This window comes from Prosopis cineraria, unplaced genomic scaffold, assembly GCF_029017545.1.
Source record: "Prosopis cineraria cultivar Desert tree isolate PC_DT_omini unplaced genomic scaffold, ASM2901754v1 PC3, whole genome shotgun sequence".
Taxonomy (NCBI): Eukaryota; Viridiplantae; Streptophyta; class Magnoliopsida; order Fabales; family Fabaceae; genus Prosopis; species Prosopis cineraria.
In genome coordinates, this window is record NW_026555334.1 from 24,268,899 (window position 1) to 24,340,987 (window position 72,089).

Genomic DNA, 72,089 nt, shown 5'->3' on the forward strand with positions numbered 1-72,089 from the left:
TCTTGCTCTATATTGAAAAGGAGTACTTGCGGCTCTAGAGCGATTGACTTGGTTGATCTGTTGAAATTCAGGCTGTTGGCGCATTTTAATAAATTCATCCCAATGCTCTTACTAGATCTTTGGATACATTTTAGAAAGATGAGGATTGAATTCTTCATTTGCATCTTTTAGATGATATGTTGTGAGGGTAGCTTGAAACTTTTTATGGGCATATGCTGCTTTTCTCATAATATAATGCCTGTGACTCTCATCCAGGTCAAAAGATATACACAAATCTTCCCATATATTATTTTTTGCTTCTTTAAGCTATAGGTCATTTTTCTTTCTCCAGTCTACAATGCAACAGGGAACATAATGACGAGCTAAGACCCCTATGTAACTGGCCAACTAAGGAGACTTAACTAATTGGCCCCTATCATTCCAATTTATTAGTAATTTATGACCAGCTGCTCGAGCCTGTATTACTGTTTTCATAACAGTTTTACCCCGTTTAACCTCCTTGAATGCTTCTTCTTCAGTGGGTAGAGCATCACCATTGTTCTCAGGTGGGGTAGCCATATACCTAAAAGGAAAAAAGTAAATTTTTAACAATAAAAAAAATTAACAACTAAAAATAAATTTTTAACAATTAAAAGGAAATTTAAATAAAGAACTTACAAGTGTTAAAATTTATTTTTTCTTTTTTTTATTTTTTCTTTTGTGTGTTCTACATATCCCTCATCAATCCAAATCCCTTTCGCGTGATCTTCTCTAATATAGAAGGCATTATCCCAGTTGAAACATCAAATGTCCGTGATGTTCCCATGCAAGGGTCATTCTCAACATTGAAATCTTCATCCTCTTCATTACCCACTATTTTATTTGTTAAAAGAACAATCGACCAATTTTTATGCGCTGGATCTAACACATAAAACACTTGCTGAGCTTATGATGCCAAAATGATTGGTTCATCTTTATGAGCCACCTTATTAAGATCTACTTGAATAAAACCTAACTTGTCAATTTCAAAGCCGTTTTTATTGTCAACCCACGTGCAACAAAAGACAGGTTTGCAAAACTTGATATAATCCAATTCCCAAATGTGCTCTATAATCCCAAAATATGACATCATTGCATAGATTGGGTTCTTGTCTTTAAAACTTGAGACATGCATTAATTGAGCTTCAAGCATTACATCACTATTTTGTATAGTGCTCTGAGCATCTTGGTTTTTCGTATAAAATGTAAAGTCATGTAAAGTCATTAATTATATAACTTGTATAAGAAAATACTTCAAATCCGGGACCCCTAGCCAAAAATCTCAACCTTTCTGATGGGTGAGACTCCTCAGAGATGCGAGCTCTAAACCAATATATAAAGTGCCGGTTGTGATATGTTACTAGCCATGTTTCATTTTTACCTTTATTCTGACTCTTAACTATTGCCTTGTATTCGTTGATATATGGTTGAACTTCCTCAGTGTTGTGTAAAACATACAAGTGAACTTGCTCCCATTGTGTCTTGTCTATGCTAATGAGTTTCTTCCCAATGATTCCACCCTGTTCACTTGTGGTGTCTTTTGTATACTTTGGCAACCCAATGGCATCCACATTAGAGAGATATCTAATGCATAATTCAACTGCTTCTTCCATGATATACCTCTCAACAATACATCCCTCAAGTCGACTTTGATTTTTTACATATCCTTTTAATACTTTCAAGTAACGCTCTACTGGGTACATCCATCTCAAATAAGCAAGGTCACACAACTTTATCTCTCTAACTAAGTGAAATGATAAATGAACCATGATGTTGAAGAATGAAGGTGGAAAATACATTTCCAGCTCACTTAAAATCTTAGCTATTTCATGTTCTAGCTTTGGCAATTTTTTCGAGTCAATCACCTTGCTACAAATTGCCTTAAAGAAGAAACAAAATCTAGTAATCGTGGCTTGCACCTTCTTCAGCAAAATGGATCGTATACCAACCGGCAATAAATTTTCCATCATGATATGATAATCATGAGTCTTGAGACTTACTAGTTTGAGGTCTTTCGTGGATATAAGGCTACTTACACTTGAAGAATATCCTTCTGGCACTTTAACTCATGCAAGAATTTATAAAAAGCTAATTTTTCCTTTCTAAACAAGGTGTGAGCTGCTGGAGGTAAAAAAAAGTGCATTTTCCCTTCCTCTCTGATGCAAACTCTTCTCTTAACCCCATGCTAATCAAATCCATCCTTGCATTAATACTGTCTTTACTCTTTCCTAAAATGTGGAGTAATGTGCCAACAAGACTATCGTAGACATTCTTTTCGATATGCTTTGCATCCAGGAAATGCCTAACATCTAGGGTCTTCCAGTATGGTAGCTCAAAGAATATGGACTTCTTTTTCCAACCATTCTTAACAATCTTACTTGCAAATGGTTTTCTAAATTCAATATTTAAATCTTTGACCTTTTCAAAGGGCTGCTCACCAGTTAATGGCATGGGAACTCTACCCTTCTCCGGGTGGCCATTAAAGGCCTTCTTCTGTCGTCGGTAATGATGTGTTTGCGGCAAAAATTGTCAATGACCAATGAAGACATTCTTCCTATAATGTTCCAACTGCACTAAACAAGTATGCTCCTCACATACTAGACATGCATCTCATCCTTTGATACTATATCCTGATAAATTGCTATAGGCAGGAAAGTCATTTATGGTGCAAACAACATTGCTCACAGGATGAAATGTTCTTCTCTATATCCATCATAAACTTCCACACCTGTCTCCCACAAAATCTTCATATCTTCAATCAAAGGAGCTAAGTACACATCTATATCATTTCCTAGTTGTTGAGGCCCAGAAATCAACAATGACAATATCATAAATTTGCGCTTCATGCACAATGCTGGAGTAAGGTTGTAGATCATCAAAATAACCGGCCATGTACTATGAGTACTACTTTGCATGCCATGTGGGTTCATTCCATCAGTGGCTAGTGCAGGGCATAAGTTTCTATCTTCAACCCCAAACTCAGGGTATATAAAATCAAACTTTTTCCATTGAGGAGAATCTGTAAGGTGCCGTAGCTTGCCATCCTTAATTCTCTCATCTGCATGCCATGTTAAGTGTTTAGCATCTTCTACAATGCTGTATAGTCATTTAAATCTTGATATGATTAGAAAATACCACAATGCCTTTGCTGGGCTATATCTATTTCTTTTGTACCATGATGCATCACATTTTGGACACTTATCTAAGGTTGAATACTCTTTCTGAAAGAGGATACAATCATTTGGACATACATGTATCTTCTCATAGCTCATCCCAATAGAACAAAGCACTTTTTTAGCTTCGTAAGTATTAGGTGGAAGCTCGTTGTACTCAGGTAACATTTCATATAAGAGTTCAAGCAAATCCGTGAAACTCTTATCGCTCTATCTATTCGTTGCTTTTAGGTTGTATAGTTTCAAAATAACTGATAGTTTTGTGAATTTTTTACAACCGGGGTATAATGGTTTATCAGCATCACTCTTCAATCTCTCAAACATCTCAGGACAGTCCCTAAGATCCTCTTCAATCACATCAATCATTTCATCAAGATGGTCAACATCATAGATCCCACTATCACGATCAAATGTTGAGTAGCTCGCACTATCCCTCCAATCACTTGCATTATTCCTTGTCTCCCCATGCATGGTCCAACAAGTATAGGTTGGATCAATCCTATTACATATTAAATGATCTTTCAATTCTATTGGCTTTACTCTTTTTCCATAGCAACATTTCAAACAAGGACATATGACTCCACAGGGGTCTTGATCACCATAAAATGCAAATTCAATGAATTCATCTACACCATCCCAATATTCTCTAGATAGTCAATTAGCCGACATTTACTTACAATCTATATCACTAATATGATTACCAAAATTCAATAAACAAAAGACTTAGATCTTTATAAAAAAAAATTCAACAGCATCTTCCTTAAAAGAACAACCTCTCAAATGATCAAACAATCAAATTCCACAACACAATACATTTTAACTAAAAAAATCAATTCATCCAAATAAAAATCTAATAGCATAATGCATCTAAATTCTGTCAATCAATTGTAATTTAATTAATAACAAAAATCTCCCTTAAAAGTATATTTCATAAATAAAATAAAAATGTTCAAGTAGTTTCCTCAACTTTAATCTAAATTATCAACTACAAATACTCCATAATTTTAATATAAATAACTTCAATTCATATATTATCTATAATATTGATTATTAAAAAAAATATTTGAAATTTATTCTCAACAACAACAACAACAACAAGCCTTTATCCCACTAGGTGGGGTCGGCTACATGGATTGCAAGACGCCATTGTGCTCTATCATTTATCAAGCTTTTAGGAATATTATTAATTAAGAGATCACGTTCAACAACTTCCAAGAGTGTTCTCTTAGGCCTTTCTCTACCTCTCTTAATCGGACTCAAAGTTATATGTTCCACTCTTCTCACTGGTGCCTCCCTTGGTCTTCTTTGTACATGCCCAAACCATCTCAACCGATTTTCTACCATTTTTTCCTCAATAGGTGCCACCCTCACTTTTTCGCATATGTGCTCATTTCGAATTTTATCTTTACGTGTATGTCCGCACATCCATCGTAACATTCTCATCTCTGCTACTCCAACTTTATGCTCTTGCTGTCCCGTTAGAGCCCAGCATTCACTACTATATAACATTGCCGGTCTGATAGCAGTGCGATAAAACTTTCCTTTAAGTTTATTAGGCACCTTACGGTCACAAATAACTCCTTTAGCTTTTCTCCAATTAAATCACCCAGCTTGAATTCTATGTGAAATATCTCCACTGATTTCGCCATCATTTTGAATAATGGCTCCCAAATATCTAAACTTTTCCACTTGAGGTATAATTTGATCTCCCAATTTCATTTCCAAATTATTTTCAAATAGTCCTTTACCAAATTTACAATATAAATATTCCGTCTTACTTCTACTCAGACGAAAACCTTTCGACTCCAATGTCCTCCTCCATAACTCAAGTTTGCAATTAACCTCTTCTCTTGTCTCTGCTATAAGAACTATATCATCCGTGAAGAGCATACATTTCGGGATTTCCTCTTGAATATGTTCCGTCAAGACATTTAAAATCAAGTTGAACAAATAAGGACTCAGAGATGATCCCTGATGTAGTCCAATCTTTATAGGAAAATCCTTTGTTTGACCACTAGGCGTTCTTATACTAGTTTTTACCCCCTCATACATATCTTGTATGGCTTTAATATAAGCAATCCGTACTCCCTTTTTTTTCAACGCTTTCCAAAGCACTTCTCTTGGTATACGGTCATAAGCTTTTTCCAAATCAATAAAAACCATGTGTAGATCTTTATCTTTACAACGATACTTTTCCATTAATCCCCTTAGTAGATAAATCGCCTCTGTAGTTGATCTACCTGGCATAAAACCAAATTGATTCTCAGAAATACTTGTCTCCAATCTCAACCTGTGCTCAATTACTTTCTCCCACAATTTCATTGTGTGGCTCATGAGTTTAATCCCTTTATAGTTATATATAAAGTAATTATTAAAAAATACCTTCAAAGTGTAGTCTTCATGGCAAAAAATGGCGATATTCACAGCAGCAGTGATGTCGTTTCCTCCGCTGTACAGCAGCGATGCACGGCGGCAACAGAGGTCTTCACGGCGTCACTTCCTCCAGTGTACAGCAGCAGCACAGATCTGCAACAGCAATGCAGATCTAGAATAGAGATTTAGATCTGGAACAGCAAACAGCAGGTAGCAAACAGTAGAGACAGATGGATGGCGGTGGCGATAGAGACAGTGGAACAAATGGCGACACAGGAGATGGACGGCGACACGACACAAAAACAGAGACAGATGTGCAACACAGAGAAGGAACGAGTGGCAACAGCAAACTGGAATGGCAAACAGCAGTGATGATAGATTGATACAGCAAAGATCTGGAACTCGTTGGGAACGAACGGCCTCAACAAAAGAGAGAGAGGTTTGAAAGAAACTGAATGGAGAAAAGAAAACTAATGGAAAATAAATAAAGGCTAGAAACACTCTTCCGAAGCGCTCTTCCAGAGCTCTCATTAATGAGCGCTCCGAAAGAGTTCTGGAGCTCTCTTCCGGAGCGCTCATAGATTGATACAGCAAAGATCTGGAACTCGTTGGGAACGAACGGCCTCAACAAAAGAGAGAGAGGTTTGAAAGAAACTGAATGGAAAAAAGAAAACTAATGGAAAATAAATAAAGGCTAGAAACACTCTTCCGAAGCGCTCTTCCAGAGCTCTCATTAATGAGCACTCCGAAAGAGTTCTGGAGCTCTCTTCCGGAGCGCTCTTCGATGAGCGCTCCGGAAGAGTGCTCTTCGATGAGCGCTCCGGAAGAGCGCTCTGTCGGAGTTCGGAAGAGTTCTTCCGGAGCGCTTAAGTACAAGCGCTCCCAAAGGTATTTTTACATTTTTTACAATATTTTGTATATATTAATTAAGAGCGTTATCTTATTGAAAAACCTGACATACAGGAGCGCTTATTTAGAAAAGCGCTCCGGTAAATTCCGCATTCATATTTTAGAGCGCTTATTTAAAAAGCGCTTCTAAATACCTGCTCTTAAAAATATATTATGTAGTAGTGGAGAAAACAAGAATACTAAATATGATTCAATTGTTAAAGCTAACTTTACTGCTTTTCTTCCTTCTACATTCATAATGTCATGGGTTCGGGCTAACCAAGTCTCTACTCCTCTCTTTCATATTACACTATACTGACAAGTTTTATTATTACAGTTAGGTAGTTCGCCTCTTAACTGTCTTCAATAGTTCTTAATAGTTTTTAACTAACAATTTCCTATCTTTCCAATCAATCATTTCCTATCTTAAGTGGTAGAAAAAATGGCGCTCAATTGCTTTGTGCGTACTATTTACGCCAGCAAAGCTTATTAATATCTTCCATGAAATTGAATATTAATATCTTCAAATTAACAACATATTTAAATTTCCAATTTCAAATTTTCTTTTCTTTTCTTTTCTTCTTGTTTTTTTTTTTTTTATACAAAGACGAAACTAAGACTACTTATCCTCCACTCGTCATTGTCTGGCAACTTCTATCATGCAGTATTATAGGAACCAGCCCAGGTGGGATCAGTTCTAAGAGATAGAATCCAGGCAAAGACGAAAGACCATGCTTAGCCAAGTAATCTACAGCTTCATTCCCAGACCGAAGGACGTGTTGGATTTTCACCTCCCAGCTTCTTGACAGTAAAGCTTTAGCTTCTAAAATGATTCCATAATCAGGATGACATGGACGAACTTCATCTCGTATGCAGGAGATAGCAGTAGTTGAATCAGGTTCAAGGATGATTCTCCTATATCCAGCGTCCCATGCAACTTTCAACCCATGTGCACAGGCCCAAATCTCAGCTGTGAGCTCATCACCCTCTCGCATATGGCACATAAACCCACGTAAAAATCCCCTCCCACATCACGTGGCAGATCACCACAGGCAGTCGCTGTATGGAGTTCAGACCAAGCTCTATCGAAATTCATCTTCACCCACCCCTATCAGGTGCACTCCACCTGTTTCGCGGCGTCATACTTGGTCACCTGTTCAGCTTCGCTTGTGCAGAGTGCATACTCGATAGTGTAGCTTGTGAGCTCGCTATAATGGTTTCATTATTAATCCATTTTTCCTCAAAAACAAATAGGTTTCGTCGGCGTCAAGCCCACCAGCAGACGACGGCAAAGAGAGCAGACCAGTCCTGCTGATCCCTGTTTCGTTTCTTATAAATATTCCAGGCAAGCCAACAGTGCAGATCAAAAGTGAAGAATTTGCTTTGTTCGTCAGTAGGCATTAATGACTGCCAGAGTGCACACGTTTCAAGGTAGTCTCATAATACGTGAATCGTATCCTCCGTATGAGAGTTGCAGCAGGGACATATATCGTTGTCACTAAGCCCTTTCCGTCTTCTGTTAGCATTAGTGAGGAGACTCCTGTGAGTTGCAAGCCAGAGAAAAGAACGATAGTGTTGGGGGATTCTAAGTTTCCAAATCTTACTCCACAAAGGATTAGTAACCTCAGCGTTAGGCATCAACTGTTTATACGCTGACCGCACAGTGAATTTACCCCCTTTACCCCTTTTCCATCTCACATCAAGGCTGTTGTCGATCAGTTCCATCCCCTCTTGAACCCTCGGCCAAGTGGCTTTGATTCCTGACCAAGTGTTGGATCCACTTCTTCACATATCTATCTTTGGAATGAGGTCCTCACCACACTTATATTTGTTGCGAATAACTTTAACCCAAAAGTCATCCTTTCTTTTGATAAGATTCCAGCTAAGTTTCATGAGAAAGGACTGATTCTGCTTAGCAGCATGCTTCAATCCAAGTCCTCCTTTATCCTTTGGTTGCTCCACAACATGCCACGCAACAAGTGGGATTTTCCTCTGTTCTCCCATATTGCCCTAGAGGAATTTCCTGTTACTTCTGTCGAGTGTCGCACAAGTGCTGATAGGGAGTGACGATGTCTACATTACATAGCTTCGAATAGCTGAGGAGACAGAAGAGATCAGGGTAGACCGTCCAGCCAAAGAAAGCGAATTAATCTTCTAAAAAGAAAGACGAGATTTAACTTCATCTACAACCCCCTCAAAAGTTTCTTTGGTAACTCTTTTATGGTGAAGAGGGACTCCCAAATATTTTCCAAGATCCACAATTTGGCCAAATCCCAATGCATCACTCAATTCATTTCGCTTGTTGTGATTCACATTACAAGAGAAGTAAACTCGGGTTTTCAAAGAATTCACCTTCAATCCCAAGCTAGAGAAAAATTTATTAATCCAGTCCATAATAACATCCACCTGATCCATAGAGGCCTTTGCAAATAACATTATATTATCAGCAAAAAACAAATGAGATATTGGGGGTCTATTCTTTGTAAGTCTTATCGGTTTTCAATCCCCATTTGACATACTTGCTTGGATCAAATGAGCTAGTTTCTCCATACAAATAACAAAAAAGTAAGGGGAGATAGGGTCCCCTTGCCTCACACCTTGAGACATAACAAAAGAATCAGCTTTATCTCCATTTCAAAGTAACTGCATTTGAGCAGAAGAGATACAATAATAAATAATATCAATAATGTTTGAGGGTAGATTTAGCTCCATTAAGCATTGCTTCAAGAAATTCCAATTAACCCTTTCATAGGCTCCATAAACCCCTTCTTTCTTCTCATATTACGCATGAAGTGAATAACCTTTTGAGCTATAATAATATTATCCGTACCATGTCTTTTTGGGATAAAGCTATACTGATTAGGAGAAATAATATCTGGTAAAAATCTCTTAACTCTATTGGAGATTATTTTATTGATGACCTTATAAATGACATTGCAGAGGCCAATGGGTCTAAGATGTTTTAACATTTCAAGTGGATCTTTTTTGGGAACCAGCACAATAAGAGTTCCATTCACCTCCTTTAAAGCATGAGGATTGTCAAACAAAAATTTAATAAAGTTCACCACACACGTACCAACAGTTTCCCATTGGTTTTGATAGAAGAGTGCATTAAAACCGTTTGGACCAGGAGATTTTAGGCCTCCCCTACTAAAGATGGCAGACTTTACTTCCTCGTCTTCTACATCCCTTCCACACTCATGCATAAGATCTTCACTAATGCTGGGGAAATGAACGTCACATTGAAGAGGATCTCGAACATCTTGATCTTTTGAGAAAAGAGTAGCAAAATAGTTGTGGCCACCTTTTTTATTTCTTCCACATCAAAAAGCCAATTACCATGTTCATCACAAATAGACTCAATCCTATTTACTCATTTCCTTTTATTAGCTCTTTCATGGAAAAATTTAGTATTGCGATCACTATAAACATTCCACTCTGCTCTAGCTTTTTGTGCCCATAAAAGAGTATCTTGAATCATCACATCTTCCAACTCCTTCTATAGGCTGATTTGTAAGGTTATAAGTTGTTTCGACTGACTGTTTCTGCTAATAGCATTATTAATACCATCTAGCCGTCATAATGATTGTTTTTTCGAGCTTCCGTATGACCAAAAACTCCTCTATTCCACTGCATGCATGTGTTAGTAAAAGAGTTGATATTATCATTCCATTTCAGCTCAGGCCGCCATTCGGATTGAACAAAGTCATCAAATACTTCATGTAGTACCCAAGAAGCGATAAAACGAAATGGATGACTCCTTGGTGTAGATCGCTCACTTCAATAAAGACATAAAAGTAGGGCGATGGTCAGATTTAAAATTAGGGAGGTGTTTTACCATAGCCTATGGGTAGTTCAAATTCCATTGAGCGTTGCAAAGAAATCTATTTAGTCAGGCTTAGGACCTCCCACGCTGCCAAGTGAAAGAAGGGCCTTTAAAACCCAAGTCATGAAGTCCTGATTTCTCTACCCAATCACAAAACTCATTATCAGTTGTAAGCTTGAAGTAGCCATGGAGCATCGTTCATCGCCCAAAAGAGTGGCATTAAAATCACCACCCAGGATCCATGCTCCCTTGCTATTATTTTGAATACGCTACAATTTCGTCTAAAGATCGCATCTCCCCATCTTATTAGGACTGGCATACACGACAATTAGCAAGAAACTCCCCTTTGTTAGAGAATTAATGCGAAGATGAATAAATTGAGTGTGTTGTTCAATCACACTAATTTTTTTGATAGTAGGATCCCACAAGCACTAAATACCACCACTATACCCATCATTATCCACACAGGCATAATACTTAAAGCCCAGTTTCTTTATTCTTTGCTTTGTTTTATTTGGCTCACAACATGTCTCCAACAACGCTAGAAAATTCAAATGGTAATGTTTCTTCAACTTGTGTATGAGGGGAAAGCTCAGTGCTCTCGTGCCTCACGAGTTCCAGATCATAAGATTCATAAACACAATTTATTTTTCTCATGGAGAGTATCGTCCTCTCCGACAACCATATCTTCACTACCTGTGATACCATCCTACTTGTTGATGTAGTCTGCATGCTTTGCTAATTTAACAGTCTCGTGCTCCACAACGTAGTCCTTATCACCTTGGACTTCAACAGGCTTTGGCAAAATCTCCATTTTAAATGAATACCCACCCTTTTCTTCCTTATGCAGCCCAATATTTTCAGGCCTATCTTCCTCATTTGGCCCTTCTCGTTGCAAGACTTGGAACACATTATTAGTACTAATAGGTTGCTGGGCTTCCCCGTCAAATCCATTAGATCCACTAAAGTCCATCCCAAGGGTCTTATTTTCTTTACCCCATAATCTTTTCCTCTTAGATCCTATAGGGACCCATTCATCCTTTTTAGAATTAACCTCTTTTCCAAAAAAACGTTTGCCTTTATCCCTTCCAGATCCCTTCAAGCACCTTTATTTGAGTCAATGCCACAAGTACTTTGATTCTTATCTTTAATGCTTTTTAATTCCTTTAGATTTTGCATTTGACCTTCAGGAGAAAATCTTGGTAGATTCTTCGATCCTACACCAACATCTGATCCCTTAGAAATTGCTTGAATTAATTTTCCACGAAATTTCCGCCGCACAATATTCTGAGGTCCTAATCGTCCACGGAGGTTTGATTCTCTCTGACAGTCTCATGATTTCCAGAATCCGGCAAACTTTCAATCATGAATGGTACTGCATCAGAGTCTACCCTCGTCTTTCGTTCAACCTCTCTTCCGGTGAGCCATCCTTCCTGAACTCCTCTTCATGAGCCTCATTGTTCCCCGAAATTGGGAATTGATCATGAGTATGGCCATACTTTCCACATGAAAAACAAACAAGATGCAATCCCTCATACATTATATTCCACTCATCACCAAAAGCATCGAACGAAGGCATTAGAGGCTTAAGTAGATCGACTTCTACACATATCCTTGCAAATCCCCCTTTATCATAAATCGACGTCGACCAATCCACCTTTATAGTCTTCCCCACCATCTTTCCAATTCTTCTAAGATTGAACATGATGAAACTCTATAGGTAAGTCAGGTATCTGAATCCATACAGCAATCTTTCATTATAAATTCGCTTTCCAAGGGTTGAAGTTTGGACGCCACCTTTGCACAATCAAGTAATGGTCACCAATCATCCATGGACCCTCTTGAAACGCATAATCTGGATCCTCCTTATTTGCAAAGGAGACGATGAAATATTCGTTACTTAAAGGAATGATCTTCATTTTGCCTCGTGGCTTCCACATCCTGAAAAGTCTACTTGAATAACTCGTTTAGGAGGACTAGCACCCAAAACCTTTACTATCACAAAGTTCATCCATGGCCGGCACCATGCTGTATACTCTTCTGCAGTAAAGCTTAATTTAGGACTACAATTATGTTCACCCTCACCTTCTCCCTCAAAAGCATCTTCATCAGATTGATTCTTATCCCACTCCTTTGCCTCCTTTAAATTCATTTTATTGAAATAATTCTTCCATCCAATAGTAATATCATCCTCTTCCTCATGTCTGACGAGAAACCTAGCAACCCCGCCGGCCAGTAACTTATCTTTATATGAGGGTGGTATCATCCTTTTCCTCCCCACGAGCATATTTGCCTTCCCATCAGTCCCAACATTTGTTGTGGCAGTCACAGAACTGTCAAACACAGCCATCACTACCACTCAACATCTCCAACATTGTTTTGTCTCGCTCACGGCCTCCATCTCGATCAATCTTGCAACCTTCAACCTCGTCACTGCACTGCACTCTACCCCCTCCAGAGCTCTCGCCCACCTCCATCATAGTCCAATGACTAAAACAATTTCTTCAAATTTTCCAAATCAACCACTAGCTATTACTAAAAATGTTGTTTTTCGTGAAATTTTTGACAACTTTACAGGTTAATTATAATATTCTTTTCATGTTCATTTTCAATTTGCCTTCAAAGAGAGTATTTCGTGGATTATGAGTTTGCCTATTTTACGAGTATATCATTATGTCTTTTTAGGTGAATGAAGCACATAGTTAACCATATGGTCTATTATAAGCATGCTCCATGACTATAACTACAATTATTAAGAATCTTGAGACCTCTTTTTGTTGGCATTGCAAACGATGCCCAACTAGTACCCGGAAACTAAAACTCAATGAAGGCAACTACACTATCCTAAAAGTTCAGGGGAAAGATGGAAAGTGAAAGAAACTGCTCTCGTGTAAGATTCTTTCTCTCATAGTGTCACTCTTAAAAATTTTGTTTAGGAGCTTATGATAATATATTATCCACTTTTTACAGCTTGAAGTTTTATTACCAAGTCAAGGATGAGATACGCACAATCTCTCGTGTTCTTAGACCAAGTTGCAGCACAGTTATTAAAGCACTCTGTTCATGAATTGATGCAGCGTCCAGATAGGGTTTGCATTATATTTAATGCTATCCAATGTTTTGGTTGTAATTGTAAAACTCAAAATCCTTAAATACTTCCATTTCATTTCAAAACTGAAAATATTATTCTAATTTCTTAGAAAGATGACTTTGCATGGTTCTCCCGTGAACTTTGGAGATGTAGCTGACAAGCACCTTATCATGAGATTGAACTCTAGAGACTATAATATCACTAGAAAATCATCTACCCTTTCAGTCATGCATTTTTTTTCCCCCTTGAAATGAGGCCCAAAATAAGAGAGTTTGAGATTATCACTCTACAAGGATTTAAATCTCACTTCCTATAGTCTGCCATTTTATTTTAATTGTCAAATGACTGCAGGAAACCATTGCGATACAATTTGATAACGAAGAAACACACCCATGCATCGCACGGGATGAAAAACTAGTTATAGTGTAAAATACGTCAATTTATTAATGTAGATAAACAGTTTCCTCTACAGTAATTAAATTGTATTCAATGTTCCAAAATGAGATGTTCTAGTTCTAGAATTATGCACAGGTTGTGGTTATTTCAAGTTGCTCGGGTGTATTCCAGCTTCATTTATGTAATTGCCGCCAAAATACCGTTCTGACATTTTTTTTTATTTTTTTAAAAAATTATATAAGTAGGAGAAGTTGAAGTTGTGGAGTCTTCATTGAGAAAATGTGGGTGTGGGCCACTGTTGGGCCACAATAAGAAAATGAACATGCAAAATATTTTAATAAGTACGAAATAATAAATAAAAATAAAATAAATTATTTTTGGTCAAATAAAAAATAAAATAAATTGTTACTTATTTTTTAATATACATAAAATAATAAAATTATTTGTTAAAATAGTTTCTAATACACACAGTACGCATGTGACAATGTATTTTAGAATCAGCTATGTTATTTAATGTTTAATATGTACTCTTTCCGTTAAAAAATGTAAGGTATTTTTTGAAGAGTTTGATATTAAAAAATATAAAGCATTTTTAGTATTTTGAGATATAATTATTATGTTTTTCCAAAAGTGTTCCTATTAATAATGACTTTATATTTATTGTAAGGTATTTAATAGAGATAAATATAAAAAGATAAAGTTAGTTTGAAAGTAGGTAACTACTTTATTGAGGGATGAAATTCAGTTAAATATGCCTTACATTTTCAAATGGAGAAAGTATATAGGATAGCAAATTAAAATATAACAAGTTGATATCTGAATTTAAAATTACACAGGTAATGTATACACCCGTAGATATTAATATTTAATGAATTTTTTTGGAATTTTAATTTATACAGATAATAATAAATTTTAAATAAAATAATTTATTGCTTACATTTTTAATGTATAAAAGATAATAAAAGATATAGTTATTTGTGTTTTGATTGTTATAATTATTTATGCGTGGAGAATAAAAATTATAGTTATTCATGTTTTTGCTTTTATAATTATTTACTTGTTATTACTTGTATAATTTTTTTTATAAATTCCAAACATTGTCATTGATGGTAAAATTATCAAGTCAATATTTACTTGATATTTAACTTTTATTAATATTATCACATATTTAGTTGGGGTAAATGAAGCGCCAGGATGATTTAATGAATTGAATTCTTTAAAAACAACAAAAAAAAAGGTGAGGTTCAAACTTTTTAATTAATTTACTTACTTACCCTTTTCATTTACATCTTATTTATATTAAAATTTTCTTATTTTGTGGAATTCAAACTTATTAAAATCTTTCTTTCTTGCCATTTTCCCTAACTAGAGTGAGAATTAATGCCTATGTCCATCACATGGGTATAAATTAAAACATATATTTTTATATTTTTAAATTTTTGCAGATTAATAAATTTTGGAATAAAATATGTTCTTTAAATTTGTAATGTATGCGAGATAACAAACTATAAAGAGTGTGTGCGTGTATCTTTCTAACATATTTTTTATTGATATATTTTCTACGTTGATTTTAATTTTTAGATAACTCATAATATGTTGTAGTTATATGTGTATGTGTCAAAAGAAGAAGTCTCACATTACCTATATAAAAAGAGCTCCTGGTGAATAAATACTAAAGAATAACATGGTTTAGTAAAATGGGCTTGGAGAAAAAGTGTATTCACACACGAAACATGCCAATTCAAGGCAATCACATCTAAAAAATAGTCTATTCATCCCCATGCGTGCAAGTTAAACAGCCATTTAGTTTTTTTACAGAATTATTTTTGTGAAAAATAAATAATTATTTATTTAAATTAGCTTATTGTTCCCCAATGGCTTCAAACAATTATTTAATGGTAATTTATATGTTTGTAATTGAGGGTTAATGGTGGTTTATTCTGGTGATTAAATCCTAACATTCATGTCTAGGATCTTGGCCTATATATGGGCATGCATGCAAACTGAACCTTTTACCTGGCTCTTGAGTTTTTGAGCCTATTCTTTCCTCCTTCGCCTTCTGTTCTGTGCTAGTTTGCTTAAGTTATCTTGTTAGTGTTTGCTATTCTGTTGCCTTGCTTGTTCGCAAGATGAGCTTGTTTATTCTTGGGGAGTTGCCGATCTACCATACCAATGTGCCCGAATAGTTTTTAAGGGTAGTATCCTTCAGCATGACTCGAGCTTCATTTCCCTACCTGCAACCAATAATCTTAAGAACTAACATGGCGTCCAATGCTGAGAATGTCATCTCCAAGGATGCGCCTGGTGATTCTGGTGGAGATTAGTTCATCCTTGCAGCTATTGTTGTTCCCTTATTGAGGCCATTCCTAGGCATTTCAAAGATAGAAGTCTTTAATGGCAAGAATTTCAAGTGCTGGTTAGAATGAGTCTTCACCATTCTTAATCTGCATGGTATAGCCACTACTCTTGCTCAACTAGAGTCCGCTGCTGATGCTAACCAGGCCCATAGAGTTGCGTGGACTCATACAAACAAAGTATGCTGACACACTATCATTAGCATTTTATCTAATGATTTGTTTGATGTCTACAGCATCTACAAGGAAGCCTATAAGATATGGGAGTCTTTAGTGACAAAGCACACTATTAAGGATGCTAGCAAGCAAAAGTTTGTTGTGGGAAACTAGTATAGATGGGAGATGATCAAGAACAAAGATGTGAAGGAGCAGATAAATAAGTATCACAAGTTACGGGAGGAGCTTGGTGCTGAAAATATCAACCTCCTAAATGAGTTTGTTGCTGGAATTCTTATCGAGAAGTTTCCAGAATCATAGAATGATTACAAACAACAGCTAAGACACAGATAGAAGTATTTGTCCTTGACTGACCTGATCACTTACATCATAATTGAGGACTCCAACCAAAGGGTAGTACGTGCAGCTAGAAGTAGAAAAGTGACATTCAAAGCCAATCTAGTGGAAACAAAGCCTCACAACAAGAGGTATGACCCTAAAACCAAAGATAAGAAAAAGAATAGGAAATTGGATTACAAACTCAGTGCTTTTAACCCCTCTTTCAAGAAAAAAAGGGATTGTTTTATTTGTGGTAAACTAGGACACTATGTAGCACCGTACTAAAAGAGAGTGAATCTAAATAAACCTCTAATACCAAATGTGAATTTGGTTTTAAGAGATAATAATAGTGATGATGACATCATTACTATAGTGGTGTTTCAAGCTCTCTTAATTTCTGATGTGAAGAAATGGGGTGATAGACTCTAGGGCTGTCAGGAACATATGTGCTAACCAAGAGATGTTTGCCTCCTATGATCTTGTAAAGAAAGGAAAGACTGTGCTTACCTTGTTGATTCATGAATTGCCAAAGTTTAAGGAAAAGGAAAAGTAGTTTTAAAACTCATATCAAGAAAGACTTTAGCTTTGAATGATGTTATGCATGTGCCTGAAGTTAGAGCAAACTTAGTTTCAATTGCTCTTTTAGAAAAAGTGAGGGTTAAAGTGTCATTTAAATTTGACAAGCTTGTAATGACAAAGAATAATATATTTGTGGGGAAAGGGCATCGTAATTAGGGACTGTTTGTTTTTAATATTGATGAAATGAATAATATTGCATCTTCTTAGCATATGCCTATTTATGTGATTGATTTTTTTGATTTGTGGTATGCTAGACTCGGTCATGCTAGTAAAGGTTATATAAATAGGTTGCAACAAATTGGTCTTCTTTCTAATTTTAATAATAATGATTTTGGAAAATATGAAGTATGCATAGAAACTAAATAAAGTAAAAAACCTCTTTTTCTGGTTAAAGAGAATTTGAATTACTGTCTTTAGTTCATTCTAATTTGGGTGATTTGAAACAAACCATGACTAGAGGTGGTAAAAAATATTATATCACCTTTATTGATGATTTTTCAAGATATACAAAGGTATAATTGTTAAGAAATAAAGATGAGGCTTTTGAAAAGTTTCTTTTGTATAAAGCAAAAGTTGAGAATTAGTTAAATAAAAAGATTAAGAAAGTTAGATCTGATAAAGGTAGAGAATACATTTTATTAAATGATTTTTGTAAAAAAAGGTATTATTCATAAGAAAACACCTCCTTATTCTCCTGAATCTAGCGGTATTGTAGAAAGGAAAAACAAAAAATTAAAAGAGATGATGAATGCTTTGCTTTGCTTGTAAGTTCTTCCGTGCCTGATAACTTATGGGGTGAAGCTATTTTGTCTGCATGTTTTTTACAAAACAAGACACCTTATAAGAAAATGAAGAAAATACCTTATGAATTGTAGAGAGGATTTACCCCAAATTTAAAATATTTGAAGGTGTGGAGGTGTCTTGCAAAAGTTTTATTGCTTGATCCTAAAAAGAGAAAAATTAGCTCTAAAACTTCTGATTGCATGTTTATTGCGTATGCTGAACAAAGTGTAGCTTATCATTGTTTAGTTTTAAAAAGTGATATTTTAAACCAAAACACAATTGTTGAGACTAAGGATGCATAATTTTTTGAACATGTTTTTCCCTTAAAATTTGAGCGTGTCTCTAAATCTGTTGAAAATTTTGAGTTTGAATAAAATTCAAATAAGGATTTGGTTTTAAGGAAAAGTAAAAGGCAAAGAAAAGAAACAAGTTTTGGAGACGATTTTTATACTTAGATGATGCAAGATGAACTATTAAATTTTTATGAAGTTATTTCTTCTCCTAATGCTATGTTTTGGAAAGAAACGATTGAGACTGAAATATATTGATTCCCTATGGAAAAGTAAAACTTTGATTTTAGCATATTTGACTCAAGGAACAAAGGCTATTAGGTGTAAATGGATTTTTAAGAAAAAAATATTTTTCAAATGGGTCAATTGATAAATATAAAGTAAGACTTGTGATCAAGGGTTTGACATAAAAGGAAAATATTGATTATTTTTGACACCTTTTCTCTTATGACTAGAATTTCTTCTATAAGAATTTTTATTACTTTAGCTTCAATTTACAAGCTTTTCGTTAACTAAATGAATGTTAAAACAGCATTTTTGAATGATGATTTGGAATAAGAGATTTACATGATATAGCCTGAGGAATATGTGATTCCTGGGTAAGAAAATAAAGTTTGTAAACTTGTCAAATATTTGTATGACTTAAAACAAGAACTTAAGCAATAGCATGAAAAACTTGATCAAGTTTTGACAAATGATGGATTTTCTACTGTTGAAGTAGAAAGATGTGTTTATATAAAATTTGTGAATAATGATTGTGTGATTATATGTTTATATATGGATAACATGCTAATCTTTGGCTCCAATATGTATGTTGTTAATGAAACCAAAAAATTTTTTCCTTCAAATTTTGATATGAAAGATTTGGGTGAAACCAAGGTAATTTTGGGTGTGAAGATCATAAGGAATGACAATTTTACTTTTCTAAGAACATTACGTTGAGAAAATTTTCATAAGGTTTCTTGAATATGCTCCTCTGAGTACTCTTTATGATTCGAGTGTACAATTAAAAAAGCATAAGGGTGACCCAGTTGCTCAATCTGAGTATGTACAGATTATTAGGAGTTTGTTGCATTTGATGAATTTTATCAAGCTAAATATAGCTTATACTGTAGGCAGATTGAGCAGATATACCCACTGTTTAGGCAACAAACATTAAAAGGCTCTAGTAAGAGTTTTGAAATATTTGAGAGGTACCATGAACTATGGTATATTGTATAGTGGATTTTTCACTGTATTGGAAGGAAACAGTGATGCTAACTAGATCTCGGATTTAGAAGAGACAAAATCCACTAGTGGTTATACATTTACTCTTGGTAGTGCAATAACTTGGAACTATGCAAAATAGACAATCAATACAAATTTCTCGAAGGATTCAAAATTATTGCCATGGAGTTGGTTGGAACTGAGGTTGAGTGGCTAAAAAAATTTTTAGCGAGTATTCCAATAAGTGACAAACCCACACTATCAGTGTCTTTACATTATGATAGCTAGTATATAATAGCAATGGCTAAAAATAAGACCTTTAATGAAAAAAATAGAAATATTCAATTGAGACATAATATTATAAGGCAACTGCTCAAAGATAGAGTTATCTCAACCAATTATGTAAGATCAGAGTTAAATTTGGCAAATCCATTAACTAAGCCCCCTAGGGAAGAAATTTATGATTGAAACGTCAAGGGGAATGGGATTTAAGCCTATTTAAAATTAACAATAATGACAACCTAACCTTTGTGATTGGAGATCCCATGAAAAAAGTTCAATGAGTAAAAATAAGTTACTTGTTAGTTTTGCTAATACTAAATTTTTGTCCCTTCTTATGTCTTGAGAAAGTACTAGAAGGTATTGAATGGAGGCTGAACAGAAGTTCTTGATGTTTTCATAGTCCTTGTGGATGGTGTATTCATTGTAGATACAGTTGATGAAAATACTTATACAAATGTGGAGTAGGGCTGCTCTTACAAGATCATGGCAAAATCTCTAGTGCATTTGTTCAATCCAAGCACGCACATGGCCGATAACATGCAAAACTGTCATTAACAATAGAGATTGTGGGCATATAGTTTGATTAATAAGACCTCTAGTACACACTCAAGATCTGTTAGTTTAATAACAAAGTTACATCGAGTGTACTAGGTTTTATTAGTCTGAATTTAGTTCAAGTCAAAAGACACCAAATTCAAAATGGTTATCTTCTATGTGAATAACTTAGATGATAGTAAATCTTTTTGACACATGTGGGGGATTGTTATAGTAATTTTATGTGTGTGTCAAAAGAAGAAGTCTCACATTGCCTACATAAAGAGAGCTCTTAGTGTATAAATATTAAGGAATGAAATGGGCAAGTAAAATGGGCTTGGAAGAGAAGTAGGCATGAAACAGGCTAACTTAAGGCAAAAGTTGAAAACAACCAATTCACCCCTTGCGCGCAAGTTAAATAGGCATTGGGTTCTTTTTACCGAATTATTTATTTAAATTAGCTTACTAGAACACCTTGTTTTTTGGCTAGTTGAAATTTGAATTCAAACCTTGAATGTTTTCTAGCCTTAGAGCAAATCCTTAAATAGATTTTATTATTTCTTTTATGTGTTTGTCCAAACAATTGTTTAATGGTGATTTACGTGTGTGTAACCAAGGATTAATGGTGATTTATTCCAATGATTAAATCCTAACTTTTGTGTCTAAGATCTCAACCTATATATAGGCATGCATGCGGATTGAATCTTTTGCTTGGCTTGTGAGTTTTTGAGCTTGTTCTATCCTCCTTTGCTTTATGTTTTGTGTTGGTTTGCCTGAGTTATCTTGTTAGTGTTTGTTGTTCTATTACCTTGCTTGTTCGTAAGATGAGCTTGTTTAATCATGGTACCTACCGCCAACATAATATATAGAGTACATAAGTAAAATAAAATATGAAATAAAATATGATATTTAAGTTGTTTATATTGGGTGAAATATTTTTAAATAGAATAAGGTGTTATTTATATTTTTAATATGTACGAGGGTAAGAAATCCTCAATTAAAATAATTAGCTTTTTATATGTACAAGATAATAAATTATAAAATAAAACATGTTAAAATTTTAATTTTTGTTGTGATCACACATCTTGAAATAACAAATTGTTTTGTATATGTACAAGGATAATATACCCTCAAACAAAATAATTATTTTTTTATATGTATAAGATAATAAATTCTAAAATAAAACATGTTTAAATTTTAATTTTTGTTGTGATCACACATCTTGAAATAACAAATTATAATGTATACTTTTAAACTGCACAAGGTAATGAATCCCAAAATAAGTTACATGAGAATAAGAAAAAGTAGTTTAATTTATATTTTTAATATGCATAGGTAGCAAATTCTAAAATAAATCAATTTGTTTATATAATATGAAAGAAACAAGGAAAAATGATAATAAAACCCCTTCAAATTATGTAAATGATAATTTGATCTCTCAAAATGTCATAATATTAATAAAATCCTTAGGAATCTCTTTATCAATAACTTTTTTAGAGAAAAAACCATTTTACCTTTATTGACAAATTATAATTTCTTGTTCAATTTTTGTGATTTTTTAAAGAAAAGTTATAATTCTTTAAATAAAAGTTGTAAATGAAGTTTGTTATTTTGAAAATTATTTTTTAATAATAAAAATTACACTTAATAAATTGTAATTTTTTGTTTAGCTCTTACGATTTACAGAGCAAAAATTGTTATTCTTTAAATAAAAATTATAATTGAAACTTGTTTTTTACTAATAGAAATTCCACTTGACAAGTTATGATTTATTATTCAACTCTTGCGATTTACAGAATAAAAATTATAATTCTTTAAATAAAAGTTGTAATTGAGGGTTATTATTTTCAGTAAGGGTAAAATAATCTTTTTCTAAAAAAAGTCATTGACAAAGAAACCCTTAAAGACTTTATTAATATTATGACATTTTAAGAAATTAAATTATCATTTACATAATTTAAAGAAATTTTATTGTCATTTTTTTAAAAAATAAATTCTAAGACAAAATATTTGTGTTTTATATTCTGTTAGGTTTGTCTTTGAGGAGAATGGAAAGGGGACAACGAAAATTTTGTTGAGCCCGATGAAGATGAAATACAGGAATGCGGTTAAGAGTTCCTTATTTTCTTGTCTTTTTTTCCCTCACATTTCTTTTCCTAATAAAATTTTATAATACAATTTGTCCATCTTTTTTAGATCAAATCATTAAAATATCTCTTAATTCCATTCTCATCTATTACACAACAAATTATTATATAGATAAGCGAGTTGAAAATTTTTAAGTAATTTCACTCACTTCTCACTTCAACACTTTATCTAATATTATATGAAACAAAATTTTATATATATATTTTTTACGAAATTGAACTCATTAAATATTCCTCTCATGTTACTTTAGACTACAAATTAATATCCCGCGCATCATAAAATCTAGTTTTTTTTTTTTAATGACGATAAGAAAAATTATTTACATTTAATAAATTATAAATATGACCCAAATAAAGAACTTATTTACATATAAGTCCTCCAGAAATGATAAACTCCGGGCAAGTCAATGACTCAATGGCTGTAATTTGGGTTGGCCATGAAAGGACGACAAAGCCCCTGCTCATTATTTCACAATCACATGACAGACGCCGTCTTTTCGATTAAAGCAAGAATTACCCCATTTTTCCTTGCAAAAGATGAAAAGTATGAAGGCGAGAAAGTTAGGTTAAAAAGTAAATACAATCCCAGGGCATAGAACGATTAACCAGAGTATATAGGTTCAAAAGATAAACCGCAACAAAGAATTCAGCAGTGAATTAAACTATTTACTAAAACTAATCACAGGATTGATTATAATTTTCATTAACTCGCCGAGAGGTCAAGCTACAAGTGTTGTGAAAATAGCTCAAGGATAGGATACAACCAGTTGTGCCACCATTATCCATGAAATTGCAACGCTGGTTAAGCATTCCAAGTTATACTTAATCTCAAGTATGCCACCATGTTTTTCCAAATATAAAAACACTTGGTCTTGCTATATAACTTTCTAGGTAAAAAGTTACTAATAGCACTCGGCCATCTCACAGCCATCCTCATCAACATAGACCAAATCTAAATCCAGCATCGGAGAGCTCCCATTTGAAAACCTATTATTCACCCTCCTGTTCCTTAAAATCAACTGTGACTCTTTCATCAACTTCATGTACTTTTTCCTCACCTTCAGTAAAGGATGCTCATCTATAGCTGATCTATTCCTGTAAGCTTCCTTAAGAATGACTGTGCAAGTTTTATTCCTAAGAGACAGGTAAAACATGTGGGGATGCCGCTCAAATGCCTTGTGCACTTTCTGTGGCAGCCCTAAATGTTTCTTAAGGCAAAAGAGCATCTTCCTCTCTGCTGAATGGTCAACAAAAAGGGAAAGCAGTTCATGAAGAAGCCCCACGAGCCGCTTCTCTGCTATGTCACTATTTGGATCCAAACTTGAGAATTTCTCGTAAGGTGAGACATAAGGAAGCTTTTGAAATTCATTTAGCCAATTCTCAATCTTCTTCCTCAACCTCAAACCTTTTGATGGAAAAAGTGGAAATTCAATGGCCTCCATTGAGCCCCCAAAATACAAGCCTCTTTTCATGGCATTCCTCTGCATCATGGACCAGTCTTTTTCTTCGCCTTCAACTGTCAATGCCTTAGACCCATCTGCCATATCTACAAACTTGAATGATTCATCAAGATTCCGCTCTGGATACAGCAAAAAATCATCAGGCAACCCTAGATACCACTGCATCCCTTTGATTATTTTTAAAGGCAGAAGATTCTCTCTGCTCATCATTATCACCTTCTTTAACCTAGTTCTTAAGTCCTCCCTGAACACTTCGTAAACTCCCTCTTCTTCCCTGTTAATTTGAGAAGCTTCTGAAGTCAACCTGAACCAAGGAAGATTGTATTCAGGACCTGTAAACTCCTGAAAAATGGAAGGATATTTCCTCATAAATCTGGCAACCTTCATGGGCACACCTAACTCTAATCCCCTCTTTGACACTGCAGAGATTGGAATGCAACCATTTGGATCCTGGGCTATGCAGTTTTTGAGGGCAACGAGAGGTTTTAGTTGAATTGACTGGTGGATGTGCTCAATTGAGTCATAGTATGAATCTTTTTTCCATTTCATGTACACATCCACATAATTACATGTCTGGACGTGCAAGACAGGAGGGATTGGGACCCAATGTATTAAGGAGAATATTGAAGCTTCAGATGATCTGAGCAGATTTTTGAAGGCTCTTGTTGGAAATTTGTTCAAGTCAAAAAACATTTGAGTGATAAATCAGATGCAGCACTTGATGACTTCCTGCCCAACAAAAACAGTAAAAGTGATAAAGATTTTAGTTTTTACTGGCAGTTTCCAGATCCCTGTTTGAATCTACAAAGAGTTTCCCATGGAGGAGATAGTGGGAATGTTTCAGGAGAAAATATAATAGATGAAAGATTCTTTAAAACAATATCGAATAATGATAGAAAAACTTTAGTAACAGGCTACAAGAAACAAGTTCTTCAGACCGTGGTAGCATAACTCATTCAAATTCAAGTAATAAATTAAGTAGAAAGCATCCTTTTCTTCTTAGGATTCCCAGAACTAAAAGAGTAATGGTCAGCGTGATATATCTTCTGACAGTAGTTCATTATACTGCTTTCTTTCACTGATACTCCGAGTATCAGTATCCCGATATACCACAGTACAGAACACAATAAAACAACGCCCATGTAACAAAATATATCATCATCTATCATCAAATACGCTTGCATGTCAGACCATTAACCATGTCAAAAAACATTCATAATAACAGGACATGAATTATCCAGCTAATACAACTCAATTTCAGAAATAGTTCAAAATGTCGAAATTCAACATCTACTGAAGTAGCTCAACTAATATCCTTGTGCCATCCCGTAAAAAAGAAATCAAAACATTCAGAAGTAGTACAATGGATAATTTAACAAAGAATAATTAAAACCATAACCAAATATTGTTAAATAGATCAAGCATTTATAAAATTGATTGCACATTAAATTAATTAGATTTTTATGAGACGCTGCAAAATATCAGATGCACGGAAGGCATCCGCAAATCAACAGCTTAATGACCTTGAATCATGCGCTATACACTATTTAAGATTACCAAATACATCCAGCGATAAGACAATTTACTAGTTCCCGCTTACAGATTAAACATTAGAATTACACAAATTGAAATTAGGTACTTCAGGACATACAATGAATTCTATTTGATTTTACAAGGAAGCAGAAGGAATTTCTAATATGAACAATAAGCCAATAAGGTGTTATTTTGTTCAAATGTGAATACAGCGGAAACATCAATAACTTGAAATTAACATGGAATAACTCTGATTCAATGCCTCACTATTAACTTGGAATTCAATGATTTCTTAGATCCTTATTTGGAATTAAAATGCTACTGACACCTTGGTACCACTCATGGCAGACCCTAAAAATTAATAAATAAATAAAGCTATTAAAAACAACCCAAACCAGGAGCATCATTGAATAATAAAATTACTTTCTTGAGAAAAAAAACATAACCTACATCAAAAGAACCAAATCATTTTTCTTCATACTCCACTAGCTAGCTCATCCACTTTATCAAGTCATGGCCTCATACATTGCATTAGCCGCCACCAAAAATAAACTGTATCCGTAATTCCAGGCAATCCAAACCCTAAAAGCTAAATGATTTAAGAAAATCAGAAGCTTCAAATTCCCACATGTGGACATATTTTTCTCACTGTAAATGCAACTTGTCAGTAATCATTGAACCAAATGCACAAATGCAATCCCACAAAATCTGCTGGAAACAAAAACGCTCTCCTGATAATTAGTCAAACACACCCATATTTTTTTACAAATAGTAAACATACCTCTTAAAAATAACTAGGAACATATCAACCATTAGCAAGATTGTGCAAGAATATGAAAGAGTCTACAAGAATCAAAGCTGCATTCAGTAACACAATGAGACGATTGCTTTGAGAACAATAGGAAATCATTATATCTCCACAAACCCAATCATGATTTCAAATATGATAACACCTTTGACCACATAACATTCCTAAAATTTCTTATCACAATGTGCAGCAAGACGCATGGTCAGAGAAGGGGGAAAATGAAGTCTACAATCACCAAAAGCAAATCATTTTAGGCACCAGCAGGCAAACTACAAGGCATGCACATGTATAAAGGTATAAGAATCTTCCTTCCTACATGTTATAAAGCATTCTGTGACAATGATTTGGTCTTCCTAGAAGAATTTGCCCTGAAAACCCAAACCCTTGCAAGAGAAGAAACAGAGGAAGCAAATAATGACGAAAACAGGGAAGAAAGATGGAAACTTACGGTGCTTTTCTAGGTTTCACAGCTCTTACTCCCTTCACAAATTGATCCCTCTGAATCTCTCACTCCTTCCTACTTCAAAAGCCACCGTCATGCTTGGATTGATGGTTCCTCTTATGCTCAGTCTATTCCTACGTCTCTAGGTTCTCATTTGCAACGCTGCAATTCCTCCACCACCATTTTTTCTTTTTAGCTTTTTTCCCGCCTTCATATTTTTACTAAAAGTTCACATAAGGGAAATATTGATGGTTAAAACTCTTCCTTTCTTTCTTTCGCGAAACGATAAAATTTTAACATTTCATAGCTCAATAATAGCGGGAAAGAAGTTTTTTCAAGATTTTTGAGCGATTTGAGATTTAAAAAAGAAACTTGGAAGTTATCACAAAAGTAAAGTCCAAAAATATCTAAAATAAAGAAATCTGGTGGATAATTCATAGTTTTGTGAAAGATATTAAACAAAATCATATTTCCAGTTTTCAATTTAATAGCGTGAAATCCTCAGGCGATCAAACACTTTGAACACTAGATACTAGATAGTGGAGAAAAGAATTTCATTAATATCGTTTAAGGTGACCTGCAAGGGACATGTGGAAAAATACATGCAGGGAAGCCGGATGCTTGGAGAGAAACTGAGATATGAAGAGACTCAAATAATATAATACAATGGGTGAATTGAATTGCACTTAAGTTTGACATGACATCATCTAACATGTTGCTTATCCAACTCTATTAAACTATATCCTGGAGATTTTTTCAACCCTTTACCCTTTGTCATGGATCTTATTTGGGCTACTTCATCCCATTTTCCCTTCTCAGCAAATATGTTTGACACCAAAAACTGTAAACTCGAGTTATTCAATTCCAGTTCTAACATTTGCTTCACAATAGCCTCACCTATCTCTGTATCACCATATAATCTGCAAGCAGAAAGCAAAGCACGCCATGCTGAAGAGTGTTGGGTTAAAGGCATGATTTTAACCAAATTGTATGCTTCTTTAAGTTGTCCAGCTCGGCTCAATAAATCTACCAGACATGAATAATGAACTTCACATGGAACTATGGAATATTCTTGCACCATGGTCTTGTAAACTTGCAGACCATCTTCTACCAAACCTGAATGGCTGCAAGCAGTTAGTATTGATGTAAAAGTTACTTCATCAGGTCTAACTTGGGCTGATTTCATTTGTTCAAAGAGTTTTAAAACCTCTGCGTGGTTTCCATGAATCCCATATGCAGCTATCATTGCATTCCATGTTGTAAGACAACGATCTAGCATTTGATCAAACATACATCTAGCCATATCTATTCTACCACACTTAGCATAAGCAGTCATCAGAGAATTGATTACAAATAACTCTCTGCCAAGCAAACCTTTGTAAATCAGGCAGTGAACTTCCTTTACGAAACTTAAACATCCAAGAAGAGATAATGCTTGAATTAGACTTATTAGAGTAATAGAGTCAAGATCTAAATTTTCTTCTTGCATCAAACGAAACAAAACAAGAGCTTCATAATGGTGGCCATCGTAAACATAACCTCTCATCAATGAAGTCCATGAAACCAAGTCCTTATATCTTACACAATTAAAGACTCCCCTAGCATAAAGCATATGCCCACAATTAGCATAAGTGTTAATCATTTGATTTGCAATTTCCACATTCTTGAGAAATTCATGTCTCAATAAATATCCATGGATAGACCTGGCTATCCTAAAGTCTCCCAGGTTTGAAGCAGCAGAAAGTAAATTCAGATATGAACTGACATTTGGCCAAACACTCATTTTGACCATTTCATTAAAAGCATTTATAACCTCCAAAGATAATTCATTTTTGAGAAAACCTGCCATCATAACATTATATAGAACAACATCCTTATTTCCCAAGCTTTCAAACATTTTTCTAGCTTTGGTTACATCAAATTTAGAGTACAGATCAACCAAAGCAGTGCTAGCAACCAGATCAGGTTCTATCCTCATGTGTATCATGTAACCATGGATACTCTTCCCTTGACGCAAATAATTTAAATTAGCACAAGACAAAATTGCATTGGCTAAGGTCAACAAATCAGGCAAAATATTTTCATGCATCATTTGATAGAAAAGTCTGAACGCTTCTAAATCTTGTCCCATCTGAAGATAAGCAGAAATCATAGTATTCCATAAGCCAACCCTTCTGACATCCATCTTACCAAATATTAAAGCAGCCATTTGTGGGTTCCCACATTTGTGATACATATCGATAAGGCATGTTTCAAAAATCTCATCTGACATGCCAATTCCATGTCTAATGGCATAGCCATGGATTGCACGACCTTGTTCTAGTGCTCCCGACTGAATTGTTGCCTGAAGTAGACTCACTAATGTCACTCGATTCAAATGCAGCTTTTTATTCTGCATTCTGTGAGAAATCAGAAAGGCCTTATGAGCACTAAGGTTGCATTGAGCATAAGCAGTGATTATTGACGTATACACCACAAGATCTTTGTCAGTAATTTCATCAAAAACCTTAGAGGCACTTTCCAAATCATCAGCTTTAGAATACAACTTAATAAGAGAACAACCCACAAAACAATCCGCGTTTAGATTGACCTTGAGGGTATCCACATGAATTTCTCTTCCAAATTCAAACCTTCCAAGACCAACACAACTTCTCAAACTAACGGTAATTGCTGAACCACCTAAACCAATTTTCTGACACTTCAAATCCAAATATTGGATAAGAACTTTTTCATAATTGCCAGCCCTATAGCAACCAACAAGTAACGAATTCCAAAGAGAAAGATCACTACTACCAATTCTATGAAGAACACATCGAGATTCATTGGCTAGGTTAAGTTTAGCATAGCAATGCAAAAGCTTAGAGCCCAATAAATTGGAATTTTCAAGTCCACAAACAGTAATTCGAGCATGCAATTTCCTCAAGGAAAGTACCTCCGAACAGTTATCCAAGAAAGATGCAAAAAGATTCTTTGAAATATCCACTGAACCATAAGTTAATACTTTGCTCTTTAGTGTACAAAATATCTTAGTCTGAATCCTGGTGAACTGAAAATTGATTCCACGGGCTAACATAGACAAACCAAATGCTGTAACATTCATATTCATGAAAGAATTGTGCTCTCAGTTCCTGTTCTACATGGTTTTTCAACACTGCACCTCCACTCTATTAAGAAAACCACAATAAATATAAAAACTACATTGCAGAAATAAGTAGTACGCAACCAAAATTTCAAAAACAAGAAAACCCAACAAGTCAATATAACAAGTAAGACAATGTTTTTGCATCAACAATGACTAACCAAACAGAAAACATCTAAGATTCCAACTGCAATCATAATTCATGCAATAAAAGGGCAAACCAATTGCAAAATTGAAGTTTAAAAAAACACAAATCAAAAGGTTCCTCAAATTGTAAATATTCGTCAAATACTAGATTAAATCTCACTTTCAAATCTGCATTCAAATACTTGCTAAAGGCTCTCTAGTATGATGAGGTTCTTTCAAGCAATGGAAATTCATGATTTAGAAATAAAAGTAAATCAACATAGTTTATAAGAACACCAGCAAAAACATACTAAAATTGCACAAAAGCAAGTACTGCATTCAATTTGAAAGCAATTGTACAGTAAGCTTCCCGATGGACTGGAATTTCACACAATATCATAATATAAATTAAGAATCAATCTGACGTGCTAGAAGTCAAGGGATAGACACTGTTGTACTAAAGAGCAACCATGTTGGCTAACTATTAATTTCAATTCTATGAAATTCCTTTCTCAAACATTTCATCAAACTATCCCAAAAGGCTAACATAAGAACAAACATACTCCTTGAATTAACAACCAAATGCCATTTCAATGACTCCCTAATTTCATTTCCAAACTTTATTATAGAGAATAATTGCCTTCAATAATTCCACATTAAATCTTACACAACTTCTTAAAGTCTCCTAGGTTTCAAATAAATCAATTAATTAGCTTCCAGATTTTTTTTCTTGGATGAAATTAGCTTCCTTATTAATCATTAGCATGATAATCACACTCAAATGCTTAATTCAATAAATTTCTTCCTTACACATTTCATCAAACATCTTGTATGCATTCAAAAATTGAACCCACAACAAACATCTTATTTCACAAACTACCAACCATATTTTTTCAAGAATCAACACAATCTCTTAAAGTTTTCATAATCAATTTTCTTGACAAGGTTTCTCTTATAATAAAAGCAAAATATAACCTTGACTTCTTTATCTTTGTCATATAAGTAAATTTTCTTAGTCTAATAATTTCCATCAGCTCAAACTCTAGCTCCTTTCCTTCCTCCATAACAGCAGTAACCACAAGGGAAAGAAAAGAATTTGAGCATACCTAACATGAAGGAAGAAGCAATGGAGCGAGCTATTGAGCCAAAAATTGTCACTCATAGCACTAAAAAAGAGAAGGTTTTGTTCTGCACTCTTAGAAAAGCAGTGGGTGGACATGATGGAAAAAAAGAAGCCAAACTGTGGAAATATATTATATTTAATGTAAATATTTGGTAATTATTTTCTTAGTTATTATACAATCAAATAGGATCAGATATAGTAGGGAAGTTTTTTATTTTATTCCCACTATGAATCCGTTATTTCTCGGCTGTTATTATGGTCACTCCACTGTATATATGCAGTCGACACCCACTGAATAATGTGTTCAATTTTTCTCATTTATCTTCATGGCATCAGAGCACAAGGAAGAAAGAGCGATTGAATCATCAGAGACGGAAATGGAATCAAACTCTCGGCCTGAAACTCACTGAAGAATAAAGTCAACTAGCTTGGAGGGGTTGTCCAATGCAAGCTCGTATCAAGTCACATCCTTTGTGACTAGCCAAGAGAACTCGCCCATCTCTCTATCTCAGAGAAGCTCACTGGCATCAACTATCGAGAGTGGGCCCAAACCATTCGACTCGCAATAGAGGGCTATGGTAAATAGGGGTACGTCTCTAGCAAAACCCAATGTCCAGAGGCAATGAATATCAAGGCTTTCAAAGTTTGGAAGACCAAAAATTCAATGGTGTGTTCGTGGCTGGTAAATTCGATGATGCCAGCTGTGAAGAAAAGTTTTTTATTTCTCCCAACAGCTCAGGAGATACGGGATGCTACGAAGGAGGCATACTCAGATGGTGAAAATGCTTCTCAAGTGTTTGACATTAAATCTAAACTGTGGCTCATGAACCAAGGTAATCGTGACCCAAGTGAATATTACCTTCAAAAAAGTTCTTCATGGCAAGAACTTGATCTGATTATTGCTAAGGAATAGACCAATTCTGAGGATGATACTCGGTTTCAAAAGCGACTTGAGAAAGAATGCCTTTTTGAGTTGTTAGTAGGACTTAATTCAAATCTAGATGATGTTCATGGCAGAATTCGGAGTCTAGAACCTTTGCCATCTATCCCTGAAGCCTTTGCAATGATCCAAAGGGAGTACTCATGAAGAAAAGTAATGTTAAAAGATGAACCTATTCCTCAAACTAGTACTCTTGAAGTGTCTGTATCTGCTCTTGCTGCCAAGTCCAATAAGCCTAGAAACAATAAAGGGCGTCCCACGTGTGAACATTGTAAGAAAGTGGGCCACACATAGGACAAACCCTCTGACTGGAAGCCAAGGAAGGGAAGAAGCCATGGATATGTTGCTAAAAGCTCTATGGGAGATGATAATTTACAGCCCTCAAATGATCAACTAAATAAGATTCTTGTGATGCTTTCAGCTCTACAAACTAAAAGTATGCAGCCTGTTGCCACTAAGGTACAAAGAGGTAATTTTTCTAGAGCCTTAGCTACTATTAAACGAGTATGCATTAGAGACTGTTGGATAGTAAACTTAGGTGCTTCGGATCATATGACTGATAATATTAAACAATTTACGATCAATGTACCTTGCCAAAAGAACTTTACAATCAAGATTACAGATGCATCAGAGTCGATTGTTTCTAGTATAGGAACTGTACAAATTTCATCTACTCTCACCTTACATCATGTTCATGTTCCTAATTTAAAGTGTAGTTTACTCTCAGTGAGTAAATTGGCAAAAAATGAGAAGTGCCATGTTGATTTTTTTGCTACTTATTGTCTTTTCTAGGATCTACTAATAGGGATGACAATTGGCAATGCTAAAGAATTTGATGGTCTCTACTACCTAGATCGACGTTAAGTCAATAATGTTAGGTCATGCAATAAAGTGTCTCTCCCTAGGACTAGTGAGTTGAAGTTGTGGCACAAACATCTTGGTCACCCTAATTTCAATTATATGTCAAAAATGTTTCCCTCAATTTGCAATAAAAATGATTGTTCTCAATTCTACTGTGACTCTTGTGAAAAAACAAAACATCATAGTGCTTCTTTTCCACGTCAGCCATACTTCGCATCCAAACCTTTTACAACCATTCACAGTGATCTATGGGGCCCTCTCAAATTCCTAATAGAACTCACTCAAAGTGGTTTATCACTTTTATTGATGACCATTCTCGTGTTACCTGGGCGTTCCTTCTAAAAGACAAATTTGATGTTTCACAGGTGTTTATTGAATTCTATCATATAATTAAAAATCAGTTTCACACGTCTATTTCACACATCTATTCAAACCCTCCACATTGATAATGGCATGGAATATTTCAACAAACACCTCTCTACTTTTTTACTTTCCAATGGAATTGTACACAAAAACACTTGTCCATACGGTCCTCTGCAGAATGGTATCGCTGAAAGGAAAAACAGGCGCATCCTTGAAACAACCCATGTACTTCTCTTTAGTAGCCATGTTCCAAAATATCACTAGGATGATGCTGTCCTAACTGCAACTTTCCTTACTAATCACCTTCCAAACCGCACTTTGTCATATAAAACTCCTATTGAAGTTTTACACCAAACTTACAATCTACCCTACCTGGAAAACACTCTACCCTTACGAGTATTTGGGTGTACAACCTATGTTCATCTTCATCACACAAACAAACTTGACCCTAAAGCTGTCCAATGTGTTTTTCTAGGTTACTCTGCCACTCAAAAGGGGTACAAGTGCTTCGACCCTACTACTAAACGTATCTTTACCACTTGTGATGTCACCTTTCACGAAACCGAATCCTTCTACTCCCAATCTACAATCCAGGGGGAGAATTGAAATGAATTGCAAATCGTTACGTGTGAAAACACGAGTGAAACACCTGAAACACCTAACCCTATAGCTATACCTCATCATTTGTCCCTTGAACTTGCAGATTTTGATTTGGACCTAGGAATTGAAAACGACACCAACACCACCACCCTAATTGAAAGTGATGTACCAAATCCTAGTACCAAGGAGAAGTCTACAATAGAGGGAGACACCAGATTTGCACAGACCTATACAAGAAAAAACAAGACAGGTAAACAAACCCATGCTCCAAGCACTAATCAAGAGTCAGAACCAAAGAAGATAGTGGTGGTATTCTGGAAGAATCAGGTGGTGATGATAATATTGATCTACCTATAGCTATGAGGAAGAAGCCAAGAGCTTGCACTAGGCACCATATTGAGAGGTTTGTGTCCTATCAAGCATTATTTGCTAAATTTTCTAGATTTACTGCCCATTTGGATAGTGTTACAGTACCAAAGAATACTGAAAAGGCCATGGCCGTACCTAAATGGAGACAAGCTGCAATGGAGGAAATGAAAGCATTGACAAACAACGATACTTGGGATGTGGTAGAATTACCTCCAGGAAAGAAAGCATTTGGATGTAAGTGGGTCTTTACACTTAAATACAATGCTGATGGTAGTCTAAACAAACACAAAGGAAGACTTGTTGCTTAAAGGTTCTCCCAAGTATATGGTATAGACTACACTAAGACGTTTGCACCTGTAGCCAAACTCAACACTGTTAGAATAATTCTATCACTAGCAACCAACCTTGATTGGCAGATACATCAATTAGATGTAAAAAATGCCTTCCTAAATGGTGAGTTGAAAGAAAAAGTATACATGAAGTTGGCTCCTAGGTTCCCAGAAAATAAACCAAATCAAGTTTGCAAATATAAGAAGTCCTTGTATGGACTAAAGCATTCTCCAAGAGCTTGGTTTGAGAGACTCACACAAGTACTAAAAAAGGCAAGGTTCACACAAGGTCAAAGCAATCACACGATGTTCTTTAAACACTGAGGCACTAAAATTATTGTTTTGTTAGTTTATATGGATGATATGGTTCTTACAAGCGATGATATTGAGGAGATTGGGAACCTTAAAAAGGCGCAAGCTCAAGAATTTCAAATAAAGGATCTTGGAGAAATGAAGTATTTCCTAGGTATGGAGGTGGCTAGATCCAAGAAGGGAATATCTATTTCTCAGAGAAAATATGTGCTAGATCTCTTAAACAGGACTGGCATGCTTGGATGTAGACCTAGTGATGCACCTATCCAAGTTGACAAAATAAGCAATGAAGAGGACCTTGGCAAGTCTATTGATATGGGCAGGTATCAGCGTATGGTGGGAAAACTAATTTACTTGTCACATATTAGGCCAAATACTGCCTTTGCAGTTAGTATGGTGAATCAACATTCACATGGCCCCAAATAGAAACACTCAAATGAGGTCTATAGGATTCTCAAGTATTTGAAAGGTACTCCTGAAAAAAGTCTATGGTTTAAGAAATCTAAGAAGTAGGGTGTAGAAATCTTGACATATGCAAATTGGGCAGGTGATCAAGAGGATAGAAAGTCTACATCAGGATATTGCACTTTTGTTTGGGAAAACTTGGTTACTTGGAGAAGCAAGAAGCAAAGTGTAGTTGCCCGTAGTAGTGCACAGGAAGAATTTCGAGCCATTGCTTTAGAAATTTGTGAAGGTATATGGCTAAAAAGGGCAATTGAGGAACTAAAAAAGAATGTGAACTTGCCTATCTCTCTATACTCGGACAATATGACAGCAATTAGCATCTCACACAATCCAATCCGACATGATAGGACCAAGCATGTTGAGATAGATAGACATTTTATCAAAGAGAAGATTGATACTGACATCATCCAGATGAAACACATACCAACAAGGGAGCAAACAGCTAATGTTCTCACCAAAGGCTTGAGTAGAGATAAGTTTGATTATTTTATCAGCAAGTTGGACATGATTAACATCTATGGTCCAACTTGAGGGGGAGTGTGGAAATATATTATATTTAATGCAAATATTTGGTAATTATTCTCTTTGTTATTATACAATCAAACAGGATTAGATATATCGGGGAAGTTTTTTATTTTATTCTCACTGTGAATCCCTTATTTCTCGGCTATTATTATTGCCACTCCACTGTATTTATGTAGTCGACACCCACTGAATAATATGTGTTCAGTTTTGCTCATTTATCTTCAAAAACTCTATACCTACAGCACACACTATGACAACAACATAACAAGGAGAAGAACAAGTCGTAAACCCTAGACAAGTTGCAATAGGAAGAAAGATCACTTGCACATGCACACATACAAACAACGAGAAGGAAGAACGAAAAAAGAGGCAATGGAGATTCTCTAGTCCTGGATATTTCAAAGCCTCTCCCCTCCCTCGGCCGCATTTTCCCATTCCCCTTAGGTATTATTTGGTTGGGGGGAGGGGGGGAGGGGAGGGGAGCCCCCTCTGCTCCCCTTGTCCCAGCTCCCCTCCCCTTGTTTAGTTAGGCTCCAAAACCTCCCCCCCAAATTGGGGGGGAGCCCCCCTCCCCTCCTCTCCCCTTAAACCAAACAGAACCTTAAGAAAAATAAGGAAGTGAAGAAAAAATGAGAGAGTGAGACTTTGTCTAGGAAAGACAAGAATACTCCAACTAAAACATGTAAATAATCAACTATGGGTATTTTGATAACCAGAACTCATTTGGGACTATTGGCGCCAAACAAAGTCCAGTGGGCCTTGTGCCTAATTCTTATTTAATATTTATCATTTACTGTATTTTTAATATTATTGCATCTGTCCCTAATTTTTAGGAGTTTATTTTGCTGATTCTTTCTATTTTTAGTATCTCGACCAGATCCTAATCTATTCTAGGGTTTGCGTCTTCTCTATATATGTATTTCCTTCCATCAGAATAAATCTAAGCTTTCATCCAGCATCTAAATTCCTCATGTTACGAGAGCAACTATGATCCAATTCAGATTTGGGCTGCACAATAAAGGCCATGGTGATAGCAATGGATCAATCGGGAACAAAAATTCCCCATCTACCGTGGCAACCCACCAAGCGCCAAACTATGTTGCTGCAATCACCATTCATAGATTGAATGGTCAAAACTATATTCAATGGGCTACAGGCATGTGCCTATATGTTACAAGCAAAGGAAAGTTTGGGCACCTTATTAGAGCAACTCCAAGGTCAGCTTTGACCGATAGTAAGTTTTTCACTTAGGAGGCTACAACTCACTTGTTCAAGCATCGCTAGTGAATTCAATGACCCAAGAAATCAGTGCCAATTTTGCTTTGTTTGGATCAGCCCGTGAAGTATGGGAGGCTGCCAAGGATATGTTTGCCTCTATTAAAAACAGAGCTGCAATTCTGGAAATTGAAGGAGCTCTTCATGATCTAAGGAAAGGTACTAGCAGCAATTAGACACCTACAATACACATGAGTGGTTGTGTCCTCAAGATGCTGCCCGATATGTCAAGATTAAGGAGGAGCAAAGAATAAATAAATTTTTATTGGGGCTAGATGACGCCTTTGATGATGTTCAAGGGTAGATCATGAGCCTTGAACCTCTACCATCACTAAGAGAGGTTTTCTTTACTACAAAACATGAAGAAAGCAGAAAGAAACTGATCGCAAATAAGCAACCTAATGCTAAAGATCTCACTTCAAATGCCCTTGTATCCACGGGAACTCAGAATGATGATGGCAAGGGAAAGAAAAGCAACAAATGGTGTGATCACTGTCAAAAAGCTGGGCATACCATGGATGTATGCTGGAAAATTCATGGTAAGCCACCTAATTAGAAAGGGAGAGGAAAGTCACAAAATAGAGCCTTTACTGCCACTACGGAGGACAAATTTGATTATGACACACTAAGTAAGGAGGAAGTTGACCTCTTATAGAAGATGTTAGACAAACATGATTTGCATAAAAAGCATATAGCTTCTAGCAATATTGCCTACACAAGTAATGCAATTCTTGCCTTAAATTCTAAGGTTCATCACAAAGAAATGTGGATTGTTGATTCAGAGGCCACTGATCATATGACGGGTAACCCCAGTTTGCTTCAAAATTTACAACCATGTAAAATTATTATGTTTATTAGAGTTGCAGATGGAAAATCCCTTAGAGTTCAGAGAATTGGTACGGCTTATTTGTTCAATGGATTAAAACTTGAAAATGTTTTATATGCTCTAGAATTGAAGTGCAGCCTTCTTTTTGTGAGCAAAGTGACTTTGCATCAATTTCATGGTGTTAATTGTCTCCCTAAATTGTGTACTTTCCAGGACTTGGAGTTGGGGAAGATGATTGGCATTGCTGAGATGATAGAGGGGCTCTATTGTTTGGTTATACAGCAAGTTGAACGTGGCTTCTCAACTAGTCTTGCTGCTGAATCAAAGTCACTTGATCAATTTACAAATAATGAAGTGTTGTTGTGGTACTATAGGTTAGGCCACCCAAATTTTCATTACATGTCCAAATTGGCTCACAACTCTATGAATAAAAATATATTTCCTTTGCACTGTGATATTTGCCAACTTTCAAAGCACACAAAAAGCACCTACAAATCCCATCCACATGTACCATCTGAACCTTTTTCTCTTATGCACAATGACATTTAGGGACCTTCTCGCATTCCCTCCTTAACTAATGCCAAGTGGTTTGTCATTTTTATATACGATCACACTCGACTCACATGGGTTTTCCTTATGAGAGAAAAATCTAACCTTCACATTTTTATCAACTTTCATGCCATGATCAAAACTCAATTTCAAACTACCATTAAAGTTCTCCACAGTGATAATGGAAGAGAATATACATGCTCAGCCATACAAACATACCTGAACCAAAATGGCATATCATTCATCAAACTAGTTGTGTCCATACACCACAACAAAATGGCACTGCTAAAAGAAAAAACCAACACCTCTTAGAAGTTGCTAGGGCTCTTATGTTATGTTTACCCATAGTGTTCCAAAACATTATTGAGGAGAAGCCAGTCGTACTGCTGTGCATCCAATCAATAGTTTACCTTCAAGGACCCCTAACTTTCATACACCTCTTCAGGTTCTTACAAAAACCTTTCCAACCACACACCTAAATCACCATCTCCAAGAACGTGTTTTTGGCTGTCTTGTTTATGCACAAAATGATAATAGTGGCAAATTTGATCCCAAAGCCTTGAAATGTATCTTCTTAGGATACTCATCCACCCAAAAGGGTTATAAATGTTATTTTCCACCTCTTAAAAAAAATTCACCATGAATGTCACTTCTGTTGAAACTCAGCTATATTACCCTCATCCTCCCATTCAGGGAGAGAGTGACTATGAATAGGAGCCTGCACAACTAAGTTTCTCTAATGAACCTTTGCCTTTGTCACCAACTCTCCCTGCCAGTGATCTTATCCTAGACCTACAACCTCCTCAGACCACTCAAGACTCCTCTCAAACCATCCAAGAACCAATTGTGGACCTTGATAGATTTGATCCTGAGCCAAACAACACTGAATCTAATACAATTGATCATGTTGTGATTGACAGTATAGGATCCGAAGAGGCCGAGGCTGCTGTTCTTCTAGAGACTGTTGATGAGCTTAATCACCCCTTTAACTCTCAACAAGTCCAAGATTCAACTCCACCTTCAGCTTCTAATGATTGTGGGGGGTCTATTGCTTTGAGGAAAGGGGTAAGAAAATGTACTATGCACCTTATTAGTGATTTTGTCTCTTACAACAAACTCTTACCTTGTGCACAAAGTTTTGTGGTAAAGTTATTAGAAGAAAGATCACCCTCTAATTATCAAGAAGCAATTTCTGATCAAAATTGGAGGGAAGCTATTTAGGATGAATTAACCGCAATAATAAATAACCATACTTGGGAAATTACTAAGTTGCCTCCAGGAAAGAAAAGTGTGGGGTGTAGATGGGTTTTTACAAAGTATAATCCGAATGGAACTCTCAATAAATACAAAGCCTGGTTTGTTGCAAGGGGGTACTCACAACCTTATGGTATTGATTGCCAAGAAATGTTTGCTCGTGTTGCAAAGTTGAATACCATTCAGGTGTTATTATCCTTGGCTGCCAACTGTGATTGGCTTTTACATCAACTGGATGTTAAAAATGCTTTTCTTAATGGAGACTTGAAGGAGCAAGCGTAAATAGAAATTCCTGAGGGACTATCAAAACAAGGAAAGCCAGGTATGGTGTGCAAACTATATAAATCTTTATATGGACTCAAGTAATCACCTAGAGCTTGGTTTGAAAGATTCACCAAAGTTGTTAAGAACTTGGAATATGCTCAGTGTCAAATGGATCACACAATGTTTGTGAGACACTTAAAAGGAAAAATGGCAACACTTGTTGTTTATGTTGATGACATCGTACTAACCAGTGATGATTTAGTTGAAATACAGAGATTGAAGAAGTCATGGGAAAAAGAATTTGAAGTAAAAGACTTGGGAGGTCTAAGATACTTTCTTGGAATTGAGGTAGCTAGATCTAACCAAGGGATTGTGGTGTCACAAAGGAAGTATACTCTTGATCTGTTAAAACAAACAGGGATGCTAGGTGCAAGACCAACAGAAACACCTATGGAATCTTCATGTAGAATAGATATTAAAGAAGAGGAGGATGAAGAAGAATCAACCTCAGATAATAAGGAAGATTTACTTCCTGTTGATGCTGACAGATACAAAAGACTTATAGGTAAACTTATCTACCTATCCCTCACTCGACTCGATATTAGCTTTCCTATTGGGATGGTAAGTAGGTTTACCAATGATCCAAGAGAGAAGCATATGCAGGCTGTTTGCAGAATTTTGAAGTACCTCAAGATGACTCCCGATAGAGGAATTTTCTTTGCTAAACGTGATTCTAGAGGAATCAAAATTTATATAGATGCTGAACATAGAGGCTCACGTCTTGATAGGAGGTCCACTTCTAGGTATTGCACTTTTGTGTGGGGAAATCTGGTGACATAAAGGAGTAAAAAGAAATCTGTTGTTTCCAGAAGTAGTGCAGAATCAGAACTAAGGGCCTTGGCTCATGGCGTGTGTGAAGGAATGTGGCTACAAAGAATGCTAAAACAACTAAAACTTACAACAGATTCACCTATTAAGATTAGGTGTGATAGCAAGTCTGCTATAGCTATGGTTGAAAACCCCATACATCAGGAAAGAACGAAGCATGTTGAAATAGACAAGCACTTCATTAAAGAGAAGATAGACATGGGCTAGAGCATTATTTGAAGAATTTAGAAGCAACCTGGGAATGGCTGACATCGATTCACCAGCTTGAGGGGGAGTGTTGATGCCGAACAAAGCCCAATGGGCCCTATGCCATAATTCCTATTTAATATTTATCATTTATTGTGTTTTTAATATTATCGCATCTGTACTTAATTTTTAAGAGTTGATTTTGCTAATTGGGCTTGATAAATGTTACGGGACAATAAGAGCATAAAGTTGGAGTAGCAGAGATGAGAATGTTACGATGGATGTGCGGACATACACATAAAGATAAAATTCGAAATGAACACATACGCGAAAAAGTGAGGGTAGCACCTATTGAGGAAAAAATGGTAGAAAATCAGTTGAGATGGTTTGGACATGTACAAAGAAGACCAAGGGAGGCACCAGTAAGAAGAGTGGAACATATAACTTTGAGTCCGATTAAGAGGGGTAAAGGAAGGCCTAAGAGAACACTCTTAGAAGTTGTTGAACGCGATCTCTTAATTAATAATATTCCTAAAAGCTTGATAAATGATAGAGCACAATGGCGTCTTGCAATCCAAGTAGCCGACCCCACCTAGTGGGATAAAGGCTTGTTGTTGTTGTTGTTGTTGTTTGATTTTGCTAATTCTTTCTATTTTTAGTATCTCGGCCACATCCTAATTTGTTCTAGGGTTTGAGTCTTCTCTATATATGCATTTCCTTCCATCAAAATAAATCTAAGCATTTATCCAGCATCTACATTTCCTCAGGTACAAAATGTAATTCCCTTGATAACACCGCAAAAGTTCAACTCAATACCAAAGATAAACAACAGGCATAAACTCCATAAGACCACTAATTTATTTATTACTCCCTCCAAACCACAATATAGGAGATCTTCTAGAAGTCTTGCTTGATCCAAAATATAAGGTATTGAGTAGCTTTTATAATTGTTTTTTCAACTACACTCCCACTTCATTTATTTCTTTTTTTGAAAAAATGATGCTTTGAAATTTCAATTATTTTTATTAAAGTACTTATATAAGGTATTTAATAAGGGTAAAATTGGAAAGATGTAATTTTTTTAAGAAGTTAAGTTCTCAACAAGTAGTTTTTGAGAACCATGAATTAATTACCAATGCCCTATATGTTGGTCCGGAAGGAGTATTAATATTAGTAACCATCAAATATCGCTAACCAATCTATTCTAGCCGAGCCACTCTTACATCTCTTAACAATGAAGTCCAAACACAACTAGGTTTGATGAACAATGTCCGGTTTTGTCACAATGTCAGCTAAAGCCAATAATTCTCAAGCTTCTCACACGTTGGCCCACAATTTTTAAATCAATCAATATATCCAACAAATCAAGAACCTACTATCAACTCAAGCTTGGCTCACTTCTTACACGTCATGGGGTCTAATGATTTTGAATTCCAAATTTGAATTAGTCCTCTTTGGCTCACTCCAAGGGAAGGACAAAAATCATGCTCTCTACCCTCTAAAATAATAGAACCCTTGCACATAAGCTTGACTTGCAATTGTGTGAATTCATATTTCCTTCATTACGACCAAACTGATCACACCACACCACAAATCCTCCAATTCCTCCAACCACCACATCCTTTTCCATAGGTATGTTTCTCCTTTCTCTCTATACGTCATCTCATATTTCCTTCATTTATGTTCTTCTATCTATACTTTCTATTTCATATCCCATCACTTGTTATGGTCTGTCAAAGAAATCGAAGCCGAAAGTAGAGAACACTAAGTAAACAAGACAAAAGAATGATATTTGATCTTCTTGTATAGCTTATGTAGCAAAATAGTGCATTTCAAGGGATTTTGCAACTCAATGGGTATTAAGGAAGAAGATACCTCAATAAATGGAGATATACTTTCTATATGTATGCTTACTTTTACCTCTTCATGTCAGGGGCATACAATGTATGAAAGGCTTCTGCACTCTCTCACAATCACAAACAGTCACGCAAAGACATCAACACAAGAATCATAATGGGCACAAGAATCATAATGGACAAGCCTTTAAGCTTTTCATCTCCTTAGCAGAAAGCCTGTTTCTTTTCTTTTTTTTTTTTTCAGGTTTCTACTCTCCTCTTATACTAGTGTGCAATTCCTCTGTATCTAACTCTACGATATTTCATAAAGCTGTAAATCTATAATGTTTTCTTTCATCAATATTTGGTCAGATTCTCATCATTCTCATTGCCTTTGATATTCAATGGGTAAGTTTCTTGCAGTTAACCCTTTAATTAGGGGTGGGAAAGGAACAAACTATGGCCAAACAAGCCAGAGCCTATAACAAGGGCTTCAAGCCTGAGCTTGTATGCAAGCTTTTCTTAAGCTTAGGCCAAGCGCAAACTGCAATAGGCCTGACTAGGCCTTTAAAGGCCTACTTTATATATAAGCCTTTACAAAGGCTTCTGAACTTAGGCCTCAAAGGCTTTAAGTAGGCATTGAGCCTACCAAAGCCTATGTAGGCTTCAAGTAAGCTTTAAAGCCTACATATTATATGTTATAAAAAGGCTTTAGGCCAAGTTAAAGCTTAAATGTAATTAAAATGAAATTAAAACAAATCCAAATAAAAATTATTTTAAAGAGTTAGCATAAAAAATCCAGCCTCCAAAGTCGAAACAATCATCACACATTCACTAATAATAGTCTTTAGAACAATAAAACACAACAAACAACATAACAAATGAAAGCAGCAACACAATGCAACTGCCACAATAATAATCAACAGCGTTATGGGTTCCAAGTTAAAATTCCATGAAACCTGATGCTAACTTGCCTGACTTAACATGCCCTTGTATTAAATTACAATAGAATGCCGTATTTTTTTTTTTTTTAAAGAAACCCCAGCCACTCATTAAAAATTTTAGCACGTCTATTTTTGGTTCAAGCCCCTTCAATATATACAAATAAGTAAGGAATCCAAGACTGGATTCATCTGCTCTAACCCCCCAAAAGTGTCATTCTTTCAACAACTTTTTCAGCACCGCTCACTGATTCAAGGTCACGACAAGACCCTTCGAGTGCTGCATTACAAGCAAAATAACAATCAACGGCATTTCTGAGTAGTGATTCTCCTTTTGGCCTTTTTAATCATACAAGCAGAAGATATTCACAACACTATGAGGTATGGGGATTCGATCATTGACGGGAAAAATCAGAACAAAAATCGAACCTGGGATTTAATCATTTCATCTCAGAACAAAAATAAAACCAGAAGAAGAAAGGCAACGAACCTCGAGGAGTATATCGAACTTACCAGCAACGCGAGAGAAGCAGGCAGCAACGAACAGCAACGTTAACCTTATCCGAACGGCGGGTGCGAACAGCAAGCGTGCTCTGCTCTCAGTTTCGAAGCTTCAGAATGGTATGGAGGAAGGTGCTCTGCTATCAGTTTCAAAGAGAACGCGAAGCGGTGAAGGTTAATGCTCTGTTTTTGAAGAAAATATGGGAGGAAAGAAAATATGGAAAGAAATCAAGAGAGAAAATAAATTTTTTTTTGTTTGGATAGGGAAAAATAAGTGAGAGAAAAATAAGGTATGAGATTCACTTTTTTTCTTCTAACTTTTCTCTCTAAAAGTGAAGAAATTTTGAAAGTAAAATTTTTTTTCACTATCTACCCTCTCTCTCTTATTTATTTTGCGTTCTAACTTTCAAAAGACTACTTAATTACATTAATTTAATTTTAATTAAACAGTTTGGTTTATAATTTTTAACTTCTATAGTTATGAATTATATTAATTTAACTATTTAATTAAATAATTTAGCCATTGGTTAGATCAAGTGTCTAGAATTATATTAATTTAATTTTAATTATCTGATTTTAAAATATAATATAAAAATATATTTTTAACAAATAATTTGATATATTTTCACAAATATAATTACATGAAACATATTATATTTTGATATAAGGGTATTATAATTATTATTATATTTGTTCATTTTCTTTCCTCCCTATTTTCTCTTGTCCATCTAAACAGAAGAAGTGATAATATTTTCTTTTCAGTTTTCTCTTCTCTTCATTTTCTTTTCTTTCAACTTTTCTTCACATCCAAATAGAGAGCTAGAGCGGGAATGCAGACTGAAAAAGTAAAATGGGTTTGGCAAGCGGGTGAATAGAGCCTTTCCTCCACGCCTATCAAGTCCGAGTTTCAAAACCACAATGCCTCATTCGATATGAGACAACCACGACTTGTTTGAAAATTTATTTTGGGAATAATTTTTTGTTCTTCAAAATAAGAACATAAAAAAATTTACTTGATAACATATTTTTAAAAAATATTTTAAAGAATAAAAAAATAAAATATTGTTTTAAAGAACAAAAAAATGAAAACAATATGTTGATTGTTCTGTGATTATTATTCTAGAAAATAAGAAAGAATGAAAAAATATCTATTTTCATTATTTTTTTTCAAAATATGTTCTACAGAACACCAATTCTCAAAATAATAAAATTAAAATAGTTTCAAATAGCCCCTTAATTTTTAAAAAAATAAAAGTAGAAGTGAAGGTGGAACTAAAATTGAACTGGAAATGGGTTTAAAAAATGTGTTTGGTGTGCTAGAAAATCACATGAAATTGAAGCAAGTTTTGTAAAAAAAAAGGTTAAATAAATAAAATTAAAATTAAAAGACAATTTTGCCCTTCATTAAAAAAATAACAGAACAAAAAATAGAAAGAGTGATAACCCCCATCTCATCTACCCTGAACATACTACTTCGTATTCTTTAGAGCCGGTAATTTGGGCGGGCCGGACTTATTCGGGTCAAGTTCAATGCGGGCTCGGTTTATTTAGATCGGGCTTAAAGAATCCTATTCGTTCTAAAAAGCTCATATAGCCAAGCTCGGCCCTAACATCTTCGGGCTTCGGGCCGACCTGAATACCCAAAATTTTTTTAAAAAATATTTTTCTTTATTTTTTAAACAATTTTAATTTTTAAATAATTTTATTAAGTATACAATATTATTTTAACTTAAAAGGAATAAAAAAATAATAACTTATTAACTTTGTAGTTAATTACTTAAGTAGCTCTATTACTATTTTGTTGTATTATATGCAATTTATTCATGAATATTTCCTTTACTTGCAAATTAATGTCTTATTTTTTTAAATATTTCCCTTATCATGGTTATATAAAAATATTTATAAATTTTAATTGAATTATATTATTTTAATTATGATCAAATTAATCTTAATTCAGTTACAGTTAAATCACTAATTTAAAATCATTGCCCTGATTAGTTCAAAGTTTTTAATAACTATTAGATAAACTGTACTTTTTGTTTTCAAGAATATGAGAAAAATAGCCATCATTATATTATATAAAAAATTCATTTAATTATGGGTAAAACGCTATTTTTTTTTAAATTTTTTTCTTTAACCTTCTATATTGTTTAAGCTCTATATACAAAGGGTATATACTTTAGTTCATTCTAAATTTTTAACCGAGTCTGGCATAGATGATAATTAAATAATTATTCAAAAATATTATTTTATTTATTATGTTTGTTTAGTAGTAGAGCTAGGAATTCGTACATGCCCAAATTTTATTTTTAAAATTATTTTTAATTTAAAATTAATTATTTTATTTTATAAAAAATATAAAATATAATTTTTTGGACAAGAAAATGGTGCATATGACTCAACTTTTTTTTTGAAAAAAAAATTGAGTCATAAAATATAAAAATCAAAATTAAAATATATTTTAATTATTATTTTGAGATATTTTATTTGATTAAAAATAATAAAAATAAGAAAATATAAATATTTTTATTTTTAAAAAAAACTATAGTAATACACTTAAATATATGGTATTTTAGAATAAAATGATGTAAAACTTTAAAAATAATTAATGTTTATTATATTTTATATATTTTTAAAAATTTATTTTTTTCCTATTTGGGTATTCGGGCCAAGCCCGAACCCGATCGAGCTTAGTCCAAATTTTGTCAGGCCTATTTGGGCTGCCCGTTTAGGCTCGAACAATAAAAAATTATTTTTTACGAGCTCGAGTCTAAATTTTTCAGGCAGGTTTAGGTTGGCCCTTCGAGCTTGGCCCAAATTACCGGCTCTACTCCTACACCATGCCTTTGAGCTCTCTGACAGTTACTGCTTCTCCGTGCTCCATTATCTCTCCCCGATAATTATCGCTCCTCTACCATCCATTACCCAACCATAACCTAGTAAGGTACATGCCGACTCTTCTTTGTTTTTTGGGTGGGTTGAAACACGGACTAATTCGAATTCGTATTGGGTTTTCCCTTATAGAGTAAAGAAACTCTAAGATATTGGCAGAGAGAGAGAAAGTTTATATGCCTAAGGATGATTACCTTGTGAGATTGCGGAGTGGGGATTTAGACTTGAGTATGAGGAGAAAGGATCTTGATTAGATTTGGAAGGTTGGTCGATTGATCGAATCTTTCATTCAACGAAAGAGGAAAGAAATATTCCACTTGGATAACTTTTCTAACTGATATGGACTATTAATTTCCGTGTTCAATTTCTCCTAATGAGATTTAGCATTTTAAAATCATGTTCTGATTTTCTTGATCCTGGGTTTGTTATGTTATCTATCATACTTATTTGAATTGCAACTAGGTTCAAGTTCAACAGTGAAATTTCTATCAATTGCTAAAATGGTGACGTAGTTGCTCATTTAAGTTTTAAATGAATTTGAGGTTTCATTCTTGTATTTTTCTTCCTGCTTTCCATTCTTTCAAAATCTTAATATGCTTCCTCTCATTTCTTGTTGAAACTGTGTGATGGATGTATCTTTCTTACTAGCTTTTTGTTTGTATGATCTCTTTTTGATAGTCTATTTGGTTTTGTTGGCCTCTTCTCCTGCTCTACTTAGAGAAGCCAAAAATGGACCAATGAATTGGTAGCCGTAGCTTGTTTGTCAGTAGACAAACAATATAAACACAATTGAATTACAACGGAATACCCTTGTGGCCACACTTTATACAAGTTTAGTTTATAAATAAAACTAACAAAGTGGAGAACACTGATTATGATGTAGAAATTTTAGCAGACTAAAATTGTAACCTAAAGTTGATGATTAAAATTTTAGTAGACAAAAGTTGTGGTCAATACTGATTCATGTTTAGTCAAGAGTGAGACTTTGACATGAACTTTTTTTTTAAGACTATGTCAGGTAAGAGACAAAGAAAGGTGCACATATGGACTCCCGAGGAAGATGAGTTCTTAGTTGGATACTTATTATAGCTTGAGGAAGAAGGATGTTTTGTGACTGAGAATGGATTCAAACCATATTTGTTACATAAAATAGAGAAAAGTAGATAAATTCTCATGCATTGCACGGGTTAGAAAATTTTTATTATAGATCATCTACATGATAAAGTCATATATTTTTTACTTCATTTAATCACCATTCCTTGTTTCTCGAGCCTATAGTAAGTTCTAGGTAAAAGTTTGAATATGTTAAATCTTTGATGATTCCATCATACGCGAATGGGGTTTTAATTAAAATCAAATAAGGAGATTGGTTAGATAACATATGCTTGCAATGCATTACTTTCGCAAAGAATGCATGATATGGATAAATTTATTCGGTCCTGTTTTTCTCCCTCATACAACATTTTGGAAAATTTCCTTGTAAACTACATTTGTCATAGATGTCAAAGGTCTAAATTCAAAATCATGAATAAGAAGCTTAAGGCCATGCTTTGATCTAACTCTAGATAAGGCAACGTACAACTGACCACAAGTAAAAACTAGTTTTGACAAATAAACTCCTACCCTTGACAAAATTTGTCCTTGACTTTTATTTAGGACCCTCACAACAATACTTCATGTCTCTATGGAGTCATTGATATCTTTAACAAAGTTAGACTCATCGAATTCCATCTTTGCCTCAGACAATTCAAGTACACAATTACATGTGAAAGAATTAAAAGGGAGAACAGTTATGTTTAGAAGGAAATAATGCAAAGTAATAAAATCCGGGGCCTTTTAAAAATGGATGCAAGCAATAAGAAGAATAATTATATTGTAATTGTAATTAATTAGGTGTTCAGAATAAGAGAACAGGAAAATAATTCTCATTGCATAATTAAATGTGATGTAATTAATTTGATAATTTACACATGAAATATTCTAACAACCACATGCAAATACACAACTTTTGAGGAAATTAATCTTGAATGTTTTAGTTTCTCAAGAGGCCCTACAATGAGAAATTTTTGGTTGGAAAATCAATTGAGATAATCAATTATGGAATTTAATAGTGGGACATAAAAAAATAGGTTTGCGAGTTCTAATGAGATAATCAATAATTTAATTCTTCAGAATTTAATCCTTCCTAATATTTGAAGTGACTGAGATTTTATTGTTACTGTCAAGCATTGAAACCAATATTAGGAAAATGGTTTTGCTAGTTCCAATGAGATAATTGAAAATTTCAATATTTAGAATTTAGTTTTTTCCAATATTCATAGTGCTTGAGATCTAATTTTTACTATTAAGCATTGAAATTGATATTTTATATATTTTACACATTTGATCATAAATGTTCATTAATGAAGTAATAGAAGAACATGTGAATGGAATATGAAATAATTAATGTTAATGAGTTAGTTTGTTCATTTTTGTTTTCAAGAATAGAATAATGATTGATGATACAAATAAGGAGATCAACTTCTGAACAGATCAAGAGATCACTCTTCAACATTTGAACTTTAAATTTTTATGCCACTTAAGTAATCCTTTTTCAATACTACCTTTATTCCTATATATAATTACATTATATTTAAATTACAAGTCACTTTGCAAAATGCAGGTAACATCAAATACTTTTTCCCCAAATTCCTCAGTAAATAGTCAAAAGAGTTATGACAGAGGAAGAGATTAAGAGAGATATAATTAAGATAGGGTTATAATTGAATGAGGGTAATCTTGAAAAGCTATGGTAATTGATTAAAAGTTCAAGAATTCCAAGTAATTTTAACAAACTTTCTCAGCCTATGTATAGTAGTTAAAAATTAAAAATAACTTACATGTAGGAAAGGAGAGAGTATTCAATAAAATTATCCAATCAGATGATATTCAGCAAGAGAAGAAAGAATATATTCTCCACTTCCTAAACTATACTAATTCTTTCTACAAAAAATTTACCAAATTCTTTCTAAACAGGTCCCTGTTATTACACAGTAGTTAAAAAGAATGAAATTAGAAATGCAAGATTTTATAATTATTAATTGCTTGGTGAGACCAAGTGTGTTTCATTTAACTTGGAATAAAATAAAAAATTTTATTCTATTTTAAAAAAAAAGTCAATGATTTAATTATATCTCTTTGATTCTTAGTGAGATAATTAAAGGTGCCTTGTATTATATACTGAAAGGAGTAATTTGTCATTTTTAAGTAAAGGAAATTTAAAATACTTGCAAAGGGCTTGAAGACATCACATATTGGATGGTAGTTTCCTTTCTCGTATAATTTACGATAAGAATAATTCCCAAATATTGAGAACTACAAAAGCAAGGATTGATGCTAATATTTACGAAATAAGAAAAATTAAAAGAAGATTTTTGCCTAGAAACTTGAAAGAAACCTCATAATAAGAGATTGGGATGTTGTGGTAGTGGAAACATTCAAGATGCAAGCAATTTAGATATCGTCCAAAACCAATCTCAGTAATACAACGAATACAAATCCTATTGGTAAATAAATAAATTTCAATATCAACAACATAAAGAAATTTATAGCATATGAAGATGTAAATACCCGGACAAAGTCTAACCACAATGAAGATAAATCATAGCATACTATCAAAAGAAACTAATATCCTTTTTATCTGTGGCTAGTTAATGCTATGCAGTCATGAACTTCGTTCATCATCTATTGAGATTTGCTAAAGTGAAAATAATACTTCAAAAGCACTCAAATCTACTATATACTTTATGCAGATAGAAAATCCTAAGTTTATTGAAAATTCACATATCTTTAATGGACTAAGCATAAAAGGGCACAAGTGGCAACATAACAACACTTGCAATGGCCTTCCATGAGTTGAGCCGTGTTCCCATCATAATTTGGAATGAATATATCACTATCTAGAGACACAAGATAATTATCAGCAATATAAATTTGAGCATTGTGATCTATACTTAGTGCTGTCAATTGTAGAGCAGCTTCCATAGGTGTCAAAGGGCATAAACCTTCTTCTTCTTTAGTTCAGAATTAATTACTTTCCCCTTCCGCCATTCTTTAGAATATCTATGATGCCCAAGTTTATATCATTTTATTAAATGGATAAACAAATAAACAAAATAGATATTGTACTTTGAAAATAAATCTTCGACTCAAGGTTATGAGAGTTATTTGTTGGGTTAAAAAATATGAGCTAAATCCCAAGAGAAAGTTCAGATTACCTCATTTCTATGAGTTCCTTCATCTCACTACTATCTATCTATCACAACCCTGTGTTCAGCCAGAAAAGGCCAATATGTACGCCATCTCATATCTAAGATGTAGTATAAGGAAAGGTCCCTTTTCCTTCAAAATTGTAACAATCCTTCTACGAAGTAGCTCTATTTGATAGGTAAACATCAAAGCACTGAAATTCATTCAGCATCACACCTTTTGAATCTCAAGAGGCGATCTATTATTTGCTACTCCAACGTTAGTTCTATTTTACATGCATAAACTTGTACAAAGAGGAAGGATTTGTAACAAACATTTAGAAGAATCAGATAACTTGATGTGAAACCAATTGAACTATGAATATGATAAAATCATGTATCTAGAGGGGGGAAATAAGACCTGAGTTTTCAATCCAAATGAATTAACCTAAAGCAAAACAAAGGGCAATCAAAGACAAAGTCAGCATACCAAAAATCAATATGAATCTTCGTTTGATTTTAAGGAATCTCTAAACTTTGTACAAGATCAACATCTTCAGAAGAGGAAGAGCCATTGCCTAGGAAAAATTTAATGCTCCCGTGATGGTAAATTAAAAATATAACTCAATTAGATAGAATAAGTAAAAATTAAAATTAAAAATTCTAACCAATCAGCAACATTCTACAAGATTTGTTAATATATATTGATGATGGTTGACAAGTTTTATGGATGTATGGTAAAAGCCATTCCAGATATTGTTTTTAGCCTAAAAAAATGAAAAGTGATTGGATGATGGTATATGAGATGGTATATAGTCCTATTAACTTGGGATTTAAATGGGATGTTCAACAAAAATGCATTATTGCAAAAGAGAATGTGTGGGATGATTATATTAGAGTGAGTCATTTAAATAAAATTATTAGTAATCTTATGTAATTTGTTTATAATTATTTATTTTTATTATTTATAGGTCCATAAGAAGGCGACAAAGCTCCATGCAAAATTATTTCCTCACTTTGATGCTCTTAACATGGTGTTCAATAAAGGCATAATAATGAAGAAAGATCCAAATATTTATGATGGAGTTGTTGAAGAGTTTGAGATGCTTCATGATAAGCTTTTGGAGGTAGATGGATTAACTGATGCAGAGTGTCAATAGGTTTATTTGAAGATGATTAGAGATGATGAATTGTGTGTGGTCTTTTCTCATCTTTCAAATGATGCAAAGAAAGAAATGGTGATAAATCTCCTTGGATAGAGAGTAGTTTATGCCTAATATCTAGATGGTGCATTTGTGATTTCCCCCATGCCAATTCATTGGTTGAGTAACCATGAAGGATGAGGGATATTCTGTGATTTATAGTGATTTTATTAACTTTTGATATGAAAGCTTTTTTTATCGTGAGTTGTGTGACTTCTCCCAGAACTGTAATTATGAATTTCTCAATGGATAGTTGGATACTAATCCTACTCAGAGCTTTTGGAAAAGCATTTGAAGTTTCAAATGTACTAACTGCTAATCTCTTGTCTTGTCTTTTACTGATGTACTCTCTAAGAAGGAAGATTTTGATAATTTTGCAAAAAAAAATTATTGAGAAATATCAACTTAAAAGATTTTCTTCCATGTTATTTAGACTTTATTGGATTGCAAGCAATGCATATTATTTATGTGATAACACCATTTTATAAATATTGCATAGCAATGATCACATATAGCAACTCATTGATGCAAACTCATCAAAATAATAAGAATACAAAAATAAAAAAAATCAAGCAACAAATAAGGTAACATGATCGAAGTAACATAACCAAAGTCATAAAATTCTACAATATAGTTTATAATTCTATGTAATCAAAGAAACATAACCAAAATATTCTACAAAACACTCAAAAAAGTAAAACAAACAAGAAGCACTTGCCATGTTGTCTATCCCTGTATAGACTAAAATAAATGGCGGGGCATACATACACACAAAAACATATGGCCTAAATCACTTCCAATTATACTAGTAACCTACAAACCATGGCCAATTTTGCCTTGTATGGGAGGCTTGGGAAGATGACAAGGACCTCTTCATCTTTAATAATTTTCAATAATGCATCATCTCACTCATTTTCGGTTAGCTCTTCCAACATGCACAACTCATCATAAATGGTCTCATGCTTTGAATCTAACATAGCACTTCTTGCAAGCTTTTCAATACAAGATCCCAAAAATGTAGATGCATCTTGTATTCCTTGAGTTGTAATATTCATCATTGTCCTCATGCGATTCTGGGCTGATTTCATTATTATCAACACTTTCATGTCCAGACAATGACCCTTGTCTACTAGCTCTATCTTTTCCAAAGATTGTGCAAAAAGCATCAAAATGAGGAAAAGATTTCCCATGAAGATGTGCAACTTTTTTATTGCTCTACAAATGATAAAATTATCCAATGCAAATTAATAGTATGAAAAATAATATAAAAATGATAAATAATATACTAAGAAACATAATAAATATTACCTTTATATATTCATCCCATACAGCTTTTTCAATTGTAACACAATGTTTGTCTAAATGCTATCCAAATCTTGATGTATCAGTGCCAGTAACCATGTCGTATATAGCTTGCCAATTTAATTTCAAGGTCTTCAACTGATATTTAATGTGAGGATCAGCTTTAATCCCATATCCAGGAGACTTTTCATTGATCTTTTTTATAGTTGAGTGAGAACTCCTGTCTTAAATCCATTATCAGCAACAAAGCAACCTTCTTTATAAAGTTGTAACAATGAATTGATAAGCATAGCGTCCTCTTTCACTGACCAAAGACGTTGCTTTCCTTTTGATTAACCCTCAGTTGCCATTATCTATATGAGAACATAACAAAATAGTAAAATAACTCAATATGAAAATAAATTCATTACTACATGGTCTAGTTATATAAAAACTCAAAACTTATCATTACACTGCAATATGGCCAATATTACTAGTCTACATAGTCATTACACAAATCACAAATTACAACTTCTAGTCCACATATTTAAAGTCATTACAATGTTCAAATAATACATTTATTAATAAATTATTTACTATTCCTGCACCTCATGAAGTTAACAAACATTTTATTAGCTAATCTCTCATGAAAGTTGCTCCATAAATTAGATGGCTCAATTGTCAATATAGTTGGAGCATCTACGGTAGATGTATCCATATCCATTTCTCCAAACTCATCCTCAAGAGGCTCTGACCCTTGTCGATGAATCAAATTATGTAAAAGGCAACAAGCTATGACTATTCAATTATGAGTTTGAATAAGGAAGAATGAAGGACTCCTAAAAATAGCCCAACATAATTTTAACATTCTAAAGCAACGCTCAATAACATTGCATGTCGATGCATGCCTCATATTGAAGCATTCACGTGCATTAATAGGTTGTCTTCCATCTCTCCATTCACTCAAATGATATTGTTGACCTCGATAAGGTGCAAGGAATCCTTTACAATTTGTATACCTAGCATTTACCAAATAGTATTGCCCTACATAACGATTTATATTTGTTACTATATGAAAATTAACACATAGCAAATTAACTGAGGCAATAGATACCTTGAGGAACTTTTAATTTTTCATTTCTTCTATGACGTGCATCTCTTAACGCTCTCCCATTAGCAGCTGAACCTTCCTAACTAGAGAGAACATATATAAATTGTGCATCCGAGGAGCAAATACTAAGAACAGTAGTGGTTATTTCTCCCTTTCTATTCCTATATCTTGCTTTATCGACAGGGGGAACTTTTACTCTAACATGGGTACTATCAAGGGTAACTAAACAATTCTGCATAAACATATAACTAAGCAAATAACTGCAATCAAAGTAATGATAAAATTAATTCACATAAATATGTAATAAACAATTGTATACCTTAAAATACTTCTATTTCTTGTCAATTGGCTTCTTTGGAATTGGTTTAGGCTTTTTGAAAAGCTCCTCACTTAAGTGTATCATAGCAATTAAAACCATATTAAAATACCAACTTATAGTTTCTCCAGACCTTTCAAAATAAAACTATACATCTTTATTCTTGACATGATGAGCAAGAATGTGGAGAAACATTGCAACTTGTTCATCAACCAATAAATTTTTTGTTGGTTTTAAAGCACCTCTTATATCAAGTATAAGACAACTCGTCAAAGGAAGCCCTATTCATCTTAATTTGATTAAAACAAGTTGAATCACTATTATACACTAGATTTTGAAGGTGAACTCTCCTAGAATAAAAGTCCACAGTGTATGGCTGATGACAAATTCGTCGCTTGTGCATAGAAACAGTGGTACAAACACTCATAGAACATTGATTCATAGCAAATACAACATGTAACCATCAAACCAACAGATGCACAATTAGCTCGCTTGTTTCAAGATTTATAAACTATACAAACTAACAGATACAATTGTTGGAATAAAAAGAAAAAAAAAGTTATACACAATTTATACATTGGATACCAGCTTCTCACCTAACCTCAGTTTTAACCCAAAAGTCATTCTCTTGTAATCTTTATCCAAACAAAATTAATAAAAGGTACCGAACTAACTTTTGGGACCTAAACTGAAGTTTGGACCACTTAAAGTGAGGGTTGCATTTAAACCAAACACACCATAACACTAATGGTGAGAGAAAATAAAATGCGTGTCTGAAAAAAGTGTGCTTGAAAATAAAGTTTGTATCTGAAGTTCACATTTTTTACCCAAAAAAGAAGTGTGCGTGAGCCATTTTTGACTCAAAACCAAGCACACACTAAAGGAAGGACATGACAAAGAATAAACATTGTCATAAGAGAGCTTTTCAACATCATGCTGTCTTTATGGATGAACATCCACTATATGGGTGAAAAATGATAAAATTCAAACTAATTTGAAGTGTTGTTGCCCAAAAAAAAATTGAAGTGGAGAAGGCTATTGTTTGTCAAATTTTGTTTGTAATATAAAAACCTCCTACCAAAATCGAGAAATCAAGAAACAAGAAAACACATGGAGAAAGAAGATTAAACACTCACATTGAGCAGTGATTTTTCATAGCAATAAAGCCTAGAAAAGTTTTCATATCCCTGTTGTAATGTTTGCTTGTGCTTTATGCAACTGCCATCATGCTTTGTCACTCTAATGCTGCCATGCTCCACCGCATCTCTCCTATCATGCTCCACCGTGTCTCAACTACTTTGCGGTATCGCGTTGTTGCTACTGCACTCCGCCGCATCACCATTGTTGTGCTCCCTTAAGTAGTGGGCTGCTCTACATCGACCAAATTGTTCACGAGAGAGATAGAGTGTTTTCGATTGTGTAGTAGGGTTTGCTTTTGATTTGAAGGAGGGGCAATGTAGTTAATAAAATTGATAACTTGAGGTATTATTGTCTAAAAATTTTTTGTCCTAGAGAACTTATCTCAGTTCTATAGGTATACTAAATGAACCTAATTCCATCAAATCTGATGGAAGTGTCTTCCAAGTGGAAGTGAGATTTGTCATACCAAATAGCTCAATTTTTAAATTTCACTTCCACTTCCAAAAGCAAGTTTTTTTTTTAATGAAAAATGTAGACAAATCCAAAAAGATTATTGCAAGTTGGCCTTCCATTTCAATCTTATTTAACTCCAATCATTCATTTAAATTAATTTTTAAATATTTTTGATATTATATTTATTAAAATAAAAAATTTTAATATTAAATCTAAATTATTGCGAGTATATTTAAATGTTTAATTTGTAAAATTTATAAATTTTGTAATATTAAATTAAATCATCCAAATTATACTTCAATTGTACATAATCTATCTGTATAGTCAAATTTTAAAATTATAAATGTTTTAACATTAAATTAGATTGCTAGATTAAATATATATTAGCCAAATTGATAACTAACAAATATATTAAATTTTTCATATTTTTTATATTAATAAATATAATATTAAAAATATTTAAAAAATTAATTTAAATGGACTTTAAAGATTAAAGTTGAAATGGAGGGAGCATCGAGTGTAATTCCTAGAACAAAGAAAGAAAGGGTCTAGAAAAAGACGGCGAGAACCAAGAAAGCTCTTCCTATAATCGAATCTAGCTTTGTCCAATGCGTGAATCCCTAAAATTAATAGTTAATTTTCTATCTTTACAGTATTCTCATTTGCTTGACCAGATCCTGCAAGATTTGAAGTAAGTTCAAGGTTGAACCACCATTAATGAATGCGAGACAGGAGGAAAGATTTCATAGGTGAACGATGAACTGGGAAGCTATCTATATCTAGCAAAAAGTTACCAGAGACATCATCAAAATCATTGATCTGTAGTTTCTTTCTTGGTCTGTCTATTAAAGACGTGCCACTATTTAGTCACCTCTAGTCTTCAATTGAATGGGAGTCTTGGTCGGTTAAGGTTTTAGGTTGGATTTCTCATTCAAATCTTCGGCATGATTGTTGATCAACATTATGCTTTGCTTTCTTTATTTTAATTTTCTATTGGTATACTTTTGGTGGCCCATTTTCTTCTCTAATTTAAGAACTATATACTACATTTCCCTGAGGTGATTTCGCTGGCTTGATTTCTAGAAATTCATGGACATATTTGTCAGTGAATTATTCTCTCTTTGCTTTTATTTTTAATTATTCTCAGTTCTTTGACAAAGAGGAAAGTTAGGGGTGTTTAATTGGATGAAAGAGGAGGGTTGGTTTGAAAAATTAGAGGGGAGGATAGGAATTTTTTTTTTAAATTTTCCCTCCCCTCCAAATTGGAGGGATTGAGAGGGTTAAGGTAAAATTTGTCACAACGTAATCAATATGCCCTTCGTAATAAGTTGAAAAGATGCATATGCACTTCTTCAATATCTCAATACTAATAAAATAAGGGAAAAATTATCCATATATAATTATTTTTCTCCCCTCCCCTCCTGAACCAAACAAGGAAACATCAAATCCATCACTTCCCTTATATTAAAATCCCTCCCCTCTATATTAAAATCCTTCTCCTCAAACCAAACACACCCTTAATGTTATTGTAACTTCAAAATCGTCAATTGTTTGACATTGGCTAAAAATTATCATATATCTTTGTAGATTTTTTCACGGCAATTTGATTATTGGTTTAGGAGTTTCCATGGAACCTGGGTGGTAAAAAATCTCTAGCAACAATTATGCAACTTTGTGTTAGATATAGATGTTTGATATTTTAATTGAATCAATTTACTAGTGTTCCAATTGTCTTCGAAAATTTCTATTGGATGCTTGTGATTACTTTGTGGGTTTTCAAAATTATCTAGATAGACATAAATATCAAAGCATAATTTGCTATTATTGAAAGATCCTATTAATGCTACAAGTTTGGTAGAGCTCAAGAAAACTTGTCACTCTAAAGATGTAGTTGGAAGGTTGATTGAGAGTTCTCTTAAAATTATGGGGCAGGGCAAAGCAGGGAAATTAATACAAGTAATTAGGGGATAAAATCTCTTAATAGGGATCAAGTTCTTCAAGCAATACTTGATGTTTATTTTGCTTTTTTAGTTGGCAAAAAGTGTTTACTTGGGAAGGCCTCAAGATTTACAACTTACAAAAAGTCTTCTACTTCTACTCACACTATGACCTCAAGCTACAACTTGAAGACATGTTGGGTTAAGAAAGTGAAGGATCAATGTACTTATGAAAATGATCAAATCAATAATATGTAGACTAAATAGACTTAAGAAAGCTCTCCGCTTATAGGTGTGTCTAAGTGTTCCCCTATCGAAAACATTAATTTTTTTTTCTGTTAATAATACATAAGAGAAGAAGATTTTTGAAAACACTTTCAAAAAGTTTCCTGTAGAAAATTTAGAATGTCATTGTCTAAATTTAAAGAGATGTAAGGGTGGTATGCTTGATGATGATCAAATATTTGATTCAAATTCATTGAGGAAAATGATTAAACTAATGGGTGATTGTAATGATTCAGTTGTTGTTTTCTTCTCTTCTCTTAATGAATCTTCTCATTACTGTCCTTACTCTTTACCTAGTAAGAACAGACATATGGAACTACCTTGTACATTTGATCATGTGTTGAAGAAGTTGAAGATTTATCATTTTTCACCATATTCATTCATACAAATTTCTGATATGACTCATCTCTTTATCAAGTGGGCTTGGGAAGCTGCCCTTAAAAAGCTACCTTGAGCGTCACAGTCTCAAGAAAACTATGGTAGTCTAAAGGCCAAAATGAATTGTTCAGAAGTTTCAGCCAAATTTACCCTGCCTTTAAGAAACTAAAATTTCATGTTTTCTAGCTTTCACGAAGGTTGAGCCTTTTGGTTTTGATTCCTATGTTGGAATTGATTCTATTAATAAAAGAGGGGTACTTTGATAGCTTGGAAAAGTTCTTTTTCTCCTGTTATTTTGGATTGTATGCCCTTGTTCTGTCATTGTTTTTTTTATGTAATGACTAGTAGCTCTTGTTATGTTTCCCTTATTTATGGTCAATCTAAGGCACAAGATCGTCACATTTTGTGGAACTAGATTGTTGAGACTACTAAAACTCTTAATGCACCATGGATTTTATTGGGAGATTTTACTCAAGTCCTCACTTGCACTGATAAATACTCACATTCAAAAGGCTCAACTTCTTCCTCCACCTTCAAGGAATGTCTCACTCTAGTAAATCTCATGGAAACTAGATAGCATAGCCTTAAATTTACTTGGTCTAATAATAGGAAAGGAGTAGACTTGACACTTGAAGATTGGATAGAGCTTTTTGTAATAGTGATTGGCTACAACTCTTTCCTAAAAGTAATGTTCTTAATCTCACAAGAGTGGCATTAGACTGTTGTCCTATCATTTTCTCCACCAAGGAAGAATTTTTTCTACCCACAAATTGAGGAAATTTGAAACTATTAGTTTAATTTTAAGGATTGTAAAGAAGTCATCACCAATTACTGGAAATCCCAAGTTCAAGGCTCTCCTACCTTTGGATTGCACTCTAATCTCTCGAAGGTTCTATCTAGTCTCCATCATTGGAGTTTCTCTAAAATTAGTAATCTTAATGCTAAACTCAGTGCTCTAGAACAAGAGGTTTAAGAGCTCTCTAATCTCTTAGATGCTCAATATCCATTTGAGGATAATCTTTTGAATCATTTCTATAAACAAAAGCATTTCATGGAATTTTTATATGATTGTCAGCATAGCTTTTGGGAACAAAGGGCTAAAGTAAAATGGAGAACAAAAGGAGAAAGAAACTCTAAAATTTTCCATATCACTGTCAATTATAGAAAGGCAAGACATTTTATTAGATGTCTACGTTTGGATTATAGAGTCTGGGTGGATGACCAAGAAGAACTCACTGTAGCTACTTGGAATCATTTCAATAACATTTATATATGTACTCAAAATTATGATACAAAGCAATTTCTCTTTGAAATACAAGGTTCTATGTTCCTTAACTGTCAGATTCTAATTTTCAAACACTCATGAATCTAGTCTCTATGTTGGAAGTTAAGGAAGCTATTTTTAGGCTGCCATAAGATATTTCCCCTAGATTTGATGGCTTTACTTCTTACTTCTTCTAAAAAAATTGGAATTTAGTTGCAAAGGATGTCTTACATCATTCTGGGAATTAGAACACTTGTTGAGATCCTTTAATAAGACTTTAAGTACTCTTATTCCTTAAGGAGAAACTCCTAAATCTTTTAGGGATATAAAGCTAATTAGTCTTTGTAACATCTCTTATAAGATCATCTCTAAAGTTTTAAATAACAAATTGAAGATTATTCTTCCTAGCCTTATTTCTCCTTTTCAATGTGCTTACTTGCTTAACAGATTAATCTCAGGTAGTATTTTGGTGGTAACTAATTTAGTTCACCAAATTCACTTTGCTAAAGGTAAAAGAAAGAAATTGGGTGTACTTAAACTTGCTTTTAATAACTTGTCATGGTCATTTTTGGAAGCTATCTTATTGAGAATGAATTTCCCTTCTAAATGGATTAGCTTAATATTTCAATGTATTTCTTCCATTGAATACCATATTATTTTTAATGGCACTATCACCAAACCAATTACTCCAACAAATGGCATTAGACAGGGGGATCCCCTTTGCCCTTATCTCTTCATTCTCGCTACCAACATATTGTCATGTCTTCTTATTCATAAGGAGCAACAAGGATATTTTCAAGGTATCAAAATTTGCCATAATTCTTACTATGCATCCCATTTCTTATATGCTGATGATTCAATAATTTTTTTTGAATATAGAAGAGATGGTTTGCTTTCTATTTAAGAAGTAATTGGCTCTTTTTACTCATGGTCTCAACAAGAAGTCAATTTACTGAAGTCATCCATAATTCTTAGTCCTAATGTTCCTCATTAGTTGCAACTAGAGATATCCTCTACTCTTGGCATTTAGCTTTCTAATTCCTTTGTAAAATACTTGGGTACGTGGATTAATGCAAAAAAGGATAAATAATAAATCTTTGATCAAGTTTTAAAAGTAATTAACAAAAGGATAGCCTCTTGGAAGTCCAAGCTTTTATCTCAACCACCATAGCTTACTTTGATTAAATATGTCCTTTTTACTTCCAACATCTACATCCTCTCTTATGTGAAGCTCCCATGAAATATTTGTCATCTAATTGATTTTAAGTTGACTGATTTTTTTTCTAGGGTTACAATGAATAAAAGAGGAACATTCATCTTACTAAGAGGGATATTCTTTTTAGCCTTTTGAAATTTGGAGGACTTGGTTTGTGAAAGACTAGTTAATGAATGATTGTCTTCTAGCCAAACAATTTTGGTAAGTAATGACAGCTTGGGAACATTCCCTTCTTAGTAATACTCTCAAACTCAAATATATTAATGCATCAAATAACACATCTCTCAAGCTACCTTACAATGCATGTTGGTGTTAGAAAGGAATTTTCAAGATAGCTAATGTTATGAAGAAGAACTTATATTAGAAAGTAAGCGATGGTGACTCTATCTCCCTTGTTCATAATCATTGGTGGAAACCTACTCAAACATCCCTTTTAAGAGAACTTAATGTCATCAAAATCTTAGATCTCCTTATCAAAAACCCAAATCCTTAGGCAGCTGCTTCTTGAAATGCTTCTACTGTCGCTAACTTGTATGACGAGGATGTTGCTAAGTCTATACATAACACTCCTATTTCTTTCACTAATCCTAAAAATAGAGTTATCTGGGGTAAAGGATAATACATTGTGTTTTTAAAGCTCTCTATTAGCATTGCTAGTAGCCCTTATGCCAATAAAAATATTTAGGATTTTTTGTGGAAATTACAACTACCTCACAAGACTTTGCTCTTCATATGAAAGTTGATTCACAATGCAATTCCATTAGGTGATATTCTTCAGGCTTATCACATTAATTGTTTTAATCTATGTGCTTTTGTTTATGATGTATAGGAAATCATTGATCATCTTTTTTGTAACTATCCTTTCTTTATAGCCCTTTGGCTTGGTGTTTTCTCTACTCGTTCCATTACCATTTCTGGGCTTGGTCTCATTCCTTAGATCCTTAAAGTTTTGAAGGTTTTATACCAAAACCAAGAAATGGATTTGCTTAGGGGTATTTTTATCCTGATCCACAAAATTTGGCACAAAAGAAATCTACTTCTCCGAAATAGAAAAGGTGTATTAGTTAAGCAACTCATTTAGGAAATTAAAGAAGAGCAAAAATTCCTGAAATTTGCATAATGCAACTAGAACTTTAATCAACAATCTATTCTTTTGAGTATAGATTTATAGATTTCCTTACTGAGGTTTTGTTCAACAATCATTGAAACTTCAAGCTCATCCATCCACATAAGAGATCCAAATCCATAAATTTAAGAGAAGGAAAAAAAATTTTGTTTTGTGGAAATCTCTCTCAATGGTGAAGCACTTTAATGAATTTTGCTCAAGCATTCACCCTCTATTCCACCGAAGCTCTTTATAATAAGCTTACTCTTTTAGATATGTAACTTTTAGATGAATCAATATGATTTTACTATACACTTTGGAAAGCTAGTTATGAAGTTTAACAGTAACCATCTTTTCTCTCCTAAAGGTCAATGTCCGATAGTCTAAGATATTAATAATCTTTTAAATATGTTTTTTAATTATTAGGTTTTAAAGGGTGTTTCTATTTAGTTTAGCCACCATTTAGTTTCTTTTAATTTTCCTTGTATTACTTTAACTTTATGACCTTTTTAGTGTTGTTAATATAATTGATCTTTTTACTAAAAAAAGATTATTGCCTGACCAAAATTCTTATATAATCTCTTTTCATCATTCACCATCTTCATATAAAAAGGCAGGGTTGATCAAAGGTCACAAAATAAGTAGAGCCATCAAAGGCATATGTAGCTAATAAATAGATACAAGTATTGACCTCTTTATACATAAAATTCAAATTAACGTTTCAAACCCTAGCTAGTAAAGACTTAGCTGGTTGATGATATCTTGAAAAGGATGCTAGAAGATATCATAATGTGTTATCAAGTTAATTACCTTAATACAATTTGTGAAAACTTGGACATTGTGGACTAGCATCATGAGAAGATGCTTATGATATAGTGTAGTCTAACAATTGGGAGAGATTTTTGGTCTTGCAAAATGAATAAGGACTAGCAACTAAAAAAGTATTAAATTTGTCTTTTTATTTACTACAAGCGATGTTGCCTTAACAAGTTGTCTAACAAACTTTTAGTCTAAGCATGTGTTTGGTTTTTAGTTTGCTAAAAATTTGTTTGCTAAAAGTCCATTTAGCAAAAGTCAATTTGGTGAAAATAAGTTATTATAATGGAATTTGTGTTTGGATAAATTTTTTTAAAACTTAATTTTGTAACATCTTAAATTTTAATTAGGAGACTTAATTGTGGACAATAAGGATAATTAGAGAATTTAATTTTGATTTTATTGTGAACTTGAGGTTTTGATTGGGGAATTATGTATGATTTAGGTTTATGATGGTAATGAATGATTTAGGCACTTAATCATGATTTTATTGTGCCTAGGATCATATATAAGGGTCATTCAGACTCTAATATATGTATTAGGCTGGATTGGGCTAAAGTGAGAGTTCTCATTATTGTACCATTAGTTGCAGTGTATGGCACTTTTATTCATGGCAGATAGACAAAATTCTTTTGTTAACATTTATTTGAAAACAAACGCAAGGTAGAGGGTTCTAGATGTGTTTTTGGGCAAAAATTAAGTGTTTTGCTAAGGGTTTGGTGGAGGCATTAATTGTGTACATTTTCTAGACTCAAATCACTAAGGTAAGCTTGATTAAACCATCTCTACCTTCTAATCTTCCTCTTTTGACTATTTTAAGCAATGGTTAGTGTTAGGGTTTCATTTTTGTTAATGCCTAGTCATTAGTTCGAACTTCATAGGTGTTTTAAGGATAAATAAGTGTAGATTGCATTGTTTTAATGGTGTTTATGACAATGAGAAGGTTAAATCCAAAACCTTAGGTTTTGTTGGAAGATTTTGATGATGATTTAAGGTTGTTGAGGTTAAATAAGGATGATAAAAGTGTGATAGTGATTATGATAAGCATGCTTAAGGGTTTAGATATACTTGACAGCTTTGGGTTAATGAGATTAATTAACTTAACCCTAGGATTATAGTGTAATTTATGTTAAGCACTTGTATTAGAGAAACTTAACATTGTACTAATGATAATTAGTATTATATTATGTGTAGATTATGATATTAATGCCATTGAAGGTGGTAATTTGCTTGTTTAGGGAATTTTAATTACTAGGAGCAAATGTCACTTCTACTACTATGTTGTAGTGTGTATTTTGTACTAATTATGTGTATTTTACTTCAGTAGTTATTATAATAAATTTTGTTTGGAAAAATATATGTTTGTAAATAAGTATCATTGTTTAGGAAAAATAAGTTACTAGTAAGAGGGAAATTTAATACAAACTTATGCTTGGTATGAAAAATATCATGCTTGAAAGCATGTATGTTGTTGGAATTTATAATTGTTTGGAAATTTCCATATGCATGACTTGTTCAATTGTGAGAGTAATGACACTACAACTTATACGGGCCACGTTTATCAAAAGAGACAACCCAATATTTAGACCAATATTAAGGGCAAAGGACTAGTAGAGGCACCAACAGGCCTAAGGCCTAATATGAGGGTGAGTAAGGTAGTTATCTAGGGCTTGGGAGTGCCTCAGGGGAGGGTGGGCAATCAAACAGTGGGGGTTTGGGAGAGCTCCTGAGTTCTCGAAAGTCAGGGAAGCATTTCTATTTCTCTAGCTTGTTATTTCTTTTGTTTGATTGATCATTGTGACTATCTTAGTTAGTTCTTTATCCCTTTTTTCTCTTCCAACCCCATAGAAGAGGCTATAACTAACTAAATAGTGATGTTATATTAGTAGCATTTTTAGTTTCCATCAATTTTGGTATCAGAGTAGGTTGGTCCTGTGGATAGTGCATACAAGGACGGAGGCACGAGTAGAGGAACTGGATAGAGTAGTGAATAAACCTAGAGGGCTAAACTACATAATAAATGAGCTCCGAAGAGCTCAAGAAGTGAAATGAGAGGAAAGAGCAATAATGCAACAAACTTTGGCACAATTACAGGAGCATAACAACACCATTCTCACCACTCTTCAAGGTTTGTCTAGTCATGACAAACCTAGGAGCAAGGTGAGATTGGAAGAACTAAAAAACCCTCCCAATTGTAAAGAGGAACGTCGTGATAGAGAAGGTGAGGAGGAAGGACGGAATGAAGCTATAACAAAGGAGGTTGGAGGAAAGGACAGACATAAATTGAGGAGATTGGAGATGCCCTTATTCAATGGTGAGGACCCTATTAGCTAGACCTTTTGCATGGAAAGATACTTCTCTGTTAGTGGAGTGCTCGAGGAAGAAAAGATGGATGCAATAGTGGTAGGTTTAGAAGGAAAAGCTTTGAACTAGTTCCAATAGGATAAAGCTTGAGCTCCCATGGCTGACTAGGAAGAATTCAAGGCAGGGGTGGTTCAAAGATTCCATTGCTCACAAACAGGAGACAACCATGAATGCTTGGCAGCTTTGAAATAGAAGGGCTCCATGACAAAGTATAGGGAGCAATTTGAAATGTTTTTTGAAATCCTAGATAATGTGTCTAAGGTTTTATTAATAGGCATTTTCATAAATGGGCTTTAAGAGGATGCTAGGGTTGATGTACGTATATTGAAGCCTAATAACTTAAAAGGCCTCATAGACTCTGCGTTTGAAATTGAAGGTAGAAATATAGCCCTAGAGAAAGCCCAATAGAAATGAAAGGCACACACCCTGAATCGTAAAGAACAAATGATGAAGTAGGTGTCCTTGAATCACCCACCACAACGCATTGAGTCATTTACCATGACAAGGGGTTATAGTAATGTTTCCAAGAGTAATAAAGAGTTGAAGGCCTTAAATACTAAAATGAATCCTCTTACTTCAAGCAGTACTAGTAGAAGCATTGTAACCCGAAGAACACAGAGGTTGTTTAAGGCAGAGTTGAACTATCGGTGAGAACTGGGATTATTTTTTCAATATGAAGAGAAGTATATGCCTAATCACTAAAGCAAAGCCAAACGATTGCAACTATTGATCGCTGGAGAAGAAAGTGAAGAGGGGATTTGGGAGAAAGATTTTAAAGAGTTAGAAAAAGAGGAAATTGAAAAGTCTTATACTAGAATAGAGTTGTCTCAAACTTTCATGCGAAGGATTTCTAGTTATAAAACCATGAAAATGAGGGGGTTGCTAAAGAAGAAGGCTATTGTGGTCTTGATAGATAGTGGCGTGACACACAATTTCCTTTCTACCCAACTGTTGAAGGAACTTGGGATGGCAATGCAACCGAATAAAAAGTACTTCGTCACTATGGGGGATGGGAGTAGAGTATTCTTGAAGAGGGTATGTAGAGAAGTGGAATTAAATTTATAAAGGTTATTAATGGTATAGACTTTCTACCCCTTTCCCTTAGTCAACATTGACAACATCTTAGGAATTACTTGGCTAGAGTCCTTAGAGAGGTAAGGGTGAATTGAGGGGAGATGTACATGAAAGTTAAGACTGGAAAGGAGTGGGTGTATTTAAGTGGAGACCCTATGCTGACACAAATCATGGTGGCTTATTAAGCTATCAAAAAGGTGCTGAAGGGGAAGGCCAATGGCTATGTGCTTGAGATAAATGCGGTGTCAATACCAAACACAATCGAAGTTATGATGTGATAACCTAGAAATTTAAGTTAATTTATAATTTATGATTAAATTCTAAGAGTATTTTTATTATATTTGGAGTAAACTTAACAAGACAAATTTGGTAGCTAAGTGGTTACTATTGTTAGATGCTTATTTAAAGGTGATAGGAAATTAGTCGCTTATCCTCAAAATTACACTAAAGCTAACCCTAATGCAATATAGGGCCAACCCTAGGTCATCTCCCAAGGAATGATTTTAAGTCTAATTGAAAGTTATCTAGTGAAATAAATCAACCAAAGTTTGTAGGAATTTAGTTACCTAGCTAATTATCTAAACTAATTACCTAATGTGCAAGTAATTAAAATGCTAGTGAAAGTGAGTGAAATGAACTTCCCTTTTTATAATAATGGAACCCTAGAGATTAGTTGATTTTGGACTCATTATCTTCTCATGATTAGGCTAAGTTTAGCTTCCCTTTCCTCTTGACTAAAGCTGTCATGACTTAAGAAAATTATCCTAAGCCAATTAACCTAATTAGCTAACCTCCCTAGGTCTTAGATTAAAGTTCCTAGTTCAATTAACCAATTGGTGAAGACATTAGCCAAGTGATTCACTCAAAATCCTCTCTCAACAGCCATGGTCAAATACATAAATTGAGCAACCACAAGATTATGTCAAGCTACTCAACAACACAAACATTAACACCATAAGATTATGCAATATTAACACAAGAAATTCACTAATTGAAAAACACAAGATTATGTGCCAAATAAAGAGTGGCAAAATTCAGTCATGGCTGTCCAAGGAACAAATTAAATGAAACAATCCTCTCTCTTTACATCAACATCAAATTCAAACTAGAATTTATAAGCTAAGATGATTAAACCCTAGATTAAGGAATCTAACCATCTAGTAAAAAGAGAAGAGGATAGGAAACAAAAGAACTTAGCCAATTTGAAGCTCAAGACTCATCCTCCATCTTCATCTCTCTAGGATTCCACAAAGAAACTTAGCCAATCTTCATCTTCAAGAACCTTAGTAATTACTTGTGAAGGCCAAACTCTATAGCTCTTGAATGATGGAAATGAGCTTTAATCTTTGTGAAAATGGAAGGGATGGAACGAAAATGAAGAGAGGAGAAGAATGGTATGAGTTTTGTGGAGGTTTGGTGGCTGAAAATAGAGGTTAGGGTGCTGGAAAATGAAGAACAAAAGAGAGAAAATGAAGAACACTATGAACAAGAGAGAGAGAATGTGGAAGATGAATGAGATATGTGTTGGATCCCATTTGAGGCTTAAAATGGCGTGCTCCTTAGTGTCTCCCATCAGCTGAAGCTTAATTAAAATAAGGAAAAAGAAATTAAAATGTAAATGGGAGCCTTGTCACACTTGCAAGGTGGCAACTTCCTATTGGTTTGTAGATGATTTCAATGTGTGCCTAATTTTCCATGTGTCATCCACATCATTTTAGCTGATTTAATCCCTCAAAATAATCATAATTCACGTGCAAAACATCAGCCATTGACCTCAAGGAGTGTTGACCTCAATTGCCCAATTGATCCACAAGTCACATGCCACCTATGTCACATAAATCACATAATTCAATTAAATAGGATATGATATAATAAAATCTAATTCATGTCCAGAATTAAATTCATATTAGAAGGGAGAATTTATTAAATTAACCAAGTTTCAGGTTGCACAAAATTATATAAAAATTTTCACACAAAGGCAAACCAAAAACTAGGACAAACTAAGACACTTAAGAAAGTGTTGACTTTTTTATTTAATTACTCCCAAACTAAAATGAATTTTAAAAATATAATTTTACCATTCATCAACTGGACATAAAATGCACTTTGTCAATTTTTCTTGTACATTTTCTCAAAAGTTTATTTTTTGGACCAAAATGCCCCCAGTGCACTGATCTTAGAAACTTAGGCAAAGTTCCAAATCTAATGCAATGTGTGCACTTGAAGGTGATAAATCATTAATAAAATGGTCTTAATTGACAAATAAAAGTAGGTAACAAATGTGTTCTATCAATTTCCCCACACTTAGCTTTTGCACTCCGGGCAAAATCAAGTAAAAAAGGTCCCAAAAGAAACTATAAGACAAAGAAATAAGAGAAAAACATTGTTTCAAGTCACTAAAATACTAGCTCATGAACTTCTACAAATTATCAATCAATGTGGCAATAATTACGAAAGAATTATGCACATCACAAACAAACCCTTACCAAGAATCAATGTCAAAGAGTAAGCCTATCTAGGTTAAGTGTTTGCTCTCATAACTCAAAGTGTATAAGGTATTAAATTTCACTCAAAATTTCTTAGGATAAACCCTACTATGAATTTGTAACCCTTCTACATCTCCATCACTAAATAGCACTTGCAATCAAGAATCAAATGGACTTTATTAGGTTGTAATATAGGTAATGAAAGGATGTCTAAGAAATGCATGTATATAAAAAAAAATAGGGTTAGCATCAAAATAATGCTAAATCAAGATATATCCCCTTAATATGCAAAGCATAACCTAACTCAATTGAGTGAACACCTTAACACAATGAGGATGGAAAGAAATGATAAGAAATAATAAAACAAATGGAATGGATGAGCTAGGCAACTTTTTATTTTTTTTATTTTTTTTTCTTTCTTTTTTTTTTTTTCTTTCTTTTTTTCTTTTTCTAGCAACTTTATTTCTTTTCTTTTTGACTATATTTTTTTTTTCAAATCTATCTTTGTTTTTTTTTTTGGTTGCCCCTAACTCTTTGAAAATAATGGAAGTAATGGATAGAGAAATGATAATAAGCATCCACTCATTTCATCTAGGACATGCAATGAATATTAAAAAGATATATAAAAGTGTAACATGCATTCCTTGGGGAAAAATAGGGTGAATATTTTTTTTTTTAAAAATCAAACCAAAGGCTCAAAGTGGCTAACAAAGGATAATAAATAATAATAGGTTGGCTATTTGGCTCTTGGCTATTTTTTATGAATGCCATCTCTCATCTCCTATCAAACAAGTGCAAGATATATGGTCTTAATTAAGAAGTGAAACAAATTCTAGAGGGTAACATCACTAAGGAATTAATCACACATGAGTGTTTAGCCTCTTCCATGAAAGGGTAATATGCCACTCTAATCCATTAATTCAAGGTAAAAGAATGTTCACTTCACACCTATTCAATCCTAAAAATTACCACATCTCAAGAATTAAAATATCCATTCAAGAGCTAGGTAATTAAGTAACCTCAAACAAAACAAAACAAAGAAATTTTTTTTGAATTTTTTTTTTTGCAAAACCAAACAAAACCAAACAAACAAAACAAAATGTTTATTTCTCTCCCCCACACTTAAATCATGCATTGTCCTCAATGTATGTATAGACTAGTGATAAAATAAGGTGAGATCAATAATGAATGCATAACAAAAGTGTGGTGCAGATATTTTTTTAAACTAAAACACAAAACAAAGAAGTCAAATAAAGCAAATAAACTCTAATTTTCCTACTAGGTTCATCTCCCCCACACTTGAACTATACCTATCATTAAATATATCAATTAAAGGAAGGAGAAAGCTCAAGGTTAGAGAGATACAACCTTATCATGGTGGTTCAAAAACATGTTGAGAGAAGTCCTCCTCCTTTTGAAGTGATTTGGCATCTTTGTAGAGCTTGCATAGGTGACCATTGATTTGCATAGTGGAACCCGTGGCTTTATTCAAGAGTTGCAAAACCCCATAGGGAAACATCTTGGTCACTAGATATGGTCCCTCCCACTTAGACTTCAACTTGGCATGCTTATGAATAAACCTTGTTTGGAACAAGAGGACTTGATCTCCTTCTTGGAACTTTTTCCTCAAGATTAGCTTGTCATGAAGGATCCTTGTTTTCTCCTTATAGATTCTAGAAGACTCATAGGCATCCAACCTAAGCTCCTCAAGTTCTTGCATTTGAAGAAATCTCTCCTTAGCCGAAAGATGGAAATCCAAGTTTAGTTTCTTGATGGCCCAATAGGCCCTATGCTCTATCTCCACAGGGAGGTGACAAGCCTTTCCATATACCAATCAAAAAGGAGACATGCCAATGGGAGTCTTATAAGTGGTCTGATAAGCCCACAAAGCATCCTCTAAGTGTAAAGACCAATCCTTCCTATTTGTGTTCACCACCTTGGTTAGGATCTTCTTGACTTCTCTATTTGATACTTCGGCTTGGCCATTAGTTTGGGGATGATACGGTGTAGAGATTTTGTGATGCACCCCATATTTAGCCAAGAGAGCCTTCATCATCTTATTGCAAAAGTGGGATCCTTGGTCACTTACCAAGGCTTTAGGAACTCCATACCTACAAAAAATATTAGATTTGAGAAACTTCAAAACAATCTTAGCATCACAAGTTCTAGTAGGAATGGCTTCAATCCACTTTGA

At 34.1% G+C, this 72,089-nt stretch overlaps 1 protein-coding gene and 1 long non-coding RNA gene across 11 annotated transcripts; one reads left to right on the forward strand and one right to left on the reverse strand.

Annotated features, from left to right (window-relative positions):
• The first annotated feature begins 11,463 nt into the window (after positions 1-11,463).
• Positions 11,464-13,481, forward strand: LOC129304462 (uncharacterized). Its single transcript, XR_008591697.1, has 2 exons — positions 11,464-13,168; positions 13,249-13,481. It is a non-coding gene; the product is annotated as an uncharacterized LOC129304462 (long non-coding RNA).
• Positions 13,482-22,996: 9,515 nt separating this feature from the next.
• LOC129305716 (protein WHAT'S THIS FACTOR 9, mitochondrial) lies at positions 22,997-44,529 on the reverse strand. Of its 10 annotated transcripts, none has more exons than XM_054945733.1 (3): positions 44,362-44,529; positions 25,879-26,017; positions 22,997-24,624 (listed from the first exon to the last, which is right to left on the reverse strand). In XM_054945733.1, exon 3 carries the CDS (start codon positions 24,586-24,588, stop codon positions 23,338-23,340), a length of 1,251 nt encoding a protein of 416 aa, XP_054801708.1. In that variant the 5' UTR covers positions 24,589-24,624; positions 25,879-26,017; positions 44,362-44,529; the 3' UTR covers positions 22,997-23,337. The 10 variants fall into 10 exon arrangements, with proteins under 10 accessions (XP_054801708.1, XP_054801704.1, XP_054801705.1 ...); XM_054945729.1 differs by lacking the exon at positions 25,879-26,017 and adding an exon at positions 26,685-26,899; XM_054945730.1 differs by lacking the exon at positions 25,879-26,017 and adding an exon at positions 26,685-26,899 and having other exon boundaries at positions 44,339-44,529.
• Between the last annotated feature and the right edge of the window lie 27,560 nt (positions 44,530-72,089).

Excerpts from the sequence above, each read along its gene's own strand:
- LOC129305716 (XM_054945724.1), bottom strand. The coding sequence starts at position 29,076 with ATGCAGAATAAAAAGCTGCATTTGAATCGAGTGACATTAGTGAGTCTA.